Source organism: Suncus etruscus, chromosome 11 (genome assembly GCF_024139225.1).
Source record: "Suncus etruscus isolate mSunEtr1 chromosome 11, mSunEtr1.pri.cur, whole genome shotgun sequence".
Lineage (NCBI taxonomy): Eukaryota > Metazoa > Chordata > Mammalia > Eulipotyphla > Soricidae > Suncus > Suncus etruscus.
The window spans coordinates 19,511,003-19,562,365 of NC_064858.1; the positions used below are offsets into that span (position 1 = coordinate 19,511,003).

Genomic DNA, 51,363 nt, shown 5'->3' on the forward strand with positions numbered 1-51,363 from the left:
CCCCCAAATGACTTCTTTGCCTGCCCTACCCACCAATTTTGGTTAGTAAATCACCTTGATGCCATTTGACCCAATTTCTATGTTATTGACAGGCTGTGAGGATTAAATGAGTTGAGGCAAAGCGTTTTAAAAGTGCTCCCAGGGGCTGGAGAGATAACACAGCGGTAGGGCGTTTGCCTTGCACGCAGCCAATCCAGGACGAATAGTGGTTCAAATCCCGGAATCCCATATGGTCCCCTGAGCCCGCCAGGAGCGATTTCTGAGTGCTAAGCCAGGAGTAACCCCTGAGCATCGCTGGGTGTGACCCTAAAACCAAAAAAATAAAAATAAATAAAAAGTGCTCCCAAAGGATGGTTGTGGAAACATTGTATGACTGAAACTCAATCTTGAACAACTTTGTAACGGTATATCTCATGGTCATGCAATTAAAACATTTGTTAAATTGAAAAAAAGAAATAATAATAAGCGCTCCCTGGATAAAGTCTTTATTCCAGTTTTTATTTAATGGGTTCAAAAATTAATTTCCAAAGTGGGGTTAGAAATCCGGTAACAGATGGGGTACAGAAGGGGATGTCGAATTAACTGTTTCTTCACACGTGCTGGGTGTCAGCGATAGGAATAATGAAAATCATTATCTGCAGAAAAAAAAAAGTTTTAGTGTTCTGGAGAAGCGATTTCTCTTTTATTTATTTTATTTTTGGGGGGCCACACCCGGTGACACTCAGGGGTGCCACCTGACTCAATGCACTCAGATATCGCTCAGGGGTTCCACCTGACTCTATGCACTCAGAAATGGCTCCTGGCTTGGGGAGGACCATATGGGACGCCTGGGGAATCGAACCGCGGTCCGTCCTAGGCTAGCTCGTGCAAGGCAGACGTCTGAACCCTTGCGCCACCGCTCCGGCCCCTGGGTAACTCATTGTCAATAAACAGTACAGAAAAGGAACTGGAAGGAAGCTGTGCCGCTTAGTAGGGAAGCCACGCCCCACCCTCAAACCACGCCCTCCACTTCCACTTAACCACGCCCCTTTACGCCCGTCCGGTCTGGAGCCTGGCGTGGATGCGGTCTCGCGAGAACTCGACGTCGTGTCCCCGCCCCGTCGCTGACTTTCTCCTCCGTGATTGGCCTTTACAGTTATCGCGAGACTTCGCGGGAACCGAACTCGAGCGGCCCGGGCTCGTGCGAAACATGGCGGCCGTGCGGGAACGGAACAGCAGGTAGATGCAGGAGCGGCGGCCGGGGACGGGTCGGGGACTGTTGGGGCGCTGGTGTGGGTGAAAGAGACTGCGAGGCGGGGGGGCTCCGGGGCGTCGTCTGTTTTGGGGTTCCGGCCGGCTGGGGGGCGAGGGTCCCGCGCTGTAAGGGCCCGGCGCGCCAGGCTCGCTCCTCGCCCGGGTCGGGCCTTGGCCGCTTGGGCGGAGAGGGAGTCGGAGGCCGCGGCACTTGTTGGAGCGAGGAGGCGCGTCTGGGAAACTTGGGGCAGGCCGGGCCGGGACCGGGCGCCTCCTTGAGCTCTGCCACCCCGAGGCAGCAGAGCAGAGCAGGTTATGCCAGTGCCCAGGTTGGTGCCGAGTGGCCCCTAGTTGCACCCATCCGACTCTGCGCCTGGCTGGGGCTTCTGTTCAGTCTTTTGCACCGGTGAGTAAGTCGCTTTCATTTATTTCTTTATTTTTCGGTTTGCAACCTCTTCCCGACTCTTGTGCGCCTGGGGCATTTGTTCAGTCTTTTGCACCGGTGAGTAAGTCGCTTTCATTTATTTATTTTTATTTATTTTTCGGTTTGCAACCTCTTCCCGACTCTTGTGCGCCTGGGGCATATGTTCAGTGTGTTTTGCACCGGTGATTAAGTCGCTTTTATATCTTTTTATTTATTTATTTATTTTTCGTTTTGGGCTCACACCCGGCAGCTACCAGGGCTTCCTCCTGGCTCCTACGCTCAGAATCGCTCCTGGCAGCCTCTTGAGGGAACCATATGGGGTGCCGGGATTCGAACCACCTTCCTTCTGCATGCATGCAAGGCAAACGCCTTACCTCCATGCTATCTCTCCGGCCCCTCTCCTAAATTCTTTTTTTTTTTTTTTTTTTTTTTACTTTTTTGGTTTTTGGGTCACACCCAGCAGCAGCAGGTGTTACTCCTGGCTCTACACTCAGAAATCACTCCTGGCAGGCCTTGGGGGGGGGCATATGGGATGCCGACCTTCTGCATGCATGCAAGGCAAATGCCCTACCTCCATGCGATCTCTCCGGGCCCCAAAACTAGGGCCTCTGATTAAGTCGCTTTTAAGGGCGCCTGGCACCGTGGTGGTGGGGAGAAGGCGAGTCCCTGTCTTTTCGTTTTGGGATGGTGGGCCCAAGTCCACCACCTTGGAGGTGTCTGACCCCTACTTCAGGTCCCTGGGCACGAAAAGTATTTATTTTTGAACTTGAACTGTCTCGGGAAAGAAGTCCCTTCCGAGATTGGAACTGCAACTTAAAGAGTTTTGGGGGGTGGCGGGACTGAAGAGAGACCGCGAAGAGTACGCTTCCCCTGTTTTTGGCTGACCCGGGCTCCATCCCTTGCATCCATCCCCAAAGGTTGGCCGGGCCTGAGCAAAGAGCTCATCACTGAATACCTGCTGTCTGTGATCAAAAAGAAAAATATAAAAGAATTGGTGTAAAGGAAAAAGCCATGTGGGAGGGTGTTTAGTGACTTCAGTTGGTAAAAGTGTATTTAGTTTGTTTGTTTTTGGGCCACCATTAGTGGCCCTCAGGGTTACTCCTGGCTCTGAGCTCCAGTGTCATTCCTGGCAGTGTTCAGGCGACCATTAGGGATGCCAGGAATTGAACTCCGGGTAGGCAGTGTGCAAGGCAAACACCCGCCCCGCTGTGCTATTGCTCCAGCCCCTGAACTTAATTTTTAATATAAACTTCTTTCTAGTCATTGATGCCTGTTGCAGGTCCTAAGAATTTGCCAGTGTTACGTGTCATCGACTTTGTCATTTGTTTTTGTTGGGTTCACACTCCTCCTGTGTCCGGCTTCGGGGACTGGGGTCATTCTTTGCAGTGCTGGGGACTGTGGGGGTGGTGTTTAACCTCTTTGTACCCTAGTTCTTTTATCTGCAAAATGGATGCTGGTTGTTACTGTTTAGTAATAACTAGTTCTTTGAGCCGGAGCTATAGCACAGCGGATAGGGCGCTTTCCTTGCATGCGGCTGACCCGGGTTCAATCCCCAGCATCCCATATGGTTCCTTGAGCCTAGCAGGAGTAAAGATTTATAAGCACAGAGCTAGGTATGCCACTCCCTCTCCCCTAAAGAACAAAAACACGTAGAATACAACCTGACATAGTTAAAGTTTGTTGTGTTGTTTTTTCTTCTTCTCTAAATGTTGTGCTCACAGAAGTGTACTTTGCTATGTAGTAAAAAGAGACTGAAAAACACACTTTTAAAAATCATTTCTTTGAGGCCTGAAGAAGAGATAGCACAGTGGTAGGGCGTTTGCCTGGCAAGCGGATGACTCAGGACCGACGACAGTGGTTTGAATCCCAGAATCCCATATGGCCCCCAAGCCTGCCAGGAGCGATTTCTGAGCACAGAGCCAGGAGTAACCCCTGAGAGCCTCCGGGTGTGGCCCAAAAACCAAAAAAAAAAAAAAAGAAAAAGAAAAAATATCATTTCTTTGTCCAGGATGTTGCTCAGTGACTAAAATGTACTGTGGTGTCCATGAGACCTGGATTCAGTGTCCAGCTCTGCAGAAAAGCCAGCACCAAGAACTAAACACATGTTTTTGGTTTCTGTAATATTTCTTAAAAACTAAATCATGATGAGGCACAATTACCAAGTTATTCAAGATTGAGTTTCAGTGTTCCAACACCTATCCCTTCACTAATGTACACTTCCCACCTCCATTCTCTCCAGTGTCCCCCCACTCGCACCCCATGGCAGACACTTTTTCTTTTTTCCCTCTTAAGTACCATGGTTTGCAATATGGTTACTGAAGTGGTATCACGCATATCACTTTATCTCCTTTCAACATCCAGTTCTTAACCAGAGTGATCATTTCCAACTATTATAGCACTCCCTTCTCTGCTCTTAACTTCACTCCCCCTTTGTGGCAAGTTTTCAACCATGGACTTCGTCTCTATAGTCTTTGGGTATTATTACCAACATAAGTATGTCTGACCCAGAACGGATCTTTGTTCTCTATGGTAAATGCCCCAGGAAACTTCATTTTTCAGTTGCTTACTTAAACTTTCTTCCTTTCAGCTACTGCTACCAAGGTGCAATTCCTCTTGAGGTACAAACTCTGTTCCTCCCTCCTTATATGCCATTGCCTTCTAGATCAGTTCCATTGCTTCATCTGCCCTGGGTTCCCCTCCCCTCCCCGCCCCCTTCTGGTTTGAGCCACACTCAAAGGAGTGCAGGGCTTTCTTCTGTTTCTGTTCTCTGGAATCACATATCCCCTGTGGATCTGGGCTCCAACATGTATGCATGTTAGCACCTTACCCACCAGACTACTGATCTGGTAGCTCCAGTGATTTTTTTAACCCATAGGTCTCATCTCACTATTTCCTCAAAGACAACATAAATCTAAAAGAGCATATAAATTCTTAAATTTATTTGGAGAACAAGAAACATTTTTTTTAGTGACTTCTTTGTTTTGTTTTGTTTTTGGGTCATAGCTGGCTCTGCACTCAAAATTTGCTCCTGCCAGGCTCGCTCCTGGCAGACTTGGGGGACCATAAGGGATGCTGGATTCGAATCAGAGTCTGTTCTGTGTTGGCGGCGTGCAAGGCAACACCTAACCGCTGTGCTATAGCTCTGGCCTCTCAGTGATTTCTTTCTTTCTTGAGTAAAAGTTATGAGGTAGTCATTACGTTCTTTCTCCTTCTTATTTTAAAATGATAACAGGATTTGGGACATTGAGGACCTTCCTGGATTGCAAAGCTGAGTGAATGCATAGTAACACCAGTTTCTCCAGAGAACAAACATATGGTGGTTTGTTTTGTTTGTTTGTTTGTTTGTTTGTGGGCCACACCTGTTGACGCTCTAGGGTTACTTCTGGCTATGCACTCAGAAATCGCTCCTGGCTTGGGGGGGGGGACCAAATGGGATGCTGGGGGATCGAACCATGGTCAGTCCTAGCTAGCACTTGCAAGGCAGATGCCTTACCTCTAGCACTGCTGCTCTGGCCCCCTGTTTTTTTTGTTTTGGTTTGGTTTTGGTTTGGGGTCACATCTGGTGGTGCTCAGGCGTTATTCCTGACTCTGCACTCAGGAATCACTCCTGGTAGGCTTGGGGAACCATACTGGATTGCCAGGGATCAAACTCTGGTCAGACACCTGCAAGGCAAATGCCTTCTCTACTGTGCTTTCATTCCAGCCTCACATCCATTCTTTTGTATAAATTGTATAAATTGTGGAGAGGTGGCAGCACAAAGTTTGGAAGTGCCAGCTGCAGATACTGCTCGTGACTGTAGTACTTGCTCAAGAAAGTCAGCATGGGGTTCAGGGAGTTCTGAGGTAGTGTTAGGGAGACAGGAAATACTCAGTGACAGTGGAACTGAAATCACTGAAACAGGTGATGGGGTTAAGTAGCAATAGGACAAGCAGAGAATGCATTAAGGCTAAGGAGGAAGAGAGAGGGCTTTGTTCTCTAGTGACTGACAGGAGTTACAAATTCAAAACCCTCCTAATTAAGAACCTGTTAATCATAGAAAGGCACAATTTTAGGGTTAGGGCCTAAATTGACACAGGTTTTCTGATCACAGTATTCCTGGTCAAACTTTTATTTCTTTATTTTTGTTTTTTTTTTGGGCAGCGCTCAGGAGTTTCTCCTGGCTATGCCTCAAATTGCTCCTGACTTGGGGACCATATGGGACGCTGGAATTGAACTGAGGTCTGTCCTAGGTTAGCGGACACAAGGCAGATGTCTTACCACTTGAGCCACCGGGATCCTAATAATTAAATTGTTAGGATCCAAAGTTGAAGGATGAGACCACACAATTGAAATAAAGCAAAGCAAGACTTTATTCTGTCAGCCACAAGCTCCAAACTGGCTGGCTAGCAGGGCCACCTCTCAAAGAAGGTGACCCCTGCCAACACAAGCCAGTTTATATAGGGAGGGGGATGAAGAAGTTCTAGCTTCTGATCTGGCTGTTGTCTAGTGTACCTTCCTACTGCTCCCTTGTGTCCTTTCCAGATTGGCTACATGGTATGGTCAGGTATCTTGGAGTAGTGTTAATGGAAACTTAGGCTTGAGAAAGAGAAGCATAAGATTCTACAACATGTGATCCTTTGGCATCCCTCCTTATTTGGAACATAGGACCCCACAAAATAAGCTTAAGAGAGAGTTAGGGTGAAGGGTATTTTTGGGAGGAGGCACATGCGTTGACACTCTGGGGTTACTCCTGGCTTGGGGGACCATATGGGATGCCCGGGAATGCGAGCTCTGGCAAGGCAGACACCTTACCGCTGTGCTACTGCTCCGGCCCCAGGGTGAAGGGGTTTTAAAGCACTATGTATGATTCTGTTGTACAAAGTAAGCTTTTGAAAGAAAAAGTATTCTTTTGAAAATGTAATGTTTGTTGAGTAAAACTATCTTTCATAAACTTTAAAGTATTCTTTATTATTATTATTATTATTATTTATTTTGGTTTTTCGGGCCACACGTTTGATGCTCAGGGGTTACTCCTGGCTAAGTGCTCAGAAGTTGCCCCTGACTTGGGGGGACCATATGGGACGCCGGGGGATCGAACCACAGTCCTTCCTTGGCTAGTGCTTGCAAGACAGACACCTTACCTCTAGCGCCACCTCGCCGGCCCCTCTTTTTGGTTTTTGGGTCACAGCCGGCAGTGCTCAGGGGTTACACCTGGCTCTGGGCTTCGAAATCACCCCTAGCAGGCGTGGGGGACCATATGGGATGCTGGGATTCGAACCACCGTCCTTCTGCATGAAAGGCAAATGCCTTACCTCCATGCTATCTGTCTGGCCCCAAACTTTAAAGTATTCTAAACAAATATAAACAAGTAATTACAAATTACAGAAAGTGGTGATTTATTTTTTCTAGAGTCATTTGGCCAGTATAGCTTGTGTCTTGCTTCCTCTGTCATTTGGTTTTTGTATCCATTTCTTAGGACTGGGTGGCTAAATAGCCATTCCTTCTCCATTGTCAAGTGGTCACTGATGTGTGAGCAGTGCTGCCTTCTTTTTTTTTTTTTTTTTTGGTTTTTGATTTTTGGGTCACCCCTGGCAGCACTCGAATTACTCCTGACTCTGTGCTCAGAAATCACTCCTGGCAGCCTCGGGGGACCGTATCAGATGCCGGGATTTGAACCACCATCCGTTTACATGCAAGGCAAATGCCTTACCTCCATGTTATTTCTCTGGCCCCAGTGCTGCCTTCTCTGACTGTGCCTGGGGCCTGCCCTCTGGCTGCCCTCCACCCTCTGCCATAGCACCTCTAGAGACCATACTTTTGGAGCCTCTGGGTAGTACCCTGCTGTGTTTTGCTGTATGTTTTTGGTTTAGGGGTTTGTTCAGACTCTGTGCTCCGGGATCACTCTTGGCTCTATTTGCGGCTCATTCCCTAGTTCTGTGCTTAGGTGTCACTCTAGTTTCTGTGCTCATGGGTCACTCATGGCTCTATGCTTTTGGGTGACTATTTATGGTACTGGGATAGAACCCACATTTAAGGTAAGTGCCAAACCTGCTGTACTATCTCTCTGACCCATAATTTTTAACCAATTAAATATTACTCATTGCCGAAAATTATATTAAAACTGGAAGTTAATTCATTAAACATGAATAAGGAGAAATAAATCACTTTTGTTGATTGCATCATTAAACTTTAATTAAGCACACTAAAATGTCATGAAGTGTATATTTAATTTGGGAAAGTATCCCATTTTCTTATAGTCAGATGGACACAGTGATGGAATCTGTAATGTGTAACATTACTTAGATTGCTTAATAAGATAATACTTGTAATGCTGTTAATGTCTGCCCCAGCTTCAAAGGCAGTTTCTAATTTCTTAGGCAATTTTCCAAAGCATTATATAAGATTCAGCTGTTATCAGTGATTTTTCTGGAGTTTTGGGGTTGACTTTTAAATGCAGGACAGTTTGAGAGAGAAATAAAAGGGAATAGTTATTGGAGATTATCTTTTAATGGCAGGTTGGAAGGTGTTTGGTGGCACACCTATCTTTTGCTCAATGACTGTTCCTAGCTCTGTGCTTAGGGGCCACTCTTGGTAGTAGTATTCAGAGGACCATATGTGGGGACTGGGGTTCCTACCCAGGTAGGCTATAAGGAAAGTATGCTGTATTTTAGGCCCTGGTTCATTGTACATCTTTTCATGTGCCGGTTGGCTGTTAATGTGTCTTCTTTGGTTACGTGTCATGTAATGGCCTCTGCCAAATTATTTATGGGTATTATTATTATTATGTACAGCTTACACAGTATACACAGTATAGTATATCTTTTATAGGACATAGGAGGTTTAAGAATTTTTCCCATTCAGTACAGTGCCTTTTTGTTTGAGAGGTGGCTTCATTGATGGAGGCTTTTTAGATTGATGCAGTCTCAGTACTTATTTTGGCTTGTTTCTCTTGGGATTGATCAGGATTAAGAGTCTCCAGACAATTCTTTTTTTTTTTTTTTTTTTTTTGGTTTTGGGGCCACACCCGGCAGTGGTCAGGGGCTGTCTGCTCAGAAATAGTTCTTGGCAGGCATGGGGGACAATATGGGACATCGGAATATGGGACATCGGGATTCGAACCAACCACCTTTGGTCCTGCATTGGCTGCTTGCAAGGCAAACACCGCTGTGCTATCTCTTCGGGCCCAAGAGAGTCTCCAGACAATTCTAAAGCTCATTTAAGTAGTAGGCATATCTCTTTTTTTCCTTTTAGGTATTTTATGAGTTTTGGCTTTATATCCATGCCTTTCACTGGTTCAGAACTATTTTTTCCTCCTTTCCTCTCTCCCTCCCTCCTTTTTCTCCCTCCCTTCCCCCCATTCTCTATTTTGTTTCTTTTCTCTCCTATTTCCTCAGTTGAAATCCTCTTTTTCTTTCCTTCTTCCTTTAATGAAATTTTCTACTCTTCCTTTCTACCCTTCCTCTTTCTAGTAAATATTTATCAAATATCTCCTGTCCCAGGCTTTGAAGATCATATTAGCCATCATCCAGTGGAGAAAGTTAAACAAGTACCTGGAAATAGTATGATAAAGGTGCTGCCTTTAAGGAGTGTGAGCTGTTACCAATGTTTCGATTATAGAAGGGTTTCCTCAAAGGAGCAGTTACTTTTGAGATCAGCATGTCTTAAGTACTGGGAGGTGATAGAGACTAACTGGGATGAAACACTAGAGAAGTCTGGTTTAAAAAGAAGGGGAAAGAAAGAAAAGGTGGCTTGTTTTTGAAGGGTTTTATCAGTAAACTAGAGTCCAAACTGTTCTGGAAGCTATCCAGAGGTTAAAGTCATCCCCTATGTTTTAGAAGGATTGGTTGTAGTCTGGAGAGTGACTTGGGAAGTGGTTGGTGTGGATGAACCCAGCTACTGTTGTAGCTCTTGGCTGAGACTCCTATCCTGCAGGGAAGGAGAGGGAGAGGCTAGATGGAGTTTAAAGTAGAGGTGGTGCTGTAAGGGGGCAGAATTCGCAATTAAAATCTGAAGGCGCTTGTGAGCATGGAACCAGCTAAGGAAATTCATTGGAAGCTTTTCATGGCAAATGAAATCAACTTGTGTCTTATCAGGCTCTCTTCAGCATAGTGCTTCCTGTTGACTGGTCAGCCTGAACAGGACTCGTACTCTGGGGAGTCCATCACTGCCTGCTGTCCTCATTCACCTTCTTCCTTAGCTGGTGCCCTTTCTCTGAGGGTTCTCTCTCTGGACTCCAGGTGCTATCTTCGTCCTTACAGAGATATTCAGTAGTCTCCCTGGCCATGTGTTTTATTCTGCTATTTGGTATTGATTATATAGCTGCAATTTTGACTTTCTGGTAAATCTTTATAGTATCCTTCTAGTATTTATAGAGATCATTTAAGATATAGTTGGCATACTGATAAAAAAGAATATCAGGAAATTACTAAGTATTTTTATTACAAAAATAGATAATTTGGAAATCATAGAGTTCAGCAAAGTCCTCTCATGTTTTCTTGTGGTGGTTTTTCTTTCCTAGTCTCCATTAAACTGGGCTGGATCCAAACAATTTTATCTTTTTTGGTTTGTAATTTTACTGGGCAGTACTCAGAGGCTATACTAGGTTTTCTGCTTGATGGTAACTCTACAATGTGCTAGGGGAACAGTGCAGTACTTCTGTCTCCTGCATGCAGAGCATGCGCCCAGCCAGCACCTTGAGTTGCACCCTGGTCCTAACCCTTTCATTGTTTGCTGATAATGTGTATTTTCTGATGTGACTTAGTATTTTTCAAGATTGTCCAGTATTACATAGATTGAGAACTTAAAAGATGCAAAATTTGTATTTTGGGTGATAGATTAATTCTCTCTCTCTGGGATTTTAAACTTTGGAGGGCTGGAGAGATATTCAGGGGTTAACTCATTTGCCTTGTGTGCAGTGAACCTGGTTCAGTCCCTGATTTTGGTACCACATGGTCCCCCAAGCCCTGCCAGAAGTAGGGCCTGAGCACTGCACAGGTGTGGCCCAAAGCCCAAATGCATAGGCTTACTATACGAAGAATATTTTCATAATCTAGTTTTTATATACAACCTAGAATATTACCTTAGGATATGATAAGTTCCTTAAACAGGAAGATACTTAGCCAGAAGGGCATTGGTGATTCTGTGTGTGTGTGTATTTTTAATATATATATATATTATATATATAAATATTGGTATTTTGATTTTTGGGCCAGACCTGGTGACGCTCAGGGGTTACTACTCCTGGGTGTGCGCCAAGAAATCGCTCCTGGCTTGGGGGACCATATTTGGATGCCAGGGGATCAAACCGTGGTCCGTCTTAGCTAGAGCATGCAAGGCAGACGCCTTACCACTTGCACCACTGCTCCGGCCCCTTGTGTGTGTGTGTGTGTGTGTGTGTGTATTTTTTTTTAAAGGAATATAGTTTTATTAGGGGACTATTGAAGGACGAGGGAGAAAATCTAAGGGGAGAGAGCTAAGGATTATTCTTAATAATTCGTGTATTTTGTAGGTGGTCTGATTTTCTGTCCTATATTTTGGTACCATTTCTTCTGGTCTTGGCAACTTTGTGACTCACTCAGAGCAGCAGAGAGCAGTATAATGCAGAGTTCTTCCCAGAGCTGTTTGTGGCCTTCATAGAAGGCCCCTTAAGTCTTCCCTGAAGTCCTCACATGCTGCCCATTTTCCTTCTCAGCAGGGCCATATGAAGGGAGAGGAAGATTTTCCTGAAGATGAGGCGATTGAATCGGAAGAAAACTTTAAATTTGGTGAAAGAGTTGGATGCCTTTCCAAAAGTTCCTGACAGCTATGTAGAGACATCTGCCAGTGGGGGTACAGGTAAGTATTAGTTCCTAGAAGAGCTGCCCTCTTTGAGGCACCTTGAGAACTGCAGCATTATGTGATGCCAGGGTTTGCTGCCCTTAGATCGAGTTAGGTCTGTTAGGTCTGTTCTTTCTACTCCCCTGCAGTACTCCTGTCACTGTTCTGGTAGTGCCTCAGTCACTGTTCTGGTAGTGCCTCAGCACAGCCCATATGATAGCCATGTTCATCCCAGTGTCACCACCTGGGTACTTGCAGTTACTTGTGTAATGGCCTTAGTGAGGTCAGAAGATGGAATTGGGTTATTGGAACTGGCTTGGTACTATTTGGATGGAATTGATAGTTGCTACATTAGAATGGTAGTTCCTGCATTTCCCAGTATTCCATAGAAGCAAGGAGGCGTTGCTGGGCAACCCAGATTTTGGGTGCAGATGCTGTATTCTAGGGTGCTACTGTAGTGCCACATACCTGACCTCAAAGAAGTTCACTGTCTCCTCAGTTTTAGCTTCTGTGAAATGGGAGTATTATTAGTGTTTACCTAATAGGGCTGAATGGTGAAAGGTAAGCTAATAATTATAAAATATTTCTAGGAGAACCTAAAGTGCTTATTTAGTAAATATTGAAATACATAAGAGTTGTACTAATGGCGTTTACTATTTCCCAATGAAGAGCTAATAAAAATTTTACAAAAGATTCACCCATTTTGAGAAATATGTAATAAATGACTTACTATTATTCTTGTTTCAAGTTTATAGCCTAAAATGAAGTTCTGTTAGTACAATATTTTGGTGCTTGATTCATTTTAATTATTTTGACATAATTCTTTACTTGTCTATAGAAGTTTTCCTTTATTTTATACAGAAAGTGACATATAACAGATTGCAGAATAGATGAGAGTTTTATCAAAGAGTTTGGATTTTTTTTTTTTATATTTTGTTTTGTTTGGGGGGGCCACACCTGACTATTGCTCAAAGCTTATTCCTGGCTCTGCACTCAGGAATCCCTCCTGGTATTGCTCAGTGGACTCTGGAATGCCAGGGTGAACCCAGGTCAGAGGCATGCATGGCAAGCTCCCTACCCATTGTAGTATTGCTCTGGCCCAGATACTGAATTTCTGATGTAGGTTTTTAATGGCTTGTAGAGAATCAACCTTTTTTTTTTTTTTTTTTTTTAAATTCATTCTGGGAGTCTCCCAGTTGATGCTTCGGGGGCCAAGAGCTCCATCTAGGTGACTCTGCCAATGAGGCATGTGGTCTGTGTTAGGGCCTGTGGATGTGTTACTTCTCTGACCTGATGATGTTGAAGATACCGGAGACCCTGATGGTGCTGGGGCTTTAGGGCTGCATATGGCAGTACCTGGTGGACCATGTGGTACCAGAATTGAGCTGGCCTTAACTACAAGGCCAGCTCTATGCTGTCTCCCCAGCCCCCTGATTTATTTTTTTTTAAAGGTGAGATATAATTATGGGAACACTTTAATTATCAGAACTATTTCTCATCTTTTTATGGGGGAAACTTGGGCTTATTTTTTGCCATTTGTTGTATCTTTTGCATGTAAAGAAATAAAAAGTTTGCATCATAAATTTTGACAAATCTATTAAGATCTCCTTAAAGTTAAAGAAATAAGGTGATTTTCTTAATAGTACAACCATTTCTGTTCATGTTGGTACTCATTAAATTCTAGGAAAAATGATAGACATTTAAAAGAAAAGCCTTTGATATATATTTTTAAAAAGCTTATTGGAGTGCTTGCTTCGGCAGCACATATACTAAAATTGGAACGATACAGAGAAGATTAGCATGGCCCCTGTGCAAGGATGACACGCAAATTTGTGAAGCATTCCATATTAAAAAAAAAAAGCTTGTTGGATAGACAGTAAAAGGCTAGCAAACCCTTTGCCTCCAGCTACAGAACTGAGGTCTTGAGTAATGTGGGAGGTTGGGATTAAGTGAGGAAGATACAGATTGGAAGTGACAGAAGGCCAGAGTTGGGGATTATCCAGTACTTTAGTGGGAGTGAAATATAGTAACATACCAAAAACATAAATATTAACACTCATAACCATATAACCTCACCTTCAATAATAAATGATTTTAGTTCTCATAGGAGCCAGAAGCTATTTCTCCTTTTATTATGTTCAGTGTTCCCTCCCACTCTTAATATTATCTTGTCTTCTATTGTTACATCTAGGTGTCTAGGAAGGAGCCAACTGGTTGGCTCAGTTACTAATGCCTAAAGCCCAGAACTAGTCAGCTTTTAATTTTCTCATAGGTGATCAGATTATTCATGATTTCCCAGGAGCAAACAGTTGTTAAAGATTTTGCCTGAAGTTATTATCTTATAGATCAAAATCTATACTTATATGTAATAATTGTTACCATATTTTCCGATGTATAAGATGACTTTTTAACCAATGAAAAACTTCTTAAAAGTCGGGGGTCGTTTTATATGGCATGCTGAAACTTACTCCAGCTTCAGGGACGAGTGATCTGCCCCCTCTTACCACGGCATCCCATCCGGCTGCCAGGCATCATCACTCAGTCCTCTGCTTGTCCTGATTCATCTTGTACACAGAGGAGCTGAGTTACTGCTGGGTATGCAGCTTTCTTGTGCTCAGTCCTCTGTTCAGCTTTTATGGGACAGAGGAGGCTCTCTGTCTCCCTCTAGCTGTCCTATTAATCACTGCACCCTAGCTAGCTGCTCTTGGAGGTGCCCCCTCTCCCTGCTCTCAATGTAGATCACAATGAAAAAAATCAGTCACTCACTACAATGAATACGTAAAATGAGTGTTGGCACTCCAAAGTCTAGCTTTATTAAACATACACTGTTAACCTTTGAGGGTTCTACTCTTTTTCTCTTATGTTTTCTAATACCCATTTGGCATGCTTTAAAAGAGAGGTAGTCTTATATGGTGAATATAGCCCAAAACCTATATATATATTTTTTTTTTCCAAAACCTATATTTTAGCAGGAAAAGTAGGGGGTCGTCTTATACGTGGAAAATATGGTATTTTAAATACAAATAAATAACATAGCACTGAATCCTCAGAAATCTGTAAGAGATACAATTACAGTTTACTGTAATTCTACGTAAAATTTCCTAAGCCCTCTATAGCATTCCCCCTATGGCATTAAAACACACACACACATTAAAATACACACACACACACACACACACACACACACACACACACACACACACACACACACACACACACACACACACACACACCCCTCTCTACCATTTTTCTCTTCTTCAAGGGCTGAAAGATATTACAGGATGTAAGATATTTGCATGTAACCAACTTGGGTTCTATCCCTGCACTACATATGCTCACTCCTGAACAGAGCCTGGAATATCTCCTGACAGGGTTGTGGCTAGACTCCCCACCACCCCCTGTTAATCAAAAAAAACCTTTCTTGGTGTTCAAGTGGCAGAGGATGCATTGTTTGCTAATTTCAGTTGCAATTGAGATAGTTTCTGGTTGTTTACTTATTTTGGGGGGTAGTTTTAATTGTGTTTTCTTTTTATTGGATTTTTCAGTTTCTCTAATAGCATTTACCACTATGGCTTTATTAACCATAATGGAATTTTCAGTATATCAAGAAACAAGGATGAAGTATGAATATGAAGTAGACAAAGACTTTTCTAGGTAACTTATTTTTTTCTTCTTGAAATGCCTTTAGTTACAAATTGTTTTACAAATAGCAACTGCTTTCTCAGATACAAATATTTGGACTTGATTAATTTGTCTCTTAAGAAATAATCCTAAAATTTCTCAATAATTACATATGTTAAGTAAAGCATTCTTAGGACCGTAAGTCCTGGTTGCATTCTGAAAGAAGGGTTACCATGTGTGCTTGTTAATAAAATTTAGGAGAACATTGTGTTTTTTTTTTTAAGCTTTTGAAGTGGTAGAGATTGTGAAACAGTTTACTCAGTTTTCTAATATCGCACTTTTCTTTGTGAATTGGACAATAAATCTGGGCTGTGGTCCTCCCAAGTTGTGCTTTGGGACCACTCTGAGCAGTGCTCAGCCAGACGGGCCAGTGTGTACCCAGTGAGTGGTGTCTGCTGGGCAGGATGAGGCCTCCAAGAATGCCTAAGATGTCAGGGACCACATGAAACCCAGGGAGAATGCCAGTTTCTGCACATGGGAAGTAGGTGTCCATGTGCCTCTAACACTGAGCCCTCTCCCAGGCCTCAGTGATAATCTTTTAAATCATTGAAAGTAGAGTATCTTAGTTAAGGGATACATTTTGCTTTGATTTGTATCTGTATTTTGACCGGAGATAGCAGGCACACATAATTATTAATTATACTTGATAGGGAAATATTGTTAATCCTTAGTTCCAGGCCTACCAATTTCTTTTTTTTTTGGTTGGTTTTTGGGTCACACCCGGCAGTGCTCAGGGGTTATTCCTGGCTCCATGCTCAGAAATTGCTCCTGCCAGGCACGGGGGACCACATGGGACTCCGGGATTCGAACCGATGACCTCCTGCATGAAAGGCAAACGCCTTACCTCCATGCTATCTCTTCGGCCCCAGGCCTACCAATTTCTACATGTATCTACTTAAGTTACTCTTTTCTTTTCCACAAAATGGGGATAATAGTTTTCTATTTTATGCAGCACTTGAGTATTAAATAAATCAGTTTATTTAGTTGCATTGAAGGCTAAAAGTTCAATTAATTCAGTTAAAAATTTCAGTTAATTCAGCTAGATTCAGTTAAAAATAACTGAATTCAGAAAGCCTTTTGGAATAATTGCAAATGTACTATTTACTTTTGAAGTGTCATTATTTGGTCATAAAATAAGGATATCCAAATGTATTTGCTTATTTTCATGAGATAGGAAGTACAGGTTTTTCTGATTAGTGAATTTCTTCACATATTCATATGGGCTAATGTTCACCTTTTTATCTTTCTTAGCAAATTGAGGATCAACATAGACATCACTGTGGCCATGAAGTGTCAGTGTAAGTGCACTTTCTGCCTGGCCTACTGGCTTACCTATCAGTCATCACTGAAACATGAAAACTCTCCCTACTGAGTTTTCTTATTGACATCATATATGGGTGACATTATCAGATCAAGTTGTTCCTGAACATGAAAATTTAAATCTTCTAACCCTGATTTTTTGTTTATTTGTTTTGGTTTTTTGGCCACACCGGTGACGCTCAGGGGTTACTCCTGGCTATGCGCTCATAAATTGCTCCTTGCTTGGGGTGTACCACATGGGACACTGGGGGATCAAACCGGGGTCCATCCTAGGCTAGCATGCGAAGGCAGATAGATACTTTACCGCTTGTACTCCCGCTCCAGCCCCTAACCCTGATTTTCTTATGCAGATATTGGAGCAGATGTATTGGACTTAGCAGAAACAATGGTTGCATCTGCAGATGGTCTAGTTTATGAACCTGTAAGTTTGATTCATACTTTATTTTTAAAAGTGCATATATATATATATATTATACTGTAAGGTATTGCTCATTACTTTAGGTACTGATCTCTTGAAGACAGTTTTGACTTTGGTTATAATTTTGTCTAAAATAGCATTTCTGTATATTTTTTCTTAATTCAAAAGTAATCTGTATGATTTGTAAAATTAAGTGGGGGGAAGGAAAGTGCTATCTAATACCAAAGCTTTGGTGCATATTGAATAAACCACTGAGTTATTTTAAATCATTTTAATTATTTTGGTTCCTGCTTCTTATGGTTTTATTTTGGTTATCACAGTGATAAAAAATTTTTTCCTTTTCCTCTAATCAGGAATTCTGTGTCTTATTCAATTTTACTCTGATCGGATTTAAATATTTTTAAATATCTGAGCTATATTTCATCTTAAAGAATAAAATAGCATATCTAGGAGGAATTTTGTTTGCACTTTTTTGTTTCTAACCTGATTTTGCAACTTGGTGAAACAGATTTTATATAGTATAAGTTGTGTTGGACACAAGTGATTTCTCAGAAAGTACCATTGTATTAAAATGACAACTTTTGTATCTGGTAGATAGTACAGGCCTCAAGGTGCTTGGGTCCACTGCATTTAAACCCAAAGCACTGTTCAGGAGTGAGATCCTGGAGAATGGACTGAATGAGTACTGCATGATATATCCCTCTAAAGTAACAAAACAAAATAAAACTGGCTGCTGTCAGATATCAGCATAGGTAGAAGTTTCGGTCCTCAAGAAACACCTTTAACTGTCATGGCCAGGGAACCTGGGAATACTGGTGGTGGGAACATTGTATATCTAAAACTCAACTAAGAATAGCTTTCTAAATCCTGGTACTTTAATAAAAAATTTTTTAAAAGATAAGAAAACAATAAGAGGCCAGAGTAATAATAATACATTTTCTAGCATATTAAGTTCTTGCCTGGAAAAAGAGAGAGAGGGTTATCATTAGACATTAGCATTTTGTTACATGTCACACTACTTAAGAATGAGTCTTCAGGGGCTGGATTGATAGCACAGTGGGTTGGGTGTTTGCCTGGCACACAGCAGACCTGGCACCAACCTAGGTTCGATCCCTGGCATCCCATGTGGTCCACCGAGCTTGCTAGGAGTGATTTCTGAGCACAGAGCCAGGAGTAACACCTGAGCACTGCTAGGTATGGTTCAGAAAAGAAACAAACAAAAACTTGAGTGTTCAAGTTCACTGCTAGAGAGAGAGAGCAAAGGTTTGGAATTGGAATCCATAAGCTTTGTGTAAGCTTTGTGTAAGGCCCTAAGTTTGACTCTCATTTCTGTTTGATCCCCATTATTGTCAGGTATGGCATTGCTGGCCCAGACATATTTTCATATCACTTATTTGCAAGCTGTAAGCATGCAGTATTCTGTGGTACTCAGTGCTTTCCTATTTCATTATAGAAAGAAATAATTAAGAACATGCCAGCCTGGTTTTAGTACTGACACTTTGTGATTTTGAAAAAGTTCCTAAATTATCTTTAGTTGTTGTGAAGACGATGTGAGATGGGAGTTACTAGCAAGAGCGTCATCCAGATTGGGGTGCTGGGGCACTCATGTTTCCTTCCCAGCTGCTACAGAGTCCAGGACAGTGTTTTGTACAGTGGCTGGGGTACAACTGCAGCGCTGTACCCTGTATGTATGGGACTGATAGGTGTTTGTCTACAAGTTTGTTCTGGGCAGGCTGTGAAAATGGGCTCAGAAGGAGAGTTAATCACAAGTCAGAAATAAGGGTGCTGTGCATGTCCTTTCCATTGTATGAGGGCTTTCCACATTCATCAGAAAGTAGACATTTGTAAGGCTTCATTATGGACAGAAAATTCATAGTACCATAATTAAAAACAGTTTTTGATTTTGGGCCACACCTATCAGTGCTCAGGACCTACTCCTGCTCTGTTCTTAGGGATCATTCCTGGTGGCCCTTTGGGCTATATCGAACCTTAGGGGATCAAAACTGGGTTGTCTGTCTGTAAAGAAAGCACCCAGCCCACTGGACTATCTCTGTTGCCCTAGTACTGTAATTTAAAAAGCAGAACTATTATGTTACAGAAGGATCAGATTTATAGGCTCAGTGATAGAACACTTGCCTTGCATGTATGAGGATAAAATACCCTGTGTTTGATCTGTGGCACTGCAAATTAACTTGGGTCTGCAGAGGTGTACTGATTGGGATGCTTTTTAAAAATGTTCTAAAATACTGTTTTGTGTTTATGATAATGCGTTAGGATAGATCATCACCTTGTATCTGTTCCTGTAAGTGTGGAAATCCTATAAACTTGTAAAAAATATTTATGATTAGTAAAATTTCTTTATATTATACTTGAGTAAAAATAACATATTTAAGATACTTAGTTTGACTTATAAATCATATGCACTTATATTCATTTCGTAAAGAAAAATCTTAAGTATTATTCTATAAGCCAAAGGAATTAGATACTGTTGGTGACAGTACTTTTCTTTATTTCAGGCAATATTTGAACTTTCTCCACAGCAAAAAGAGTGGCAGAGGTAATGCATGAATGAATAGAATGCCATGGTCAGTAGAGATCTCTGTCAGTCTGTTCTGTTTTGTCTTGCCAATTCTTTACAAACTAATGTTTCTCTAGGTATTTTTTATAAGCATTAGGATATCATGTATAACACATCATGTAGTATTTTATAGTAGTTTCACTTGTAATCTAAAGCCATATGATGACAGTTATTCTTGTCAATCTCACTAATAACTGGTGTTATTAGACTTTTGTTTATTTGTTTTTGGGCCACACCCAGTGGTGCTCAGAGGTCACTCCTGGCTCTGCACTCAGGAATCACTCCTGGCATGCTCTGGGGACCATATAGCGTGCCAGGGATTGAAAATGTTGGGTGTAAGGCAAACATCCTACCTGCTGTGCTATCACTCTGGCCCCTACCAGATGCTTCTGAAATGTTGTCAGCTTGATGGGTAAAAATGATATTATATTTGTTTCAGTTAGGGTTTTGTTTTTGTTTTTTGAGGGATGGGAGCAGTTGGGTGATATATGGCTATATTCCGGGGTTATTCCTGTCTCTGCACTCAAGGATCATTCCTGGTGGGGCTCAAGGAACCTATATGTGGTGTCAGGAATTGAACTTGGACTGACTGCATGCAAATCAAGCTCCTTACCTGCTTTACTATCTCTTACCCCTAATTATTTGTATTATGTATTTATGTTAACGCTCTGCCCTTTATTTTCTTCATACGCATTTTATTATCCCATTTATATTTTGTGTGAAATTTTGTGTTATGAGATATGTTCATTTTGCTTGGTGTGGAGGTTTTTTTTTTTTTCCCCTTTTCAGAATGCTGGGACTGGAGAGGCGAGCACAGAAGAGCTCTTTTTTTTTTTTTTGCATGCTGTTGGTTCTGCTTTGACCCCAAGCATGTGATCCCCTCACAACCTGTAACCCTCCAACACCTTACCCTCAGTTCTGACATTGAATCACAGTTGCTAGAAGGGGCTTCCTAAAATAATTATATATATATATATAAATTAAAAAATAGTACTTTATTTACTAGTCTAGCTCTCATATGATGCATTTTTATTCTTTTTTTGTTAGGCTATGTTTTATGCTTAGAAAGCATAAATTTAAGATTTAAGATTTGCCTTTCGCATCGGACAAATAGTATAGGAGGTAAGGCACTTGCCTTGCATGTGGTGGTCAGCCCTGGTTTGAATCCCCTGTACCGCATATAGTCCCCAAGCATGATCATGGTTCATTCCTGAGCACAGAGCAGGAGTTGCTCCTGAGTACTGTTGGATATGTGACCCTGATACTCCCTACCTTGTCTCCCATTGTTTTTTTTAAAGGCTTTGCCTTTTTAATTTTTTATTTCACCATTTGGGGAAGCTTTCAGACTCAAATTCATTTAAGCAAAGGAACTGAATCTTAGGTGTCTCTGAGCCTCTAGTGCTTAAAGCAAACCATTTAGCTATGAAATCTGATTTTAATCCAGAAGTATGAAGTGAGATTTTTCCTTTCAGGAGGGCTCTTATTCGGTGTTCGTGACTAGTGGTAAATAGGAATAGATTGCCTTTTAATTAGTAAAGTGTTAGATGCTGTTCATAATGTTATACCTATCTGTGGAAAATGAAATTGTTAATTTTTGGGTTCCACGCCTGGCGATGCTCAGTGGATACTCCTGGCTCTGCTTTGGAATTACTCTTGGCAGGCTTGAGAGGACCAACTAAGGTGCTAGAGATTGAACCCTGGTCAGCTGTGTGCAAGGCAAATGCCTTAGATCTTTCCAAGGTTGTCATTTCTAAGGTAGATGTTAAACATACTTCTGTATCATCAGACTTTCTATAGACACATACACACATGCGCGCGAGTGCGCTCTCTCTCTTTGTAGATAATTTGGATTACATATATATTACACAAGGGAGATGCCTCAAGCCTAACATATTCCTGGAAAACATGTATTCCGTAATGTTCTGTTCTTTGGAATTGGCTGGTTTGATTTTTCTTTGCTGACATTTTGCTTTTATAAACTAAATAGTAACTTATTTAATTTTCCTTAGAGGTAGCTTTTCTGTTTCTGCCTTTTATATTTATATTTAGTATTTATTCCAAACTAAATTTGTAGTAGAAAAATCATTTAATTGTTGAGGGAGGAGATTGGGTCACATCTATCATTGCTCAGGACTTTGTACTCAGGGATCACTCCTGGCTTGTTGCTGGGTGGCCTTGTACAGTGCTGGAGATCAAACTAGGACTGGGCACATGCAAAACACCCTACTCTTTGTCTTTGTTCTCTGATCCCCAGAAAAGCCTTTATTTTATTAAATAGACTTTCTACCAGTGTCATTAGTGGATGATTTATTAGCTTTTTATTTCTTCTATTTCTGCAACATGTTTATAACTTTATGGTGAGATGTGAGGACCGAGGAAGATATCTTTAGAATGAACATGTCCAGGTGCCCCCAAACAGCCTTTCTAGAGTGTGAGCTTTCGTGTGTTCCTTTCTCTGTCATTCAGTTGCTTGCTGCCTTGTGTTTTATAGGATGCTGCAGCTCATTCAAAGCAGATTGCAGGAGGAACATTCACTTCAAGATGTGATTTTTAAAAGTGCTTTTAAGAGTGCGTCGACAGCACTCCCACCGAGGTGAGGGAGATTTGATGTTCTTTATTTCATTTTGAAACACAACCAGCAGTGCCCTGGCTAACTCTTGGATCTGTATTTAGGAAGTCACACCTGGTGGTGGTTGGGGGACCATTTGAGAATCCTGAGTTAGCTGTGTGCAAGACAAATGCTCTACTTACTATACTCTCCAGCCCTAAGAGGTGTATATATATGTAATTAATATCTGATATTTTTTTAGTGAAGCAAAGTAGTTTTTTTTATTGAATCTAACTTAGAAAGATATGACAGGAGAGAGGAGAAATGTGTTTGGGAGAGAGCTTGGGCAGCAGAGATACATGGAGAAAAATAAATAAGAGAGGTTCAAGGAGAGCATGAGCCTGATGAACTAGCCTAAGAGGTCTGTTAGGCGTATGGCTGTTCATGAATTTATTTTGATCATTTCAGCGTGGTTTAATTTTTCTGAGAAAAATACCACCTATCAATCTATTTATTGAAGATGGTTCTTTTGTTTTCTTGCGGGGGGTTGTGTATAAGGCAACTCCTAACTCTGATGGGGGGGAAGGAAAGTGGTTTGGGGAATCATTCGATTCAGAAACCAGAAAGCTAGAGATAAATCAAACCCAGACCTCCTGTGTGTGGGACTTGGCCCATAGAGCCGTTTCTGGTACAGCTTTTCACTTAGAGACTCCTGTCACTGATAACAGTATTTCTGTTTGCCCCCAGGATAGACCCAAAGGGATGACAGGTGAACATTGTGTAAAGACATGGGGGAGCACAGTCAGGAAAGGATTGAGAAACACTGGCCTGGGGTATGGTCAGTTCTATGCTTTAGCGTTTTTCAGATGAGAAGGGTTGGTCTGTCAGAATTGTGTGATCACACATGTGTTCACTTGGTGTAAACTATAGAAATGGTATATTTCTACTCAGGAAGGCATATCATTGTTTGAGGCTAACTCCCTTTCTAAGTAACCCAGGTCTCTTCTCTACCACTTCAATAGCGTGTGTGTGCAGTACTCTGGGTGCTTTGTCATTCAAGGGGTGCTCAGTGGCCATCCATGCTTGGGGATTGAACTCAGCTTTTATATGCCAGGCATATGTGTTAGTCCTTAGCTCATTTCCTCTTCCATCCTTTCCTGCCCCTTTTGAGTCGGAAATGTGAAGGATGGACAGCCTAAATTCTTATGACTTAGGACCTTCTCTCTTAGACTTAGGTAGGATCGGAAGAACTTAATTAACAGGGGGCCATATGGGATGGCAGAATTCAAACCACCCTCAGTTCTGGATAGGCTGAGCAGAAGGCAAATGCCCTACCACTGTGCTATATCTCTAGCCCCAATAATTACTAATATTTTAAATTCTTTAGGAACTATGAGAAGTGGGGGAGAGTAACATGTTTGAGGGAACATGGGCTTCTAAGGGGAGAAGTGGGCACCAGGGTTGCAGGACACTGTGCTGTGATTCTTTTCCCCCTACATTCTTTGTTTTGTTTTTGGGCCACACTTTGCAAGTCAGGGCTTACTCTGGACTCTGTTCAAGGATCACTCCTGGCAGGGCTTGGATAGAACCCAGGTAATCCACATGAAAGGCAGCAAATGCCCTCCCCACTGTACTATTCTGCCTTTTCCCTGTTCAAAGCTCAGAAAACAGATGCCATTTTGAACATTACTTAAAATTGATCTTTATTCGTTTTTTTCTTTCTCTACAATATTTCATTGTCACAGAGAGGTGCTTGTTGCCTGGGCTGTCTGCTGGGATCTAACTGTCTCCTCTCTCTCTCTTTGCACAGGGAAGATGATTCCTCAGAATCCCCAGATGCTTGCAGAATTCATGGCCATCTGTATGTCAACAAAGTTGCCGGCAACTTCCACATAACTGTGGGCAAGTATGTTCTTTCCCTTCACTGAAGATGTTCAGTGGCGGCTGGGGAGGAAGTGGATTCTTTACTAATGAAATCCGTGCTACCTGCTACAGGATGGTGGCCATCTGTTTCTCATACCTGAGAGGCCATTCTTATCTCAGTCTTTGCATAGAGAAAATGATAGATACTAACTTGAAAAGCTTTTTCAAAACACAAGTAATCTATCATATCCTTATTTTATATAAAGTCAATGAACTGTAAGTAACTGTGATGTACAACTGGTTTTCTAGATAGAAATCTCTTACTTAGACATTTATTCATCAACATGTGGTCTTTGACTAATTCCAGATACATATTTTGATGTAGCCAAAACTGAATGGAGTAAATTAGATAAAAATTAAGGGAAATTAATAGGCCACTTGCAACTGTCCTATAATAAAATTTGGCAGATATTTGAGTGTTAAGTAGAAGCTGTAGTTTTATTCTCACCCCCACTTTATTCCTTCCTTCCAACTAGAATTGCAGAGCTGAACAATTATTTCATTGTGAAAGATATTTTAAAGTACGTGCTCTGTACTATAAAATACTAAGTAGGAACAAAGTCAAGAGAGAAAAGGCTTAAGCTTTTGTGCTGCTGATAGCCTGTGAGAGAACTTTAAACAACAAACTAAACTAATTCATAGTTGGACTGAAATTAGAAAACTACAGGTGATAAACTAGGTAACAAGGTCTGTAGTTTATTCTGCAAGCCTGCAGCACCTTAATGAAAACCTTTGAACACTAGTGGGTAATTTGTTATATTCTAGCTACAGGAGAGAAGGGTTGGGGGAAGGCCATGAAGCTGGAAAGAACATGGAAATATTTTCTAAAGTAAGAGAGTGCCAGACTGTGCGTGATTGTTTGAGTGTTTATAGTGAGGGCATGTGTTTCTGTACTCATACTTGACTGTGGTTACTAGATCCCCTTTTCCATTCTAACCTGCAGCTGTAAAACTTGGTTTCCTGGCATGGTACAGATAAAGTAATAACTTACTCAAAGATATCAACAAGATCTTATTTTTCGTTCAGCTGTAAACAGTGCCCTCTCACACAACTCAGTAGTAGAGGGGGAGGGGCTTAGGCAAACACTGTGACCCTCTGCACTGTGGTTCTTTGTTCCTGCTGTGACAACTCATGGTATCAGGAAGAGAGGCCAGATGGAAATGCATTTGTCTTGTATCTGTTGTTAGTCATTTCTGGGACTTTGACATCAGGTGTGTTGAGTTTTCATTACTGCTCTTTTTGAAGAGCCCATCACTTCTTGTGCTTTCACGATATCATTTTCTTAAGTCATTGGCCATAGAAATAGAACATGCTTCATAACAAGCATATTACAGTAAGTGGATATTCATGTAATCATGCACTTTGTGTTTTGGTTGGTTGGATATTCAACATGTGCATGCACTACTTGATGGCATGTATGTTGAGATTACAGCAAAATGCCTTTACACCTCCATGAGCTGTGTTCCAGACAGAGCTATATGGATGGAACACAAGGTTCCTGTGGAGGGAGGGAGGGAGGGAGAAAGGGAGGAAGGGAGGGAAAAAGGGGGGGGAGTGTGTGTGTGTGTGTGTGTGTGTGTGTGTGTGTGTGTGTGTAAGAGTTGGAAGAAGGGAAGAGGGAGAGAGATGGAGAGAGGGAAGGAGAAGGGGGGAGAGAGAGAGACAGACCTGGAGAGAGACCAAGGAGGGGAGAGAGAGAGATGGAGAGAAGGAAGAGAGAGAGATGGAGAGAGGGAAGAGAGAAAGGGAAGGATGAGAGAGAGAAACCTGGAGAGAGACCAAGAACACACCCTTCAGTGACATGAGTGTGAACTCGAAATAGCCAAACATTCCATAGTTTCTGCAAGTGTCAGAACTCTTCAGTTCTGCTGTTTTATTTTGAAAGAAGATGCTTGGGGCTGGAACGATAGCAGTGATAGGGTGTTTGCCTTGCATAAGGCTGACCCAGGACGGACCATGGCTCAATCTCTGGTGTCCCATATGGTCTCCTGAGCCAGGAGTGATTTCTGAGTGCACAGCCAGAAATAAACCCTGATCATCACCGGTTGTGGCCAAAAAAACAAAAACAAGAAGATGAAGATGCTTGATGTTCTTATTTTATAAATGTGAACAAAACACACACACAGGAAAAACGGGATCTGGAGAGATAGCACTGTGAGTAAGGTGTTGCTTGCCTTTAGGTTTACCAACCCAAGTTCAGTTTTCTGTATCTCTTATGGTCCAGAACCCACGAGGAGCAATTCCTGAATACAGAACCAGAATTAACCCCTGTCGTCCAAAAACCAAATATAAATTGATTTTAAAAAATTAAGATGGGAGCATCTATAATGCAACTTGGTTCTTGGAATAGAATGTCTGGATAGTGAGAAAGGATGCTAGAATTGGATTATTCATGACAATCAGTGAAAATGAGGCTTCAAAGGACTTATAAGGTTAAGCCATTTGCTGATAAGTGGATCTAAGGGCTTAAGTGCACTGGCCAGAAAGGTCTCAGGCGGTTCCTTTGTCCTGATCACTCTGGTGGGAAGTGCAGGTTAGCAGGGCTCATGGGGAACAGTGGGTGATGGTGCAGGAAAGGCAGTACAGTCACTTGTACATGATCATGTAGAAAAACATTAATTCTTGAGTCCTGGATGGAGGTGGATAATGGTGAGATGGATGGAGAGAGACCTTTCACTGATGGCACAGGCCATGCGCCTCGAACCCCTTTCTTCCAGCCAGCAGGTCTTAGGGTGGCGGTGAGGAAATGATCCACAGAAAGTCAGGTTTCAGGAGACATGAAGCTTTATTCAAGGCCCTCGCCAACAGGTGTGGCTTCTATCATAAACTTTTATGCTGGCTTCATAATCAGCCCTGCATTCAAACTGTCTCTTCTCCCTCCATTCTGCTTCTCGCTGAGTCTCTCTCAATCCCCTCTCTGCACCTGAGGCAATCCTTTTGTTACCTACCAAAGACCCCTCCCAGAAATGGGCTGGTTTTACCATCAGGTAAGGTTAACACAGGAAGATGCGGGTGGGGTGACAGCCAGAGTGACAATTTGCTCTTGTTGGTGTGAAGTCCATATGCTTAAGAATTAGCAAAAGGCACTCATCATTAATAAACTGCTTGTGAAAACTTCTCCCTTGTTTGACATATCTTGTCTGATATCTTCAGTTTCATAGACCTACAGTATTTCCTATCTGGGCTGGAGGTGGTGCACTGCAGAACAAGAGCTTTTGATGTGGGGAGGAGGGCAGAGCCCTGGGCTTCATCCCCAGCCCCTAGCACTGGGAAAACCCTCCTGTCTTTCCTAAGCTCCTTGGAAGTGCCACTGCTACTCTAATCTTCTTTTCTCTTTCAGGGCAATTCCACACCCCCGGGGCCATGCACACTTGGCTGCACTTGTCAACCATGACTGTAAGCATTTTCTCATGTTTTTTTTTTTTTTTTTTCAGTTATGTTGCTCTTGACAAAAAAGTATTTAAACATTTTCTTAAAAATTTTTTTGGTGGGGTTGGAAGGAGGCACACCTCTTGGCTCTGCACTCAAGGATCATTCTTGATGGGTCCAGGGCTGAAACCTAACAGTGAAAACCGTGCTTGAGAATCTTTCAGGGATCTTGAAGAAAGACTTTGGAGTTAGACAAATTAATGTTCCCGGAGCCTGTAGTTGGTCTTAGGGCAGGATGCCTTTTGGGTAGGGACATTCTGTTTTCAGGCCAAAAGTTTTTTCTTTCTGTTTTCCCAGCTTTTGATGCACCTATGCAAAAAATGCCAACCCATTTTAGTTAGAGGCATCTGCCCTTTTCTTAGAATCATGAGATATGAATTACTTTATTTTCCTATAAAGTAAAGTGCGAAGATGTTGGATTACTAGGTCCTACCCTACTCAGTATTTGTTCTCCACCCTAGGGTATGGTCTGGTTCTTGCTTATAAAAAGCCCAGGTTTCAGGAAAGTAGGGCATTCATTCTCTGGTCTTTCTCCACTAACTGCCTTTTAGGAGTAGAAGTCTGAGTGTCGGAATTCCTGAACCTGTTCTTGTTCCCTTTCACTATGTGGATTATTTCCTGCATCAACACTTGCTTTCAGACCTGTGTTTCTCCAGGTCTTAGTTTTGGAGCCTGAGACTTGCTTCACACTGCGGATTGAACCAGGTTGAAGCAGGTTGGCTGCTTACAGAGCAAATGCTTTCCCTTCTTTACTATCTCTCTGGCCCCCATTTAGACATTTTTTGAGTGCACTTACAGAACTGGTCATAAGAAGGGGACCGATAACAATAGTTGGATGAGCTGACCCTGCTCCATTGTCTCTGGTCTTTTTATTTCTGCATTTTTAGCTGGTCCAAGTCTAGAAACCTCTGAACTAGGAGAAGAAAGTGTTGCTTTGTTACCTGTAATTCTGTACACATTTCACTCACTTTGATGAATGATGAAGGAAATCTGTTTGAAGTTTATTTAAATGGGATAGTCCTGTGGGCTGGAGCATGTATATTGTATATGCAGGAACCTGGATTTGATCCCTGGCACTGAGTTATTTCCTGAGCACCATCAGTAGTAACCTCTGACTGATGGGTACTGCCCCCAAACAGAAAAAGTTTAAATATTTATTTAAATACAAATATATTTATGTATATGTAAAAGCCTAAATTAGCTCCATATCATAATTATCATAAACTTGTTTTTTTTTTTTTTTTTTTTTTTGGTTTTGGGTCACACCCAGCAGCGCTCAGGGGTTACTCCTAGCTCCATGCTCAGAAATTGCTCCTGGCAGGCATGGGGGACCATATGGATTGCCGGGATTCGAACCAATGACCTTCTGCATGAAAGGCAAACACCTTACCACCATGCTGTCTGGCCCCACCTGTTTGTTTATTTTTTTATTTTCTTTAATTTTTTATTTTTAATTATGTGAACAATGATGCAAAGAAAGAGGACAAGGTAAAGTTACAGTGAAAGGACAATCACCCAAAAACAGAGTTCTCAGAAGAAATCCCCCTGCTGCCAAAAAATAAAACCGAACCCATGTATAATTACTTTGTCCCTCAAGTCCCCAGATTGTAGTACATTATAACATTTCTTAGCGGTACACCAAGCAATTTAAAGCCATAAAATTTATGTAACTCCTTAAACTTGAAGGCATAGTCGTTTTTTACATTTTCATGCACATGCATATTAGTTTAAGTTAACCTCAAAAGTTTAAGTGGTTTTTTTTTTTAATGTTTAGAGTCAAAGGAGCACAGTAAAAATGGTGTAAGAGTGGCAATTATTGGTTGCATAGGCCCGCCAAAATATGGGGGACATGGGAAGCAAAAGCCTTGGCCTAAATACAGGGAGACCCTACCCCTGAAGTTTCCTGGCATAAGACCAACTCTAGGCTCCAGGCAAACTAGTTTGTCCAATCCAGGTCATTGTCTGTAGTGCCACTAGTTTTATTTTTCACACAGTCTCTGTTTTTGGTATCATGTTTCTGTATTGAAGAGCCTGGAATCTGTATATTCTACATTGAAGTCAGGATGGTGCGGAGCGCCCTCTAATTTCCACTCACAATTAAAGGGCAATACAGAAAGTCCTGTTCAGTAAGCAGGTCATTGTTGTTAAGTCTTTTCAGTGTTAAGGGAAGACTCTTTTCAGTAGATCGATGTCAGAGCAGCAGTAGGGTCTTCCCTGGTAGAGGATTGCTTCCAAGACAACTTAGGATGTTTCATAGATGGCTTTCCTGGTTCCGGGGTGAATGGAGAATGCCTATTCTTCTGAGGCCTGTGCCAGGTCATTATGTCAATGTTCAGGGTGTTAGGTCCCATTGCACTACAAGGTTTGTGTGTTCCTATCTCTATTAGATAAGAACTTATTTGTATGTATAGTATTTTCCATTTTAATGTGCCTATGCAAACAAGGAATAATGCCACGTGTCATATCGGCGCATATGGGGGCCACAAGAACAAGTCCAACAATCCTTGTGACTTGGTTCAAACATAAGCATTAAACTGAGGGACTCCTTCACCAAAATTCCTTATTGAACAGTTCACAAAGAGAAGAAAACATAAAAAGTGGGGAAAATAATCTAACTTAAGACAGTGAACACAATTATCACCATTTAAGGGAATATTCAATAATAGCTATAGCGGTTGAGGGACTATATCTACAATATTCAAAGGAGATATGCATGTCCCTTTTATGTCATTAGAAATAGTCGGGAGGAGGGTGCTGAATCCTGGACACCCCTGTGGTCTGTGATTTAGCCTTCTGGACTCTGCAAAATGACTCCCCGCAGTTCCATTGTAGGGAAATGCATTTGAGTGGGAACTAATCAGAAACCTAGTATGGTAGCAACCACAGTTACACAATGAAGGAAGGAAGAGGCCAAGAGGCTGCTGAGAGTAAACAAGTAGGAAAAGAGTACTGGTCTCTTCCCAGCCTGAGAGTCCATCCTCTCCTTTTTATTTTCAATATATATGGTACGTGTGGGGGCTAGCGCCCCGGTGCGGTTTTTAAAATGGAGACGAATGAGAAAAAAAAAATTACCAGTGAATGTCCCAACTTACACCAGTGCTGCATCAGCCCGCCCTCCTCCCTATGCATCCCCCCTTAGTGTAGGGAGAGAAAGGGGGAAAGCCTGAGGACCACTATAGAGTCCACCTGAGCCGGCACCCAGGGAAGGCCTGGAGTTCAGGGGAGAAATAGGGGAACGGCTGAGGGCCTACCAGGCCTCCCAGCACCCTCAAGCTAGGGAGAAGGCCTCTGACGTTGGGTGTCCCCTAACCCCATACCTGGGAAGAGCTGGCCTCCTGGATCAGAGAGAACTGGAAGCCAGATTATCTCTCCGGCTTCTCGCAGTGCTCCTCCTCCCTAGAGTAGTGGGGGAGCCTGAGGGCCCCTAAAAGGTCTCACTTGGAACCTACTTGGGCCACCTGAGCCAGCACCCAGGGAAGGCCTGGAGTCCAGTACTGGGATTTACAATACCATTAACTATGCTTTTCATGGATGTATCATTCCAATCCATACTTACTACCTCAGAGCCTACTCCTGTCCTATTCCTCCCCTAAACCCCCAGTGTACCAAGGACCCACTAAACCTCCTCATGTAAACTTGTTCTGTACACAAATCTTCAATTCTGATGGACTCTTTGTTGTTCCTTTCTTTTTTTATCTCCTATTTAGAGTAAAAAATTGTGGAGGTGGTCACACCTATACATATAAGTAAATAGAGCTAAATTGGGATTCCATAGAATTGTAAATTAATGATAAATTGAAATTCTTTTCCAAAGCTGGTATATAACTTTTAAAAACAAATATTATGAATAAATTTGTGCTGATCATTTTGAAATTTATGATAGATAAGTCCTACAAATGTAAAACTTAGTAAGCCCAAGGAAATGTAAGGAAAATATAAGAGAGAATATGAATAGACCTATAGAAATAAAGTGTTTCATCCTAAGGGATGAAATGAAAGGCTTTAAGTTAGGAGATATAATGGTATAGATGCTGCGTGTCTGCTTTAATATGTAAAGGATTATAATAAAAATCTCAGATGTATGGGGCTGTAGCTATAGCATAGCAGTAGGGCATTTGCCTTGCACGCAGCTGATGCAGGACAGATGGTGGTTCGAATCCCAGCTTTCCATATGGTACCCCCCAGCTAGGAGCGATTTCTGAGCCTCTTGCCAGGAGTAACCCCAAGCGTCACTGAGTCACTGAGTGTGACCCAACACTCTTCCCTCCCCCCCACCAAATCTCAGATGTATAAAAATACCTAATAAGGTACATAACATGCAGTATAAGTGAAAGGTTAATTTTTTTTCCCGTGAATGTGTACAATTCCATTGCACAATAAAAGTAAATGGATCTTTCTTACTGTCGTAGAGAGTAACTGAAAGTGCCATGAGTGAGTGCTACATGCTGAGGAGTTTGTCTTGCCTGCTAAAGAAACTCCTTTATTTTTTCTTGCAAGCCTTATTTCAACTGATTTCAGTTTCTTAAGCTGTTACTTGTTCCTAACTGTATTATTCCTTTAGATCTGAATGATAATCTAGCTGTATACAGTATTCTTGGTGAGGTGTTTGTTTCATTGTTTTTCTCCTATATCCTTTCATTCCCTTCTGGCTCCTAGAGTCTCCTTTGATTAATCTGCTGTGAATCTTAGGGACTTTCCTTTTATGTAACTTCCTTTGTATGCTTTCAGTATTCTCCTTTGTCTTTGGATTTTGTTATTCTGAGCAAAAGATATCTTAGAATATTCCTATATGAGTATTTTTGCTGGGACTGTTAATGCCACTGGATCTCTGCCTGTATTTTTCAACACTGGTAAATTCTTTTCTATTATTTCTTTTTGTTTGTTTGTTTTTGGGGGAGCGGGGGGTCACATATGGCATCACTCTGGGGTTACTCCTGACTCTAGGCTCAGAAATTGCTTCTGGCAGGCTTGGGGGACCATATGGGATGCTGGGATTCAAACCACCATCCTTCTGCATGCAAGGTGAACACCCTACCTCCATGCTATCTATCCAGCCCCTCTACTATTTCTTTTTTTTTTTATGTTATTGTTTTGTTTTTGGACCACACTCAGCAACTCTCAGGGATTACTCCTGACTCTGCACTCAGAAATACTCCTGGTATGCTCAGAGATATCTGGAATTGAACCTAGGTCATTGTGTACAAGGCAAATGCTTTATCCACTGTGTTATCGCTCATGCCCCCTTTTTTATTATTTCCTTGTATTCATCACATTTGCCTTACTGTTCTTAGGGACCCCCAATGATTTTTTTTTGTTGTTCTTTAACTCATTCAACAGTTCCCTGTGTACTGTGCTTTTTGTTTCCTTCAAACTATTTCTCACCTTTTGTTGTTTTCTAAAGGTTTCCTCCATTTCATCTTTGAGCACCTCCATCTTTTCCTCTGCTGAATATTTTATATTACCTACTGTAGTCTTCATTTCTGTATGTAGTTTTCTCATTTTAGCTGTCATATCTTCTTGTACTTTACTAATCTGTGCCATCATTTTCTTAGTCTCATTAAACATGATGTCATATGGCTAAGGTAATTTTCTGAGAATTATCTGAGCTTGTTGGTATTGGTTGAGCTTCTGTATTACTGTTTTCACCCCCTAAGCTTAATGGATTTCTGTGCTACATCACCATTGGGCTTGCTGCTCTGGTATGCTGAGGATGATTCTTTATAGTGAATTCTCACTACTCTCTCATAGGAGGTGCTCTTTTCCTTCCCTGTTTTTATCTGGCAATAGAAAGTGTAACTCAGGAAAAGTAGACATACACACTTAAGGAGCTGTAGATATGGGCCCATTGACATGGTGGGAAAAACTTGGTTTTCAGAGTCTACTATAGAGAACAAAATCAAATAATTCCAGGAGAAAAGTTGAGTTTAGTCACGTTTAATAATGCTGTATACTAAAAACCTGTCTGGTAAGTTTCTTTATTTAGCTGGGATAGAGTCCCATTTTCTAACAGAGTTCTTATGTTGTATGATGGCTTGAACCAAACACCAAAAATTTGGGGTTATCAGGATTAGATGTCATATTATTCCTTAAAATTTTGTATGTAATTAGAAAGTTGGAGATTGGGACTGGAGAGAGAGCACAGTTGTGGGGCGTTTGCCTTGCATATGACCTACCAAGAGGGACCTGATTTGATTCCCGGCATCCCATCTGGTCCCCCAAGTCTGCCAGGAGCAATTCCTGAGCATAGAGCCAGGGGTAACCCCTGAGCACTACCAGCTGTGGCCCCAAAACCAATCAATCAATAAAGGTAGAAAAAAAAAGTTGAAGATAGTGTCCATATAGATTTAATTTCTACATGTTTATGTGCAACTTTCTCAAGGTAAAAGGATTTAAATGCCGTTTTCTTTAAATTTCTCATTTTTATCATTTGAGAACAGCAATGAATACTAAGAAGTCTATAATACTTGGTTCTGAGTCATATAACTATTTTCCTTAATTAACTTTGCTTTTTGTTTGCAGCTTACAACTTTTCTCACAGAATAGATCATTTGTCGTTTGGAGAGCTTGTCCCAGGAATTATCAATCCTCTGGATGGAACTGAAAAATTCGCTGTGGATCGTAAGTATCTAGTAATCTAGGTACTTGGCTACTGTTGGAACTTGTGTACAGCCTGTTCTTCTGACTTCAATGCTGATAGATTTTAAACAGTTCTCTTCCTTCCCTCCAAGAAATGTTTTTAAATTATTTAAATGGAAACATGTATGAAAAGAGTTCTCCCTGGTTGTGCATAAAATGTGAATATTAAAAATGAATTTCATAATTTAATAAGGTAGTTAGAAGGGGCAAAAGGAAAACAGTTGAAAAGCTCTAAATATATGCAAAGCTCATGGTTTTTTTTTTTTTATCAAAAAGTATCAGTATTAGAAAATTTTCTTGTATAGCTTCAAAGTTCTAAAATGTCTGTTACCATGCTAGACACATCTGGGCAATTTTATAAATACTAGAACCTTAAAGAATCATTCCAGAATAATTTGATTACAAACATAGTACAAAGCTGTATGTTATAACACAGATAGTGCAGGTATTTTAAGAGGTTGTTCCTCTTAACTGTATCCTCCTGTCCTCAGCTTCCCTTTTCTCACCAATCCGGACTTATGCTGAGTAGGAGACAGTTTTCAGGTATGAAAACTCCTGGGGGCTGAACAGAGGCAGCTATATCCATACATAGGTATGTCCTATAGACTCCCATTCACATGAATCTAAAATGCACAGAGTATTTGTGTGGCTATAGAAGGAGGTTGTATTTTGGTGGTTGGCATAAGGCCACAGGTGATAGGATTGCCTATCGAGGAAATACTGAGCTTTCTGAGCTCTTGGAAATGTTATCTTTGATTGTGCTGTCAACACTTGTGGTGGCAAGTGTGACTACATTTGGCAGAACATTAGGCCCAGACCTTTAAAGCCGATACACTTCAGTCTTGCACCTAGTTTTATAGACATGTATGAAGTGCCATGTAGTATTAAGTCATCTCTTTATATTACAAAATCAGTGAGCATCTACTTAATGGGAAGGATAGCTTGTTATGTATATGATTCTAAATTTTTGAGGGAATTAGCATGTTTTGTATTATGTGAACTATTAAGTTTTACAATTGTAATATAATGAGATTTTTGTTAAGCCTCACAATATCTACTGACTGAAAATGATTTCGTTGCCTGAGCCAGTAACTCATTGCATCCATAAGTAGTCACTTTAGCTATTTTCTTTCTTTCTTTTATTTATTTATTTATTTATTTATTTATTTACTTACTTATTTATTTATTTATTTATTTTTTGTGATTTTTGGGTCACACCCGGCAGTGCTCAGGGGTTATTCCTGGCTCCAGGCTCAGAAATTGCTCCTGGCAGGCATGGGGGACCATATGGGGCGCCGGGATTCGAACCGATGACCTCCTGCATGAAAGGCAAACGCCTTACCTCCATGCTATCTCTCTGGCCCCGCTATTTTCTTATTGGAGTAGAAGTTACTCATATTTACGCAAAGACTGACTATAAAGTTTGGAAATTTTTTTTATCTTAAGATATTCTTAAAAGACTTGTATTTCATTACTAAGTTTATTTTCTATATTTGATGACATGGTATATATGAGATGTCTACTTCACTGAATTGTATACTAAGAACATTCTCAAGAATTGAGGCTATTGCTTTCCTTGATGTCTTAAAATTATTTTGTTATACATTAAATCATAAATAGCTTTAAATTTTTTCTTTAGGTGTATTTAATTGTTATTGTGACTTTGTAGCTGCTGGATTGATGAAAAACCGCATTTTGGTTTTATTGTAGACAACCAGATGTTCCAGTATTTTATTACAGTTGTGCCAACAAAGCTCCACACATACAAAATTTCAGCAGATACCCATCAATTTTCCGTGACAGAAAGAGTAAGTTGAATTCAGTGAGTAGGATACATTTGCAAACAGCTGTAGTCCTGCTACATATAAGACTGGTGTCCATCCCCGACTAGAAATTTGTGGAAAGTTTTGAAGTACATAAGTACTTTATTTCAATTCAGTAAAATTGAAATTTTACTAATATCTATATGTTATATACCATTATGTTCTACAGTCAGAAAATCTTCATTTTTTTCAGTCCTTTCAAAAAGGATAAAAAATACGGGTCTGGAGAGATAGCACAGTGAAGAGGACACTTGCCTGTACAAAGCCATTGTGGTTAGATCCCTAGCATCCCAATATGGTCCCTTGACCTTTCCAGTAGTCCTGATCCTAGAGCCAACAGTAAGCCCTGAATGTAGCCCAGTATGGCCTACACAGCAATTTTCTAAGTATCTTAATTTTTGTGATGTTTTCTTGTGTGTTTGATGCACAGCTTTTATCTATCAACAGACCTTGAAGTTCTATGGTGGTTTGTTATTTTTTGTCTGTATTATTAATACTATACCTGTCCTTAGCCATGCACAGTTTTGTGGGTTATGTTGGATTTGCCTCTTGATGTGTCTAATTGAAAGGGTAAAAGCTCTGAATTCAGAGGAGAACAATTTATGAATAAAAGACTTAACAGTAAGGATTCTATGGCTGAAATTGGATAATTTCTCACATATTTTAATTATTGTACATAAGATTAGTGAAGATCCAGCAGAATCTCGAGTCCAAATCCAATTGCTTTTGAAAAACTTGCTTTCTTCATAAGGAGTTTTTTTTTTAAGTGTTATGATAACATTGTCTACTGTGAATGTAGGATATTCCTTACTTTTTAAAAATTACTGAGGTAAAGGGGTGAGCCTCATGTGATTATGACATGTAAGAGTGAACATGGGAGAGAGCATGAATGTGTAAAAAAGTATATAAGACTATGATTGTGAATGTATGTGTGAGTGTGTGAATATGAAGGTATATAGTGGGCAGAGGTCTCACTGGATTATATATATGAAAATATGGGTATGTGACAGTATGTGAGTATGAGAGCCTTTGTGGAGGGCATATGTTTCACTGGAATTGTGTATGCAAGAATATAAATATAAGAACATATGTGGAGGGCCCATGTTGCACATGTGGCATCACTGGGATGCACACCTTAATAGTCTGCAGTGTGTACCTTTGGACAATATAGTGACAGTCTTTCTGCTGTGGCTGTGGCACCATCTGCACAGTGACAGCATTTACTTTTTCACTCAGCATTCTCATTTCTAGAAATCAAATCCAAAAGTACTTGGGGATATGGAGAAATGCTGTGGAATGTGCTACTCATTATCTGTGCTTTGTAATACTGGAGACTATAAATCAAGTGGTCCGTATTGGAGGAGAAAGGTGTCAGCTTACTCACATGAAATTATGGTCAGGATGTGTCTATGACAAGGACTACTTGGACTTTCAACTTGTGGCCCCTGTGCGCTGTTGGGGAGGCTGCCTACCACCCATCACATAGGAGAAGAAAAAGAAGAAGCCATTAGCATGAATGTTGGTACTGTCCAGAGTAATGTTTGAGGGGTCCTTTCTGTGTTGTAGCTCATAGGTTAAAGGGAAATCACAGCATGCAAAATCACTTGGTTTTCTAGTTATTTATGGAAATCTTGGGAATATTAACAGACATACACAAAAAGGTCAAAATACAAGCTCAGTTTTTAGGTGAAAGTAATTTGCTCTACAATACTAAGTTCTTGGTCAGTAGGAAACTTGTAGATAATGTGACCTTTTTGAGAAAATGGCAAAGAATACTTCTGTGTTGATTATTTCCTTGTTACCACAAAGCCTGCAGAATACAGTGACGGTCCCTAGGGAGCTCGGGTGACCCTGTCGTGCAGGGGCAGGGCTTGGTGCCACCTGTGACCGCGGCCAGATGGCCTGAGGAGTTTCCTGCCTCTTAGGAGCGTGTCATCAACCATGCAGCGGGCAGCCATGGAGTCTCTGGCATCTTCATGAAGTACGACCTGAGCTCACTCATGGTCACTGTGACGGAGGAGCACATGCCCTTCTGGCAGTTCTTTGTGAGGCTGTGCGGGATCGTCGGAGGGATCTTCTCCACCACAGGTCAGGACTCTTTCCTTCAGGGTGTCGCTTATGTGGACTTAGGGTGCTCTTGGCATGGTAAGGAGTCCCCAGGTTCTGGGTACAGGATGTTTCTACTGTGCCATTTCATGATTCTCTAACCAAAGATGTGGGTTTTATAATTTATGGGGTGGTTTTAGGGTTTATTTAATCTGAATCATGTCCTAGTGATGCTGTTAGTGAGATGGAGAAACCACCCACCTTAATGGCAGCTGTATTGTGTGATTTTAAAATGTGTCAGAGATTTTGGTGGACATGCCTAGAATATAAATATTCTAATATTCTTTTTTACTTGAGATATTTTTAATTGTGATAGGTAAAATAGCAGCTTGTATACTTTGAATATCTTTTATTTTCTTAACCCTCATCCCCTGACTTATAATTATGCATGTTTGAGAATAGATAAAGCAGGGGAAATAAAGGATCAGTTGTTATCTTCCCTCTCAGTAAGGACAGCTTGGAGCTTTCAGTCTGTTACTTTTTTTTTTTTTTTTTTTGTGGTTTTTGGGTCACACCCGGCAGTGCTCAGGGGTTACTCCTGGCTCCATGCTCAGAAATTGCTCCTGGCAGGCACAGGGGACCATATGGGACGCTGGGATTCGAACCGATGACCTCTTGCATGAAAGGCAAACGCTTTACCTCCATGCTATCTCTCCAGCCCCTACTTTTTTTTTTTTTTTTTTTTTTTTTTGTTTTCAGAGGAGGCACATTTAGCTCTTTTTTTCAGGCTCAGGGGACCCTATTGTCTATTGCCGATCAAACCCAGGTTGGCCATGTGGACGTCAAATGCCCTCCTTACTGTTTTATTACTCTGCCCTGAATTTGCGTACTCTAAATAAAATTTCCCTCCCTCCCTCCCTCCCTCCCTCCCTCCCTCCCTCCCTCCCTCCCTCCCTCCCTCCCTCCCTCCCTCCCTCCCTCCCTCCCTTCCTTCCTGTCCCCTTCTTTTATCCCTTCCCACCCCTTACTCCTCTCCTGTCCTAGTCTCCCTTCCCTCACCCTTCCTATCTCCTCTTTCCTTTATTTTTTTTTCTTTTTTTTTTTTTGTGGGGGGTTGTTTTTGGGCCACACTCAATGAGCTTTTGTGATTACTACCTACCAATTCTCCACTCAGGATTCACTCATTGTAGGCTCACTACTATTCATATGGGATGCTGAGTATCGAAACTGGATTGTCCACCTGTAAGGCAAGCTTCCTACCACTGTACTATGACTCTGGACCCCGAACTCCACTTTTGATATAGAAGTTCTTGTCATGGTTTTATTTAAATGTGTTTAAATCTTTCATGCCAATATTTTCTAATATGATGTGAGGGTGAGTGCTCGTAAAAGATTGTTTCACCCTTATGAAATTTGTCACTTCTGTGCTCTTTTTTTTGGGGGGGGGGTGTCATACCCATAGGTGCTTAGGGATTACTCCTGGGTCTGCACTCAAAAGGTGGTTCTCAGGTGACCATAGGAGATGCTGGGGATTGAACCCAGGTTAGCCATGTGCAAGGCAAATGCTCTACCCACTGTGCTATCACTCTAGCTCTGGCTCCTGTGCTTTTAAAAGGGATTGTATTGGTTGTGATATTTAAGTCTTAGTTCTTTATGTAGTGGCCATAAAACAGTGCTTGGGAGTGGGAGCCTAGGTCACTCTCCATATTTCTAAGCCAGGATTTCAGGGCCTATGGTCCAGAGCTCAGTTTGGTGGTACCAGGGATTGAATTTTTTATATAGGCAATACATATACCCTACTATTTGAGCTCTATTTCAGCTGGTTTTTTTTTCTTGCTCATAGAAATAAATTAAGCAATTCTTTTTCTATTTTAGTCTATTCAACTAAAATTAACTGAGTTTTATTCTTATATAGAAATATAGGGAAGAGTTAAAAATTATAATTTAGGGAGCACAAAGGTAATGCTTGTCTGATATGCACTGGGCTTTGAGTCTGACCTCTGGCACCTCTAGGCCTGGGCATTCAGCAACACTGGAGTGAGTTTTCAGCCATCTGGCTTGTACATTTGGGCAAATATCACCCTATATGGCCCCAAGTCCTTGAACACTGCTTGAGTACATTTGTGCACCCTCCCCACTCTGAAAGCTATCTAATTAAAACTCAAACTTATTTTTTGTTATAGGTATGTTACATGGAATTGGAAAATTTATAGTTGAATTAATTTACTGTCGTTTCAGAGCTGGATCCTACAAACCTATCACATCTGTAAGTGGTACAGTATGAATGGGACCCCTTAAGTCAGCTTAAGTCACTAGCTTCTGGTGTCCAGAAAGAAATGGTTCAAGTAGAGTTTTGAGTTTAAAGAAACAATTAGTTGGAGCAGAACTAATGCTTTCATCTTCTTTCCTCCCTAGGTACCCTATGAGGATGGCCACACAGACAACCACTTACCTCGTTTAGAAAATAATACTCATTAGCAACCTCCCAAGCTGAGGAGAGACACTTTTTGCCTGAGACAAAACCTTTTTTTAATAATAAAATATTGTGCAATATATTCAAAGGAAGGAAAATATGAATGAGAAACAGGAATCACACCAGGGGGGAAACACAAACTGAAATCCCATGTCTGTTGTGTCTACTACCAGTGCCCTTGAAGGAAATTATGCAACTAATCTATCAGTGAACAGCCTCTGGATAACTGCTGGCTTTGAAGTGGGGCCATCCAGCCGGACCCCAGAACCTTGCTAGTGGCTTATCGGACTTATAACTTGTCTGGTGTCAGAACCTGAGGAAAATAAGGGAAACCCACAGGAAAGTAAAAGGTGTTACTAAGTGCAAATGTTCCAATCGATTTGTTTTTAAAAATCCTATGTCAGAATAAAATATGTCAAAACACATGGACAACTAGTCTAGACTTTAAAACGTGGGATCAGTGGCTGGGAGAGATAGGGCAGCAAGGAGGATACCTGGCTTCCTTTTCCTACCAGGAGTGATCCTTGAATGCAGAGCCAAGATTGTGCCCCAACTGCTGCCAGGTGGGGCCCAGAAGCAAAAGATTGGGGTTATGTTGCTGATAAAGGAGCACTGGGATGACACCCCTAGCCTCCTTCCCGCCCTCCGTGCTGCAAAACGGCACTCCTTACAACATTTTGTGGCCCTGCCCTAGAGGAATCTTTGTTTTGTTTTGTTTTAGTTGTTTGGGTCACACACCCCAGTGTTCAAGGCTTACTACTGACTTTGCACTCAAGGATCACCCTGACTTTGCCTCCTGCGGCCCCCAGGTAAATTGAGTTTGAGACCCCTGTTTTAGAGGTTGCTGCTTGCTTTTCTGACATTCTAAACAGGATAATGGGTATTAGTCACAAATCCGATGGGGTCTTCCATAGAAGAAAGCACATTCAAAATGATTGTTTCCTAATCTGTACTAGTGCTCTACTTTCAGAGTGGAGTGGGTAAGTAATGACAAGGTCCATCATCAGTGATGAAGGTGATTAACTTGTAAAAGTATTGAGGAAAAATAGTACTTTATACGTTGGATTGGGCAACAGGGTTACTTGGAATATGCAGTAAGCAAGAAAATGTCAGATCAGATATATATATACATATATATATACATACAAATATATGTATATTTGATTTTTGTATTGATTTTGTTTGTGGGCTTTCATACTTTTTTTAAGTGTTGACTTTACATTTCCAGACTAAGAAAGATGTTAGTGAGAGGGATATACCAGTCAGGTTCCATTAAAAATGTTTGGAATTTATACACCAATATCTATTTTCAGAATAATGGGAAACAAAACTCAAGGTAAGTTTATAGACCAAAATTGAGAAAGTGTATAATGGGACAGCATCAGTTAGTTTTTCAACATGATTCTAATAAAAAGTTAAAAAATCTATAAGGTGTTTTGTGGAAAGTATCAGGAGCATTGTTTAAAAGGAGTGATCCCTAGTTTGAACATTGACAGAATGTAACACTTAAAAAGATTTTGGAATCAGACTTTCCTTTGAGAGAGGTGTGTGTGTGTGTGTCTAATGAGACTTTCCTTTGAGAGAGGTGTGTATGTTATCTGATGTCCAGTGTCCAGTGTGCTGTGTGTGTGTGTGTGTGTGTGTGTGTGTGAAATTTCTTGATCTGATTGCCGTTGATGTTAGGCTGTCATAAAAGGATTTTATATTTGTTTTTGGGTCAGACCCGGCACCACCCAGGGTTTACTCTTGGTTCTGTGCTCAGAAATATCTCCTGGCAGGCTCGGGGACCAGGTTAGATGTCAGGAACTGAATCAGGGTCCATCCTGTGTTGGCCATGTGGAAGGCAAGTGCCCTAAAGTAGTTTTAATTGGAGAGGACTCAAATGAGAGCAGTTTTTGTTGATTCTGTGAGTCTTCTCTTGAAATTAAAGTGTAGGGATTTAGAGAAGAAAAAGTGGTTTAGAATTTATTTGGATGAAGATTGTAACAGTTTCTGTTTTTTTGGTACCATGAGATGCACTGCCCTCAAAGTGTGTCTGATAGAGCAAATGCCACCTGGAGCTGAAGTCTTAGTCCAGGGGAGGAGAACATCTAAAAACTGTGTGTCTTCTCCCCAATCATGCCTCCATCCGCTGCCAGTCATAAGCCCTTCCCCCCCCAATCTAGGATAAGCTGGTAAAACTCCCTCATAAGCCCTCGTCAGCCCAACTTTGTAGACCCTTTTTTAGTGTGCTGGGACACATGGAACCTAAAAGCAGGTTTTAAAGTCATACAGCATGTAAATAGTCCTTTCCAATCCGTACCTCTATCCATTGCCAGTCAATCCTGATCAGGAGAGATCAGTGGGATGTGTACAAATATACTCTGGCCATAGTCCTACTGCTCCACAAACCCTACTGACACTTCAGTCTATACTAGACAGTTCTGGACAGACCAGGCCCAACTTACTTTCTCTCTTAGAAAACATAGCCCTCCAAATCAAGGGAAAACCCCAACAAACTAAAATATCTCTGCCTTACTTGGGTGACCTTAGCATACCTAGAATTAAAGAAACGTAAAACAGATCTACCTCCAACCATCTCATACACAATTAAACAGATCTTTTTGTTTATTTGTCACAACTGATGGTGCTCAGAGATTACTCCTTGCTATGTGCCCAGAAATCGCTCCTGGCTTGGGGAACCATATGGGATGCCAGGGATCGAACCGAGGTCTGTTCCAGATCAGCCATATGCAAGGCAAACACCCTACCACTGGGCTATCACTTTGGCCCTAAACAGACCTTTTTTTTTTTTTTTTTTTTTTTTAATAAAATACCCTGAAACTCCAGCACCCCAACCCACATTATGCAAAGAACCATGGGGGTCTAAGACAACAGAAGCTGGGTATATAGAGAGAAATTCTAGCAGGTTCTCAAGTCCTCTAGAATGTACAAACAATAGATGCGGACCTAAAATCAGCATTTAATGTCAGCAATGGATTTCAAACAATTACTAACCAAAGAAATTAAGAAATCCATGGATGAACAAGTCATCCAACTCAAAGGAGATTATCAGAAGATGAGAGGATCCATACAAGTGGAACTAAGGGAACTAAAAATTTGCTAGCAAGCCACAATAGAATTACCTGCAGAATCGCATGGATGAACTTGACAAAATGTAAGTCAGCAACAAGTCAAGAAACAAGAGAGAAAACATTGGAAGAAACTGTTAGGTACTTAATGAACAAAGACTAAAGAATCTACGTCTTACAGGAATACCAGAAGGGGAAGAAATAGTGAGGGAAATAATATGGGAACTTCCCCACCTGTACAAATCCAAGACATAAAAGGAGTTCTAATAAAATTGACTAATAGATCATTACCAAGATATGGAAATCCAAATGCAAAAAAAACAGATGAATTCTTCATTACAATAAGGGAGGAGAATACAAAGGAAAGAACATAATCAACCTAGACTTCTCATTTAAACTAATTTAGGCAAGAAGACTAATTACGTACTTAAATTACTGAATGAAGTAACTTCCAACGTAGAGTTCACTCCTGGCAAGACTCATTTACATGGGAAGGAGGATTAAAACATTCTCAGACAAAAAACTCGCACTATTTGCACTAACCAAACAGACTCTAACTACTCAGATGAATTACACAATCCAAATATCCAATTGTAACAACCCTATATGTAATAGCACAACCACCCCTCTGTCAATCTCCTTAGGTGTCAATGGGCCAAATACCGCATTAAAAGTGAGGGTTGGATCAAAAAACAAACGATATCTGCTGCCAGATAGATACAAGCTTAAAAAAGGATGGAAATCAATTATTCAGACCACTGGTAAACAAAGCTGAGGCAGCCATTTGTTTTGTTTTGGGGTCACCCTGCAGCGCTTAGGGGTTACTTTTGCCTTTGTGCTCAGAAGTCGCTCCTGGCAGGCTCGGAGGACCTTTTGGGATGCTGGGATTCGAATCAGCATCCTTCTGCATGCTAGGCAAACACCCTACCTCCATGCTATCTCCAGCCCCTGGGACAGCCATTCTTATATCCAATTGTATTCAACTTCATAAGTGCTCAGAGACAAAGAGGGTCACTACTTATTGATCAGGGGAACATTAGACCAAGAAGTCCTACCTGATCAAATAGAGTTGTAGAGTTCACAAAATATATAAGGCATTTGCTCACAAACCTGGAGAAATATGGAAGGAAATTGATAGTGGGAGATTTCAACACACTATTATCCACTAGGACCTCGATGGCAAACTGATAGCACACATTCAGAGGTGACACGTGGGAAGGTCCGCAATTAAGATATGTGTGGCGCAGGGGGAGGCTAGAGTGCCGGTGTCTGCTTTGCAGCTCACCTGGCAACAGGGCCAGACTGGCCATTGTGTGGCAGTTTGGGCACTCGGACTCAAATAGGTTGGCCATCACTGCACTAGGCAGAATACTAGCAAAGACATAAGAGCCTTAAATGAGAAACTAAACGAATGGACTTGTACAGGGGACTCCATCCTCAGAAAGCGGAATATACATTCTCCAGTGCACGTGTAACCTTTTCTAAGATAGACCATGCTTTAGGACTCAAATCTAACTTAAATCAGAATTATGCCAAGCACCATATCTGACCACAATATAACATCAAGATTGACTGCAAAAAGATGTAGAGAAAATCTAACAACTGGAGACTAAGCAATATGCTGTTCAACAACTGCTGGATTAAAGGAAATCAAGAAAGAAAGCTTTCTTGAGATGAATGACAATGAAGAAACATTACCAAAATCTATCGGACAGCAAAAGCGGTAATTTTTGGGCAAACTCAGCAATATAGGCCTATGCTAGGAAAAAGGAAAATGACAAAAATAAACAGCTTTAAGGGACATTTAAAGTATCTGGAAATCAGCAGTCAAGAAAGCCAAACACAGGACAAATAAAAACCAGAGCAGAAATAAACATAGTAACAAAGTGAACAATACAAAGAATGTTTGTTTTTAAAGAATAAAGATAAGCAACCTGCTGGCAAGACTCTCACAAAGGAAATAAAGGAAAACACTGGAAATTCAGATCACAAATGAAAGGGGAGAGAGAACAGAACCTCAAGAAATCCAAGACATGAGGATTAATTATGAACAGCTGTACTCAGTTAGTTACAGAACCCAAAAGAAATTAGCAGATTCTTGGAAAAATATCTCCCAACAAAGCCTAAACAGGCCAATCACATGTAAGGAAATTGAAACAGTAATTAAGAAACACCAAGAATACAATTCCAGGGGCCGGTGTGGTGGCGCTAGAGTTAAAGTGTCTGCCTTGCCAGTGCTAGCCTAGGATGCACTGCGGTTTGATCCCTGGGCGTCCCATTTGGTCCCCCAAGCCAGAAGTGACTTCTGAGCACATAGCCTGGAGTAACCCCTGAGCATTACTGGGTGTGCCCCCCCCCCAAAAAAAATATTAGAAGTCCAGGACTAGGTGGTTTTGTAGGTGAATTCTATCAAACATTTAGAGAATTACTACCATTGATCTTCGGGCTCTTCCAAAACACTGAAAAGACAGGAACTCTCCCTAGTTCCTTTTGTGAGGCTAATATGCTCATTCCCAAAGCTGACAAAGATACCATGAAGAAAAAAAAAAAAAACTACAGACCAATCTCTCTAATAAACGTAGATGCAAAAATCCTTAATATAATCTTAGCAAACAAATCCTGCAACATATCAAAAAGATTATACACCATGACCAAGTGGGTTTTATCCCAAAAAGGTAAGGAAAAAAAAAAAAGAAAAATCACAAGATCGTATCAATTGATGCAGAAAAGGCATTTGACAAAATCCAACAACACTCGTGCGTGAAGAAAACACTCAGCAAAATAGGGTTGGAAATAACCTTTCTCAAGATAGTTACAGCTATGCTGTTTCTCCAAAAATAAGAGAGTCATTAATTTTTGGCCCCAAAGATTCGCTAGGTCTTATTTTCAGGGGATGTCTTATTTGTCCATGAAGAATACAGCACACATTTATTGTTAAAATGAAAATAAAGGAAATTCATTACCTCCCTATGGTATGATAGTACCATTTTTTAGTTGTCAACACAATGAGACAAACTGAATCCTACAGTATCAAGAATTTACACACCACCTTCACATCCCATCTACTCTGATCCTGTTCTACATGCATCTTCAAAAGTCTCTTACTCCACAGTAGTGATGTCAAGGCTACTTAACATCATTGGTTGCTAGCAACCAGTTTATGGTAAATTAATTTTCATTCCTAGACAGAGCCTAGGTAGGACTTATTTTCAAGGGGAATCCCTTATATTTTACGCAAAAGGAAACCTGTAAGTAGGTTTTATTTTTGGGAAAACATAGTATCTATAAGAAGCTCACATCCAACATTATCCTTAATGTCAAAAACCTAAAAAGTATTTCCACTAAGGTCAGGTACTAGGCAAGTTTCCATTCTTATTCAACAGAGTTTTAGAAGTCCTAGCAATAGCAGACAAGTAAAGAGAATCAAAAGAATTAAAATAGGGAAAGAGGAAATCAAACTATATTTGCAGGTGATGATATACATTGAAAATCCTAAGCAGACCACAGAAAAGCTCTTAGAAACAATAAATAGAGCAAAGTTACCAGCCTACAAGGTTAATACACAAAAGACCTTAGCATTTCTTTATACAAATAATGAAGCAAGGGAGAAATATAAAGGAGTACAATGTTTCCTGGTGCCACAAAGAAAGACTTTGGGATTTGACAATGACAATGTCCGGAGCCTGTAGTTGATCTCGACAGTATGCTTCAAGGAGGGAGAAACCCTGTATCTCTTAGGCCAGGGGAATTTCCTTTCTAAGTTCCCCAATACTTACTGTGACTATGCAAGACAAACAAAACTTGCCACACCAGCCCTCCCCCCCACCTTTTTTTCTTTCTTTCTTTCTTTTTTTGGACCACACCCAGTGACACGGGTTACTCCTAGTTATGCCCTCAGAAATTGCTCCCGGATGGGGGGGCATATGGGACACCAGGGATCAAACCTAGGTCCGTCCTGGGTCAGCCATTTGCAAGGTAAATGTCCTGCTGTGTTATCGTTCCAGCCCCTTTGTTTCTTTTAAATTTATAGTTTCTAGACAGGGGCTTCTGCCTGCTTTTTAAATTTTTTATTTTATTTATTTATTTTAAAAGAACCATAGAACACATGTCATCTTATTCTGCCTTATATTTCTATGTCTTCCTACAAATTGAGAAAAAAAAAATTGGATGATACCAGGGCAAAGCAGTTTCATGAGCATTGATTGGAAATAAAAAATGATCATATCTAAATACCGAACACAAAGTCAATGACAGTAGAATCAAGAGACCGGAGCTACAACAAAATATACACAAAAGGGACCTGTTACACTATCATGGGATGGGGGTCAGAAGGGTAGAGGTATGAGATACATGCTGGGAACAGTGGAGGAAGATGGTCAACATTGGTGGTGGGAATTGCCCTAGTTCATTATCATTATGTACCTTAAATATAACTGTGAAAGACTTGTAATCACATTGATGACCAAAAAATTATTAAAAATGAAATGACCAAAAACAAAAACTATGTGCATCTTAGGTGTGTCTTATAGAATGAAAAAATAGGGTAATTTCTTTGCCAAAAAAAACTCTTAAAATTACTTTGGTACTCATCTACATATAAAAGTAATTTTAAATACGTTTTCATGCTTTCTAAACAACAGATTTCAGTGGAATTGACTTATCCCAGTAAAAACTGGTTATGGAAGGAATTTATTTGGGGGAGCCTCCTTTGATCTAGTTATTTTATTTTTTTAACTTACTTGATTTAAATATCATGGTTTACAAAATTCATAATACAATTGTTTTTGGCATTCCATGTTCCAGCACCAGTCATACCACCAGTGTAACATTCCCTCCACCATTTTTCCTGTCTTCCAGCTATCCCCATACTTGCCCTCTTGGCAGGCATAAAATAATTTATTTTTATATTGCTTTTTACAACTAAATGGCCAATGAAATTATAGAACAATAAAAGAAAACTTGTAGATATGTCTCCTATGGGCTAAGCTGTTTGTATGTCGGTGTCAGGTGTAGCTGTGGACTACTGTGCCTGGGAAGATTGGACAACATCATGATCTTTTGGAAATTGGTTGTGGAATTTTCATTTTAAATGTTTGGTTTGAGGGCTATACCTGGGGTTACTAGCTCTACACTCAGCAATCATTCCTGGATAGTATCAAGGCCATAAAGGATACTGGGTCTAGACCCAGATTGGCTGTGTGCAAAGAAGATGGCCTACCTACTGGGTTACCACTCTGGCCCCCATTTTTCTTTTTTCTTTTCTTTTTTTTTTTTTTTAATTTTTTGGGCCACACCCTGTGACGCTCAGGGGTTACTCCTGGCTATGTGCTCAGAAGTTGCTCCTGGCTTGGGGGACCATATGGGACGCCGGGGGATCGAACTGCGGTCCTGTCCAAGGCTAGCGCAGGTAAGGCAGGCACCTTACCTCTTGCGCCACCGCCCGGCCCCTCCCCATTTTTCTTTTTCTTTTCTTTTTTTCTTTTTTTTGGTTTTTCGGGCCACACCCGTTTGATGCTCATTACTCCTGGCTAAGCACTCAGAAATTGCCCCTGGCTTGGGGGGACCATATGGGACGCCGGGGGATTGAACCGTGTGGTCCTTCCTTGGCTAACGCAAGGCAGACACCTTACCTCTAGCATCACCTCACCAGCCCCCCATTTTTTATAATATAAATGAAATTTGAACAACTGACTCAAAGTAGGTCTATAAATAGAACCAGAGTTGAAAATACATTTGCAAAACGTTTTTAGAGTTATTCCAGATTGTATTGGATGTGTATGAATTAATTGATCAACAGTTCTTTCAAATGAAGACACTCCTTTGTGCTCTTTGTGATAGTAAGGAGGTCCTGCCGGCCCGGGAATAATGAGGTTAAATGACTCAGAGCTGTAGCCACTCACCGGGACTGGAACTCCACTGACAGACTTGAACTCTGGTAGCTTTACAGAGGAAGTTGGTGGTCACTTACTCAATTCAAGATGTGTGCGTGTATTTCTGTGTGTATCTCAGTTGTCTCATCACACTTCCATAGGTAGAATCAAGTTTCAAATAAATTGAAAGCATACTAATTGTGATTATCTGTACACTGGGAAGGTATTTCTGGCCATTAATGTCCATTGGCTGCCAGTCTAAATGCACTTGTTGGGTGTAGGCTCTCAGAGTTCTAAGCCTCCCTGGTTTCCCTGACTATCTTATCTAAGCTTCCCCTGTTTCTCTGACCATCTTACTGACTTCCAGAGGTGGTGCTGTACTCATGCCTCATCAGATGTGCAGGACTGGGGCATTGCTGTGGAAATGTGCATGTGATTCTCCATGACACTGATGATTTCCAGAAGTTTCACACTGAACCACTCCCAATAAGCCAGTGTGTGGAGCAAGTTATTCACCAGGAGAGTCAGAATTGGGGTCTCCTGGAGGAACTGGGTTTTCATACATGGTGAGAAGTTGTCTCTGTCTAGCATTATAAGAAACAAGTGGAAACCGTCTCCAGTTCACTGTTTCTGTCAAAGGTGAACAAAACCACTACCTACTGCCCCCTATTCCAGAAAAAAATCCACAGCAAACAAAAACCAGTGCCTTCCCCATACTATACCTTTAATAAGAAAAAAATGGCTGGAGTGATAGTACAGCCAAGAGGGTACTTTTATTGCACACGGCTGACCCTGGTTCAGTCCCCGGCATCCCACATGGTCCCTGAGCCTTCCAGGAGTAATTTCAGAGAGCCAGGAGTTACCCCAGTGATGCTATGTGTAGCCCTACCCTACCCCCCAAAAAAGCAAGCAGTATGCCCTTTCCATCCCCTTTGGCACCAGATGCTGCTGCTGATCCAGTGGGCCCCACTCCCACTGATTTACACATTGTGGCTTACTAGAGGCACTTTCATGCTGTCTTCCTTGTCTGCCCTCCCCCACACAGGCATTCTCCTTACTGCAGGACTTATGAGCATCAAACAACTGAGCTCTAGCGGGAAAAAGATGGGGTTCCTTTCTGCAGGCATTATGTGTTACCACCCCAAGGGGACTCGGACTCGGTGACATGTAATGTCATTCTAATATATGTGTATATATATATATATATATATATATATATATATATATATATATAATGTCATTCTAACAGGACGAGAAGAGGTTTGTGCTGTGTGCCTTAGTCCAAGTTCACTGCTGGGATGCTGCGAAGAGGACATTTTTTTGTTTTGGAAAGAGGGAGGGAGGAGTCTAAGGCAGGTTCAGGCAACATACTGAGACAGAAAACAATAAACATTTGCATTTTAAATTAGCTCCTGTGGGATTTATTGGCCTGAAACCTTAGATCCTTGGAATAATGCCTTTATCCTGTTTCAAGAGCATACAGACTTTCTTATTTTTATCATCAGCATAACTGAAAAATTATTGGCCAGACTCATTGGTTGCTTTGTTTCAGAACTGGATTTTCTATCCTGGAAAGTTCCCAAAATATAGAGATTCTCAGGTAATATGCCTTCTGAAGTGCAGAGAGATCTCAAGACAGTTTGGGAAGGAACTTTTACAAAAGCATACAGCCCTTGACCCAGATGTTAATTTTGAATATTCTGTTTTTAATATCAAACATACATGATGCATTGATCTCTGAAATAGAAGAAAGTTGGGTAACAGTTAAGTTTTCTACCACTTGCTTTGCAATATCTGTAAAGTACTTTTAGACAAAGCAACATTTCCTAAGAGTTACTTCCTGTGCTTGTTCTCTTTGTTGTTAACCCATGTGGCTGGAATAATGAGAGTAACAAATACACTGATCACCTGAAAGGAACCACTCCTCTCTAGAGAAAGATTAAAATGACCATTTCTTTTACTTTTGCTTTTGTCGGTGGGGTTTGTACTTCAAGATGAAGTGAATCTCCTTGGAAGAGCAAAGGATGAAAAACTCAATGACTTCATTAATAAAAAGGGAACCCATGAGGTTTGCAAGGAATTTTGACATGCAAA

At 41.1% G+C, this 51,363-nt stretch overlaps 1 protein-coding gene and 1 non-coding gene across 2 annotated transcripts; both read left to right on the top strand.

Annotated features, from left to right (window-relative positions):
- The first annotated feature begins 1,158 nt into the window (after positions 1 to 1,158).
- Positions 1,159 to 40,753, top strand: ERGIC2 (ERGIC and golgi 2). The gene is made up of 14 exons (XM_049783832.1): positions 1,159 to 1,218; positions 11,329 to 11,471; positions 14,999 to 15,107; positions 16,386 to 16,432; positions 16,805 to 16,875; positions 19,389 to 19,429; positions 21,942 to 22,043; positions 23,809 to 23,904; positions 27,262 to 27,317; positions 33,870 to 33,968; positions 35,697 to 35,794; positions 37,735 to 37,897; positions 40,039 to 40,121; positions 40,271 to 40,753. The coding sequence occupies exons 2-14, from the start codon at positions 11,366 to 11,368 to the stop codon at positions 40,331 to 40,333; spliced, it is 1,134 nt and encodes a 377-aa protein (XP_049639789.1). The 5' UTR covers positions 1,159 to 1,218; positions 11,329 to 11,365; the 3' UTR covers positions 40,334 to 40,753.
- Positions 13,199 to 13,305, top strand: LOC126023478 (U6 spliceosomal RNA). Its single transcript, XR_007500598.1, has one exon. It is a non-coding gene; the product is annotated as a U6 spliceosomal RNA (small nuclear RNA).
- Positions 40,754 to 51,363: the final 10,610 nt, after the last annotated feature.

Bases quoted from the DNA above. Each gene is read 5' to 3' on its own strand.
- ERGIC2 (XM_049783832.1), top strand. From the start codon at position 11,366: ATGAGGCGATTGAATCGGAAGAAAACTTTAAATTTGGTGAAAGAGTTG. The intron at 33,969-35,696 runs GTAAGTATCTAG...GTTTTATTGTAG, and splicing joins TGAAAAATTCGCTGTGGATC to ACAACCAGATGTTCCAGTAT. The intron at 35,795-37,734 runs GTAAGTTGAATT...CCTGCCTCTTAG, and splicing joins AATTTTCCGTGACAGAAAGA to GAGCGTGTCATCAACCATGC.